General features: G+C 36.7%; 1 non-coding gene and 1 pseudogene across 1 annotated transcript; both read right to left on the bottom strand.

The window, feature by feature from the left end:
- Positions 1-16,799: 16,799 nt before the first annotated feature.
- Positions 16,800-16,906, bottom strand: LOC136332749 (U6 spliceosomal RNA). The gene has a single exon (XR_010730901.1). It is a non-coding gene; the product is annotated as a U6 spliceosomal RNA (small nuclear RNA).
- Positions 16,907-28,908: 12,002 nt separating this feature from the next.
- On the bottom strand, positions 28,909-42,706 carry LOC136329991 (probable G-protein coupled receptor 27; annotated as a pseudogene).
- Between the last annotated feature and the right edge of the window lie 29,383 nt (positions 42,707-72,089).

Raw genomic sequence — 72,089 nt, 5'->3', positions numbered from 1 at the left:
GCTAAGAATTATGAGGGTAGTATCTCTTTTTTTCCTTTCTTTAGCAAGAAAGATGGATGTTTTACTCATGAAAGTTATGAGGTGGAACAAATGCTATTCTATTTCATTTTTCACTTTGGATATAATATAAATTTCAAAGAAAACCTTAGAAATTCTTAAGAAAGAAAATAAAAATGCAAGTCCTCACTAAGGATTTTTCTTCAGAAGAGCATCATTATTTTCAAGTTTTTCACAAATTTGATTGTCCTATCTCTAACCTTTTGATCTGATAATGTAATAGTGATTAAAAATTTTCTAAAAAAATATGTTAAAATAATAAAAAAAAGCTGGGGACTTAAAAAATGTAGAAGTTATGCAATTAACAATGGTTTTGAATATTGTTTTCCTTGAATGAATTTGCTTGACTGCAACTGAGCCTTTGGTGTAGCTCACACTTCACTTCTCTCTGAAAAATATTTTCTATAAATTGCCTTAACTTTATGTGGAAATTAAAATTAAATTTAGTAATTCTAATTGCCCAACATTAATTTCTATTCTTGAATTATTGCTTTACATGTGAATTTGTACCCTCTATCATTATATGAATGTTTATTGCGGATAACCAATATACAGTCTGACTTCTTTCTCTCAGATAACCTTCACTACATTTACTGCGATGACCATCTTCTTCTGGCATTCCAGCCTTCTTCAATCCTGATTCTTAGACTGGAATTTAGTTGTGAATATAACATAATATCCTCTGCCAGAAATTTGCCATTATAAGCTTATGATTGTTTAGCTCATGTTCGTTACAGAAGGATATACTTCCCCAGTTTGTACTTATAAGGGTTAGATTTTTGACATTTTTAAAGAAATCTGGAGTGGTCATTTTCAGTTGTGATAATCAAATTTCTGAGTATTTTATACCCTTGAAAAGTTTATCTTTTCTATTTTTTTCTCTCTTAGATGTAAAAATTTTATTTATCTGTCACTGCATTTCACTTTAATCCATTTTCTGAAATGGTTCTTCTTCCAGATCTTGTATGTTTCTTGAGAAGCTGGGATTGCATATGTAGGTGTATCACAGACAATATTATATTATTCAGAAAAATGAAGATAATTTGAATGCCATCACACCACCCACAGGAAAAGCATCTTTGTTTATATAAAATTCAGTCACAAACAGTAAATAGAAAATCTTTTTTATATCAAATAAGAACAGAACATGACCAAAATACATGGTTCTGTAGTAATAAATCTTTGGCAAAAGATGGTCAGTTTTCAACTTTGAATCTGCAACTAAACTTCTCCAACTTTAAGGTTTTCCAAAATGTTCAAGTTTCAAAAATGTTTCTTTATGTTTGTACATATAAAGAAAGAAAATAAAGAGCATAAGAAAATATACTTTAAGTCATATTTAAGAAAAATTTTTGAAATTGGGTAAATATTATAAGCAATACAAATATAAGTTAAAATTACACTTAATTGTGAGAGAATTCATAGGACCTTTTAGAAATTATCATTTAAAAATTAATATTTTGATAATCAACATTGAAACAATATGAAACTTATACACAGCTAGTGCTCGACTTACGACCACGATTGGTTCTGACAGACCGTTGTAACACGATTTAGTTGTAAGTTGAGTAGGTTATATATACAGTACTGTAAAATTATGTTATAAAAATCTTTAAGTCATATTTTATCATAATTTTCTTTCATTATTGTTATATATCATAATTTTCTTTGTTTATTTTATGCCATTTGTATCATCTCTTTTTTTTTTTTAATAAATTTTTATTAATGGTAATGGGATGACATTAATAAATCAGGGTACATATATTCAAAGAAAACATGTCTAGGTTATTTTGTCATCAAATTATGTTGCAAACCCCTCGCCCAAAGTCAGATTGTCCTCCATCACCCTCTATCTAGTTCTCTGTGCCCCTCCCCCTCCCCCTAACTCTCTCTCTCCCTCCCATGTCCTCCCTCCCCCCCCCCCACCCTTGGTAACCACCACACTCTTGTTCATGTCTCTTAGTCTCATTTTTATGTTCCACCAATGTATGGAATCATGTAGTTCTTGTTTTTATCTGATTTGCTTATTTCACTCCTTATAATGTTATCAAGATCCCACCATTTTGCTGTAAATGATCTGATGTCATCATTTCTTATGGCTGAGTAGTATTCCATAGTGTATATGTGCCACATCTTCTTTATCCAGTCTTCTATTGAAGGGCTTTTTGGTTGTTTCCATGTCTTGGCCACTGTGAACAGTGCTGCAATGAACATGGGACTACATGTGTCTTCACGTATCAATGTTTCTGAGGTTTTGGGGTATATACCCAGTAGAGGGATTGCTGGGTCATAAGGTAGTTCTATTTGCAGTTTTTTGAGGAACCACCATACTTTCCTCCATAATGGTTGTACTACTTTACAGTCCCACCAACAGTGAATGAGGGTTCCTTTTCCTCCACAGCCTCTCCAACATTTGCTATTACCCGTCTTGTTGATAATAGCTAATCTAACAGGAGTGAGGTGGTATCTCATTGTAGTTTTGATTTGCATTTCTCTAATAACTAATGAAGCTGAGCATCTTTTCATATATCTGTTGGCCATTTGTATCTCTTCCTGGGAGAAGTGTCTGTTCATGTCCTCTTCCCATTTTTTTATTGGATTGTTTGTTTGTTTGTTGTTGAGTTTTATGAGTTCTTTGTAAATTTTGGATATTAGGCCCTTATCTGAGCTGTCGTTTGAAAATATCAGTTCCCATATAGTTGGCTGTCTGTTTATTTTGATATCAGTTTCTCTTGCTGAGCAAAAACTTTTAATTCTGATGTAGTCCCATTCATTTATCTTTGCCTTCACTTCTCTTGCCATTGGAGTCAAGTTCATAAAATGTTCTTTAAAACCCAGGTCCATGATTTTAGTACCTATGTCTTCTTCTATGTACTTTATTGTTTCAGGTCTTATATTTAGGTCTTTGATCCATTTTGAATTAATTTTAGTACACGGGGACAGGCTGTAGTCGAGTTTCATTCTTTTGCATGTGGCTTTCCAGTTTTCCCAACACCATTTGTTGAAGAGGCTTTCTTTTCTCCATTGTGTGTTGTTGGCCCCTTTATCAAAGATTATTTGACCATATATATGTGGTTTTATTTCTGGGCTTTCTATTCTGTTCCATTGGTCTGAGTGTCTATTTTTTTGCCAATACCATGCTGTTTTGATTATCGTGGCCCTATAATATAGTTTAAAGTCAGGTATTGTAATGCCCCCAGCTTCATTCTTTTTCCTTAGGATTGTTTTGGCTATTCGGGGTTTTTTATAGTTCCATATAAATCTGATGATTTTTGTTCCATTTCTTTAAAAAATCTCATAGGGATTTTGATGGGAATTGCATTAAATTTGTATAGTGCTTTGGGTAATATGGCCATTTTGATTATATTTATTCTTCCTATCCAAGAACAAGGAATATTTTTCCATCTCATTGTATCTTTTTTGATTTCCCTTAACAATGCTTTGTAATTTTCATTATATAGGTCCTTTACGTTCTTTGTTATGTTTATTCCTAGGTATTTTATTTTTTTTGTTGCAATCGTGAAGGGGATTATTTTTTTGAGTTCGTTTTCTAATATTTCATTGTTGGCATATAGAAAGGCTATGGACTTTTGTATGTTAATTTTGTATCCTGCGACCTTACTGTATTGGTTTATTGTTTCTAATAATCTTTTTGTGGAGTCCTTTGGGTTTTCGATGTATAGGATCATATCATCAGCAAAAAGTGATAGCTTTACTTCTTCTTTTCCGATATGGATGCCTTTTATTTCTTTGCCTTGTCTGATTGCTCTGGCCAGAACTTCTAGCACCACGTTGAATAAGAGTGGAGAGAGTGGACAATCCTGTCTTGTTCCTGATTTAAGGTAGAAAGTCCTCAGTTTTATGCCGTTTAATAGGATGTTGGCTGATGGTTTATCATATATGGCCTTTATCATATTGAGATATTTTCCTTCTATACCCATTTTGTTGAGAGTCTTAAACATAAAATTGTGTCAAAAGCCTTTTCTGCATCTATTGATAAGATCATGTGGTTTTTGTTCTTTGTTTTGTTGATATGGTGTATTACGTTAACCGTTTTGCGTATGTTGAACCATCCTTGAGATTCTGGGATGAATCCCACTTGATCATGATGTATTATTTTTTTAATATGTTGTTGTATTCGGTTTGCCAGTATTTTGTTTAGTATTTTAGCATCTGTATTCATTAGAGATATTGGTCTGTAGTTTTCTTTCTTTGTGCCATCCTTGCCAGGTTTTGGTATGAGGGTTATGTTGGCCTCATAAAATGTGTTTGGAAGTATTGCTTCTTCTTCAATTTTTTGGAAGACTTTGAGTAGAATAGGAACCAAGTCTTCTTTGAATGTTTGATAGAATTCACTAGTATAACCGTCTGGGCCTGGACTTTTATTTTTGGGGAGATTTTTAATAGTTTTTTCTATTTCCTCCCTGCTGATTGGTCTGTTTAGGCTTTCTGCTTCTTCATGACTCAGTCTAGGAAGGTTGTATTGTTCTAGGAATTTATCCATTTCTTCTAGATTGTTGTATTTGGTGGCATATAATTTTTCATAGTATTCTACAATAATTCTTTGTATATCTATGATGTCTGTGGTGATCTCTCCTCTTTCATTTTGGATTTTATTTATTTGAGTCCTGTGCCTTTTTTCCTTGGTGAGTCTTGCCAAGGGTTTGTCAATTTTGTTGATCTTTTCAAAGAACCAGCTCCTTGTTTTATTGATTTTTTCTATAGTTTTTCTGTTCTCTATTTCATTTATTTCTGCTCTGATTTTTATTATCTCCTTTCTTCGGCTGGTTTTGGGTTGTCTTTGTTCTTCTTTTTCTAGTTCCTTAAGGTGTGAAGTTAAGTGGTTTACTTCGGCTCTCTCTTGTTTGCTCATATAGGCCTGAAGTGATATGAACTTTCCTCTTATTACTGCTTTTGCTGCATCCCAGAGATTCTGATATGTCGTATTTTCATTTTCATTTGTCTGTATATATCTTTTGATCTCTGTGCTTATTTCTTCTTTGACCCATTCATTTTTTAGAAGTATGTTGTTTAGTTTCCACATTTTTGTGGGTTTTTCCCCCTCTTTTTTGCAGTTGAATTCTAGTTTCAAGGCTTTATGATCAGAAAATATGCTTGGTACAATTTCAATTTTTCTAAATTTGCTGATATTGTCTTTGTGGCCCAACATATGGTCAATTCTTGAGAATGTTCCATGTACACTAGAGAAAAATGTATACTCTGTCGCTTTGGGATGAAGTGTCCTGTAGATGTCTATCATATCCAGGTATTCTAGTATTTCGTTTAAGGCCACTATATCTTTATTGATTCTCTGTTTGGATGACCGATCTAGAGCCATCAGCGGTGTATTGAGGTCTCCAAGTATGATTGTATTTTTGTCAGTTTTTGTTTTAAGGTCAATAAGTAGCTGTCTTATATATTTTGGTGCTCCTTGGTTTGGTGCATATATATTAAGGATTGTTATGTCTTCTTGATTCAACTTCCCCTTAATCATTATGAAATGACCATTTTTGTCTCTGAGTACTTTTTCTGTCTTGTAGTCAGCATTATTAGATATGAGTATTGCTATGCCTGCTTTTTTTTGGGTGTTGTTTGCTTGGAGTATTGTTTTCCAGCCTTTCACTTTGAATTTGTTTTTATCCTTGTTGCTTAGATGTGTTTCTTGTAGGCAGCATATAGTTGGATTTTCTTTTTTAATCCATTCTGCTACTCTGTGTCTTTTTATTGGTAAGTTTAATCCATTTACATTTAGTGTAATTATTGACACTTGTGGGTTCCCTACTGCCATTTTATATCTTGCTTTCTGTTAGTTTTGTATCTAGTTTGATTCTTCTCTTTTGTTTTTCTATCATTTGTTTTTGTTTGTTTGTGTTCCATACTTCTTTCCTCTGTTGCTACCTTTTTTAAGTCAAGTGTTTTTGTGGTGGTTTTTTTAAGGGTGGTTACCATTAAGTAATGAAAAGGGTACCTGCCATATTCATTGTAGTACCCTATCTTATAAGTATTTCTGCACTTCATCATCCTTTGCTACTGTTAATCTCCATCCTCTCCCCCCTTTTTTTCCTTTGTTGTCACAGTTTAAGTTTGGTTTTATTGTGTTCTTGGTGGAGCTGTTACTTGTGGTGTTGTTTTCTTTTGTTCTTTGAATCTGGTTGGAAAACCCCCTTTAGTATTTCCTGGAGTGGGGACTTTCTGTTGATAAATTCTCTCATCTTTTCTGTATTTGTGAATGTTTTTATATCTCCTTCATACTTGAAGGATAGCTTTGATGGGTATAGTATTCTTGGCTGAAAGTTCCTCTCTTTCAGGGCTTTAAATATTGGGGTCCACTCTCTTCTAGCTTGTAGAATTTCTGCTGAGAAATCTGATGATAATCTAATAGGCCTTCCTTTATATGTTGTACTCTTCTTCCCCTGGCTGCCTTGAGAATTTTTTCTTTGTCATTGGTTTGTGTCATCTTCATTATGATGTGCCTTGGAGTGGGTTTGTTGGGGTTAAGAAAACTTGGTGTTCTGTTTGCTTCTTGAATTTGAGGCTTTAGTTCCTTCCACAGGTTTGGGAAGTTCTCGTCTATTATTTGTTTGAGTATATTCTCCATTCCATTTTCTTTCTCTTCTCCCTCTGATATACCTATTATTCTTATGTTATTCTTTCTGATGGAGTCAGATAATTCCTGTAGGGCTTTCTCGTTTTTTATTATTTTTGAGTCTCTTTCTTCTTCTCTCTGTTGTGCCTCAAGTTGTTTGTCTTCTATTTCACTAATCCTATCTTCAATCTGGGCTGTTCTGTTAGCTAAGCTTGTTACCTCGTTTTTCAGCTCGTGAATTGAGTTTTTCATTTCTGTTTGATTTGTTTTTATAGTTTCAATTTCCTTGGTAATATATTCTTTGTGTTCATTGAGTTGTTTTCTGATCTCCCTATATTGCCTTTCTGTGTTTTCTTGTATATCTCGGAGTATTTTTAAGATTTCTATTTTAAATTCTCTGTCATTTAGCTCCAAGGCTTCCAATATGTTAAGTCTTTTCTCCATAGATTTTTCCACATCTATTTGTGTTACCTCTCTTTATTTTGTATCTATAATATTAGATTTCCTCTTTCTTATCGGCATCTGAGGGTGGTCTTATTGATAGCACTGATTAGAATTAATAAAGAGTAAAAAGAAAAAAAAAAAAAGGTAAAACACCCCACAAAAAAAAAACAGTAATAATTTATTATTTCCCCCTTTTTTTCTCTCTTCTCTTTCCCTCCTCTCCCCTCCTCAGGGAAATATCGTGCCTATCATGGAGGGCCTGATTTGGGGTGAAGAGTTCAAGGGGCAAAAAAAAGGGAGTAGGGACCTACTAAATGCAAAAAAAAAAAAGGAAGAAAATCTTAGACAAGCATAAGATGATTTGCTTGTAAGTGATGGTCAACTAAGAGATATAATGAGAGGGATAAGAGGGAACCAGAAAAAAGGACCAAAAAAGAATAATAAAGAACAAAAAATAAAAATAATAAGTAAAAATCTGTTGTATTAAGTGGAGCGAAGACTAAATACAATGGAGACCTTGGGTTGGGAGGACCCAAAATGCCACAAAAATAAACAAACAAGAAAAAAAAATAAAAACAAAAGCAAAAAAGAGAAATAAAGCCAAAAAAAAGCCTTGAGTCCCAAATTAACCAATTTGTTCGTGATTGAGGATTATATGGGAGGAAAGTAAAATGAGAAAAGAAAAAGCGAATAGAAAGGAAAAAATAAGAAAAAGAGAAAAACGAAGGAAGAAATAAAATAGGAAGAGAAAAAAACAAAATAAAGCAAGACAAAAAAAAAACAAAAAAAAAAAGAGGAGAGAGTGAGAGTTAAGTGTCTTGGAGTATAACCTTAAAGGAGGGTGAGGATGAAGAAGAAAAATAAAATGCAACACTCATGGGTAGTGTAGTTCAAGAAAGGGGAAGCATAAATTGGGCAGAGAATAGAAGGACCGAGGTGGAGGAAATAAAGGCAAAAAGATAGAAGAAACAAACTACAACAACAACAACAAAAAAAAATTCGTGGATCAAGTTGTAAAGTCTGTGGGTTTTTCTTGATTTTGAGAGGTTAACTTCTTCCTTTTTCTTTTCTCTCCCTCTTCCTGGTCGGTGACTCTGTACCCCAGGCTCTGCCCCTGTGTCACTCTTAGGTAGGGATTTGCAGTTGATGGGATTCTATGGCAATGTCATATAATTGGCTTTAGTCTTGCTGGAAGTAAAGGCTTGTTGGCGTTTGCAGGGTCCAACGATGAGAGAGTTTGCTTTCCTGGATTCTCTCTCCTAGTCCCCCCTTTCTGAATTAGCAGCCTGGTGATCCAGCTATAAGGCTGCAACTGCTTCTGCCTGGGGAGTAAGAGGCTCAAAGAGCTGGGAAATCCCCACTCTATCCCCACTCAGTGCAAGGCTTTGGGAAAGGCTCTGAGAGTCAGGGCCTCCAGTGTAATCAGGCGGGGGTGGGAGTCAATTGTTGTCAAGGTGACTGTTCAGCGCCTATCATTTAGTTGGACCTCTCAACCCAGGCTTTCCACACTTTGTAGCCTGTTTTTGCAGGGAAGAAGAGGCACTAGTCTCTGCTTGCGACTAGTGTAGTATAGACCTTATTATCTGCCAAGTCCTTCTTGTTAGCGTTTATCCCTGAATATGGAGGCTCTATCAATCAGAAGTTGCCCCCGCCCCTTTAGCGAGAGGCACTAAAAAATATCACGCGTCTTGTCTTGGATGGCTGAACTGAGAGAGATCTTATCAATTAGAACTGAGGGTGCGCAGATTTCATGGGTTAAGCTAATTTCAGTGATTGGGTCGCAGCTGTGCTTCCGAAGGTATTTTAGGCTGCCTGCGCGCGCCCCTCCCCCAACGCTTAATTGTTAGCTTGAATGGCTGGGTGAGGTGCCCCACCCACGGAGAGAATCTCCCAAGCCTCTCCCTCTCGCCCCGCCGCTGGCGGCTGGACCGCACCAGGCGCAGGATAATGGAGCCCCCTGGGTGTGCGGGCCAGCAGGGTGCCCTGGGCGTGTGGAATGCCCAAGGCACGCGCGCGAATGGGGCGCTCCGGGCACCGGTGGCCAGCGACCCCCACTCGCAGTGTGCGGGCCGCTGGGAACGTCAGCGGTGCTCAACCGGACCGGGCGCGCGCGCGGCTGCTTGCAGCGGCTCGCGGCAGCGGCCGCTCGCGGCGGCGGCTCATGGCGGCGGCTCGCGGCGGCGGCTCGTGTCGGCCGCTCGCGGCGGCTCGCGGTTCCCAAGTATATGGGCTGACTCACCACAGGCGCACTTCCTTGCGGTTTGAAAGAACGTCCCTGTGGTAGATTCCTCCATACCTTCGTCTCTCAGATTCAAGTGATAACAGTCCTTTCGCTTTCAGTTTGTGTGGAACTCCAGAATGCTCCGAGGATAAATTTTTCTGTTTCTAGTTGATAAATTTGTTGTGATTTAGGGGAGAGCTGTCGGACGCGCTGCTCACAGCGCCATTTCCGTGACGTCACTCTATATCATCTCTTAATAGACATCTTGGGAGGGATTTGATGAAAAATATCCAAGACACAAAACACAAATTGCTGTACCGAGTCTGGGATGACAGTTGAAATGGTGCACGCAGAGATGGTAGTGCTGTGGGAAGCTGGTCCACACTGTCGTATGCCCAGCTGGGCAACGCTTGCGCTTCCAGACGCGGAGCAGTCATGGCTAGCTAATGTGGTCGTAAAGTCGAACGGTCGTAAGTTGCATAGGTCTTAAGTCAATCAATATTTGTACCACCTTGAATTATTTCCCTTTGTTGCTGCATATTCAGAGAGCAGTCTAAAGATGAAGATAGTGGTAATTATAATGATCATAACAAAAGATATTTGTTGAATTCTTACTATCTGCCAGTCACTATATTTAACACATTACCAACATTTTCCTCATGTTTTATGTAGACAATACGTTCAACTAAGTTTAACAAATAAGGGAAATGTAAAAGTCTCTATCTTAAACATTTTTTTGACTTTTTGAAGCAGGCACTATGGTTAAAATTGTTAGCTTTAGATGCACTTTATTCACTCAAAAATATTTCTTAAAATTTTTAAAATTACACTGTTATCTTTTTAAGTTACTTTTAATATATTCATTTGATCCTTGGGATTTTGTCAATGACTGCAAATTCTTTTCAATGCATTTTTGTATTCATTGGTAACATTTTATATTGAAATCCAGAAGACAAGAGGCTGATGACAAAAGTCACTCTCTTCCAATCTGTCCTAATAGGAAAATTAATTGTAGATACACCTTTAAATTAGCTAGTAGGATTATGTATTTGGCCGATATTGTTAATTCAATTAAACAACAAAAGTAAACTAAATTACTATATCTTAACTATAGAAAAATAGACAAACTCAATAAAACTATATAATTCAATCAGAAATAAAGATTTAAAAAATCCCCACCAACAATTTAGATCAAAGCAAAGTAATAAGTAAAATGCCTTTAATTGCATTAACTACTCCTGAATTTTAGTAACTGAATCTCATATGGATTTTTTTAGGTGAGAGGAAGGGAGATAGTGAGGCAGACTCCTGCATGTGCCTTGACCTGGATCCACCCAGCAACCCCATCTTGGACCAATGTTTGAGTACTAAGCTATTTTTAGCACCTGAGGCCAATATGCTCCAACTGAGCCATCCTCAGCACTCAGGCCACGTTCGAACCAATCAAGCCACTGGCTATAGGAGGGGAAGAGAGAGAGAAGGGGGAGTGGGAGGAGGTGAAAAGCAGGTGGTTGCTTCTTCCGTGTGCCCGACAGGGAATTGAACCTCAGACGAACATATGCCAGGCTGATGCTCTATCCACTGAGCCACCATCTAGGGCAGGGGTCCCCAAACTATGGCCTGCGGGCTGCATGCGGCCCCCTGAGGCCATTTATCCGGCCCCCACTGCACTTCCAGAAGAGGCACCTCTTTCATTGGTGATCAGTGAGAGGAGCATAGTTCTCATTGAAATACTGGTCAGTTTGTTGATTTAAGTTTACTTGTTCTTTATTTTAAATATTGTATTTGTTCCCGTTTTGTTTTTTTACTTTAAAATAAGATATGTGTAGTGTGCATAGGGAATTGTTCATAGTTTTTTTTATAGTCTGGCCCTCCAATGGTCTGAGGGACAGTGAACTGACCCCCTGTGTAAAAAGTTTGGGGACCCCTGATCTAGGGCCTCAGATGTAATTTTAATTAATATAAAATTATTACTGGAACATATAAAAAGCAAAACAATGCTGAAATACAATATATTTGTGCCAATCAGCTTTCTTGGACACATTTTTAAATTTTATGAAGTCTTTAGATATATATATATATATATATATAAAATCTCCTAACGTGTGCTTTTATGTGTGTGGATATGTATTGCTTTTAGAAACTATGTCTTTGTGTTAGACATGTCAGTTTAATCTGCCTGCCTTACCTAATTCCTTCTAATATAACTTGTCTTCTTCAAACTTAGAAGAAATATTCAACATACTAGACAACCTCACCTCAGTGGCTCTAGGTAATTAGACTGGAGTAGATATTGTATCCAAGAAGATCCATTCAATAGTCAATCAACCTGACCAGGTGATGGCAAAGGATAGAGCGTTAAACTGGGACACGGAGGACCCAGGATTGAAACCCTGAGGTCACATGCTTCAGTGCAGGCTCACCAGCTTGAGTGCAGGGTCACTGGCTTGATCATGGGATCATATATATGACCCCATGTTTGCTGGTTAGAGCCCAAATGTCTCTGGCTTGAAGCCCAAGGTTGCTTGATTGAGCCCAAGGTCACTGGCTTAAGAAAGGGGTCACTTGCTCTGCTGTAACCCCCCAGTCAAGACACATATGAGAAAGCAATCAATGAACAACTAAAGAGACTAAAGGAGCCACAGTGAAAAATTGATGCTTCTCATCTCTCTCCTTTCCTGTCTGTCCCTCTCTCTGTTTTTCTCTGTTGCTGTCACACACAAAAAAACCAAAAACAAAAAACACCAAAAAACGAACCACAAAAAAAACTAGTCAGTCAGATTTCTCCTCAGCTACCTGAAATCAGAAACAGAAACTGTGGTCAGAAGGCAAAGGACTCTGGACTGAACAAGTTATATAAACATTTGGCCAATTAGCAAATTAAAGCCACCTTCAGAGTAATGAATAAACAGAGTGGGCAGGAAAAACTCAATTGCAGACACAAAAAAGATGGAACAGATGCTAAGAAGCAAGAGACCTTTTGGTCAAAATAGCTAATGTAGCTATTTTAAAATGTTATTTCTGATAAGTCCACATTCCACTTCTTCCAAATCCTTTTAAAAACTTCCCATGGTTCTTTTAGTTGGAATCTGTTGAATAGATGTTTATTCTTCACAATCAAAATGATTTCATTAAAACACTTTGTTTTTTGTTTTATTTTTATTAGACAAATTTATCCATCTTGGCAAAAACCTTAGTATATCAGACCCAAGTTCTATTTATAAACGTATAACCCATTATTTTATATTAGAGATGACAAATATGTGCTATAAAACAGGTGGCAGAATTTCTTTTGGAAAAGAAAGAAAATATACTGATGGTGTTTAAGTGTGAAAGGAGAGGCATCCAGGCATGCTGGCCAGGGCGACAGCGTGGCCGAGGCAGAGGGAGCAGAAGGTGGGGTCATGAACATGGGAAGTATTGTAAGGGCAGTAACTCAAGCAAGATGAAGTGTGTGTGTGCACGTATTTGTGTGCTTGCACACACAGGTGCATGTACACATGTGTATATACATAATAAAACTTATCTTCTTAGTAAAATGATTAGATTTTTGAAGTCAGTGACCATTTTACTTTCTTTTTTTCTTTTTTTTTTTTCCATTTTTCTGAAGCTGGAAACAGGGAGAGACAGTCAGACAGACTCCCGCATGCGCCCGACCCGACCGGGATCCACCCGGCACGCCCACCAGGGGCGGTGCTCTGCCCCCCAGGAGGGGATGCTCTGCCCATCCTGGGCGTCGCCATATTGCGACCAGAGCCACTCTAGCGCCTGAGGCAGAGGCCACAGAGCCATGCCCAGCGCCCGGGCCATCTTTGCTCCAATGGAGCCTTGGCTGCGGGAGGGGAAGAGAGAGACAGAGAGGAAAGCGTGGCGGAGGGGTGGAGAAGCAAACGGGCGCTTCTCCTATGTGCCCTGGCCGGGAATCGAACCCGGGTCCTCCGCATGCTAGGCCGACGCTCTACCGCTGAGCCAACCGGCCAGGGCCCATTTTACTTTCTTATAATTACCAATGGCTTGAACAGAAATAAGTCCATATTAAAAGACAAACAACTGAATCCAAGTGTTGTCTTACTGTAACGACCTTGGACAAACCATTTAACCTGGATTACATTGTAAAGGTCTTGTCTAGCCATAATAAACTACAGCTCCAGTGTATCTGGACTAAATGAAAGAATAAATGAATGAATGTTTTCCTAGGACTTGTTAGTATCTGTATGAAATTAACAACCGACCCTCAAAGCAAAATCTAGTGACTTGTTCCCTCCACCCAAAAATAATGATTTCTTGATTACATTACATGTTAGCTGCCGATAACTGTTAGTCTGGCTCCATGGGTTTTCTTCATTATGGAATCCAGGCCAAAGTACAAGCTCCTTGCTGGAATATTGCTAAAGAAATATAGAACCATGTGATTATGCCCTAAATTACCCTGAGCAATGACCCACATTACTTCCACTCACATGTCACTAGCCAAAGTCAGTGGCATAGCCAAACCTGCCTTAGTGAGGTGAAGATGTAAACCCCTCACAAGAACTACTGCAGATCACATGGGAATGGTGACACACAGGACATTTCTTGATGGGGTGTTGTTTCCTGGGAGTAGCTCCTCAGCCCTTTATTTATGATGGTTTTTGGATTTTGTTTCTCCAGGGGCATTAAAAAAAACAAACAAACAATTTTATTTTTGGTTGTATCTGAAGAAAATATTAAAGAATTTATTCTCCTTGGGGGCTCAGAATATTTTTTAGTCTATTTTATGCCTATAGAAGTTCGGATCCCAGATGCGGTTACCAGAAAAAATATAAGACTTTGACTTAAATTTGAATTATGATAAACCACAAATATTTTAGTATAGGCATGTTCCAAATATTGTAAGGGACATTGCCATAGTAAAAGAAAATTATTTGTTTTTTATCTGAAATTCAAATTTGACTAGGTATAGTGTATTTTTATTTACTTACTGGCAACACTAGTACACAGTGGAAATTTAGAGTCTCAGATAAAGATTACTTAATTTAGGGCGCTGATGCAATACTTTTGAAAATATGACAAGATTTTCATCTATTTAATTTCAGTCAGTTTTCAGCGTCTATGGACAAAACCTTCCCTTCTCCTCACGATCACTCTCAAGATGCATTTCTTGCTAGATTTACCTGGCAATATTTTCATCTTGGCAAGATTCCAAGGGGATGTCTCACTCTGTCTCTCCTCCCTAAGATCTTTTATCTAATTGGAGGGTTTATTGAGGGCCACATTAATCACTTTTGAGTTTTATCAACAGTCCCCAATGTCTTTGTCATGAGGTTGCGTTTTAATTGGCCTCTGTTATTAAAATATCCTAATGTTTCCTTTTACTGGGGAAAGTAAAAAATAGTATACCATTTATCTCTGTTAATTAACTGGCCAATTCACTCTACCACAATACTAAATTATTTTTTCAAATAAACTTTTAAATTTAAAGTACTTTTAGATTTACATTAATATTTTATATTAGCATAGTTTGTCACAATTAGTGAACCAATATTAACACAGTAGTATTAACTAAAGACCATATTTTATTTAGGTTTCCATAGTTTTCTTCTAATGGATTCCACTAGGATATTAAACTACATTTAATTGTAGGTCCTGGCCAGTTTGCTCAGTCAATTAAGAGCATTGTCCCAAAACAACAAGTGTGTTGTGGGTTTGATCAGTGGTGGGATTCAGCCGCTTCACACTGGTTTGGCAACCGATACCTTTTTTGTTGTTGTTGAGTTCAGCAAACCAGCTGTTAAAATGGCACTTGTAATCAGGGTCCTCTCTAAGATGGGCGCCTGAGCAGCTGTCTAGAGTGGAAATCACAAATTTACATTTCTCATTATTTTTTAAAATTAATGTTCATCGGCACAACAGCATATTCTAAGCACCCGTAGTAATGTTCATTCCATCAGCAGGTGAAAAAAATTGCAAGTGAGGATGCCAATCAAGAAGCAATACAGAAATATTAAGTAACAGTTTTATTGTTTTTTTGGCAGTTATTATTTAATATTTTCCATTAATATTTTAAAACTCTTATAATCTAGTTTTGTGTACCTCTTTTATTGTTCTTGTTTAAGTATTAAATGCATGAAATAATAAACTACATTTCAGTATATCTTTTTTTATACTTAAAATGGTCATTAGGGCAGAGAACCAGTTGTTAAATTATTTGAATCCCACCACTGGGTTCAATCCCTGGTTAGGGCACACAAGGGAAGCAACCAATATATGCACGACTGAGTGGAACAAAAGAGAAGGTTCCCCTCCCCTCTCCTCTTCTTTCCTTTCTCTGTCTCAAAAAAAAATAGAAAAGAAAAGAGAAAAGAAAAATTATGCCTTGGCTGGATAACTTGCTTGGTTGGAGCATCATCCCGGAGTGTCGTGTGGAAGTTGCTGGTTTGATTCCCGGTCAGAGCACATACAGGAGCAGCTCAATGTTCCTGTCTCTTTCTTCCTGCTTCTCTCTCTCTCTCTCTCTCTCTCTCTTTCTCTTTCTCTCTCTCAAAAAAAAAATACATTTGCTTGTGTTTCCTCAGGCTCTTTTGTTTGAGACAGTTTCTCAGACTTTATTTTTAAAGACATTGACAGTTTTGAGGAATACTATTTTGAGAAGGTATTTTGTGGGTCATTTTTGGGAAAGGCCACAAATATAAAGCATCATTCTCATCACTTGACATCAAGGATACATACTGACACTAGGACTAAACTTTTGATGTTAGTCTTACACACCTGGCTGAGGTAGCATCTGCCAGGCTTTTCATGTAAAGGAACAGTATTCCCCTACCCCATACTTTATAAGAAAGCCAATATGTGAAATCTACTGTTAAGGAATGGAGAATTATGTTCTATATCCTCAAGGGGGAATATTTATTTAAATTACTTATTATTTTTAATGGGAGATTTGTTTATTTTTCCATTTATTTAATTTTAAACTTTATTAAAATCAATATATATCTGTTCAAAATGCTGGAAAGGCTTATTTCATTATGACCTCTTCTTTGTGTGCACACAGGGAGAGAGACAGAGCTCTCTGCTGTCTCTTCTTATGAATTCTATCTGACTAGGACTCCACTCTTATGACCTCATTTAACACTAATAACCTACCAATGTCCCATCTCTAAATACCATCAGATCAGGGTAGGACTTCAACATATGAATCTTGGGAGCTCACATATTTAGTCAAAACAGAACTCGTGGATATTTATTTTATGCTTTGAGTTATAATCTAGCACAACTTTCTCTATGGTTATATTTTTTCAGTTTTGATCATTGGGAACTTATTTAATTGGCTCTCATGTCCTCATAGTGTGTGTGTGTGTGTGTTTGTGTGTGTGTGTGTGTGTATTAGCACTTTTTTATTTTCAGGCACCACAAAATGCTACAGGCAATTCCTCTTTATTTTCTGCCCCAGTCCTAGAATAAGCCCTTTCTCTAAGACGGTCTGGTATCTTTTATTTTTTATTTATGTTAAATTAAAATATAAAATGTTTCACATATTTGCATGTAATCTTTGCACAGGAGTTATATTAATCATCTTGGTGTCATTTCATTTTCAGTATATGTGCTGCCAATGTCAGCACTGACTTCTTTTATTGAGAATAAGATTAGAAGCCAAGATCTGGGCACTAGGTGAGCTCACTATTAACAATCCATTGCTGCTTCTATGCTTCCAGACTCTCTCATCTGACAGAGCTATGGTGTGTGTGTGTGTGTGTGTGTGTGTACCCTAATTCATGAATATACACCTGTCTATATATATTTCCAAGCTAAATATATGTTAATACTGATATTCCCAACTCTAATTTATTACCACATAAAACATTCTAACCTTTCCCCTTGCTTATTTGCAAACTTTTATTCCAACAGTGAGAACTTTAAACTCTGATATCATGTAAAGCAGTTTCAATATTGTTAACCCAAACTTATGCGTGAAAACATTTTATCAGATAGGTTATATTTCCTTTTAACTCTAGTGTTACAAACTGGACTTATTTCTAAAATTACTTAGGTCAGCAATTTTTATTCCACCACCCCATTCAGTAAAGTTATTTCAAACATTTGTAACACATTTAGATTTTTTGTCACAGTACGCATTCCATCTTGGATTATTCAACCTCTTAAATATAAATTGTAGGTTTTATGCTATACTGTTTTATGAGTTTTGAAATAACTTAATGTTTTGTATTCATCCTTATAGTATTATACAGAACAGTTTCACCACAAAAGAATCTCCTGCCTGTCTAATTACAAATAAAGTTGAGCCTTTTTTATTTGCTTATTGGCCATCTGGATGTCTTTTTTGGTGGTTGTGTGTTTAGATCTCTTGTTCATTTCTAAACTGGTGGTTTGTTTCCTTGCTGTAGATTTTTAAGAGTTATTTGGATACAAGTCCTTTATTAAATATATATTTTGCAAATATTTTTTCCATTCTATGGCTTGTATTTGCATTCTCTTAATAGCAATTTATTTGTAGAGCAGAAACATTTAATTTTAATAAAGTCCATTTTATAACTGTTTTTTTACCCTATGAATCATACTTTGGTAATGAATATTTAAAAACTAATTACCAAGACCTAGGTGACAAATTTTTCTCCTGTTTTCTTCTTAACTTTACATTTAGGTCTAGGATTCATTTGGAGTCCTTTATGGGAGGATATCTATGTTTTTCCTCTCCTTTCTTTTCCTCTTCCCCTTCTTCCTCCTCCTGTTCTTTTTCTTCTCCTTCTTAGCCTATGACCAGTTGTTCTAGATCCACATACTGAAAAAATTATTCTGTCTCCATTGATTTACCTTTGCACCTTTGTTAAAATTCAGTTATTTTTGTGTGGGTGTATATCTGGATTTTCCACTCTGTTTCATTGGTCTTTGTGGTTGTCCTTTCACCAGGAGCACATTGTACTAATTATTGTAACTTAATAGTTAATACTTAATTGAGTCTGAGAAGAAAATAAGAGTTTTGAAATATCAAGGTCCATTGCTTTTCAGAAACAGCATATCGTAGCTGAGTTTGTTTATTCTATGTCCACTGATACATTTGAATTCCTAGAACCTTACATATAGATTCTTACTTATAGGATATCCTCACATTGAAGAAGTGATAGATGGTAGATATAACACCAGACTAAGGTGCAGGATACTTCAGTTGCCACTCACCATGTTTAGGTGCTCTTACGTTCTCTCTGTCTCTGCTTTCTCTGAGGTGAGGGGATTAGATTTAATTCTAAATTACAAGGAAATGATGAAATTTCACCAATTGAGAAAAATACAATTACCAAGAAGTTTTGGTCTTTATATTTTACACACAAATAAAATTTGAGTAACAAAATCATAGGAGTATTAAACATCTAAAACATGGCATGAAAAATATCTGAGACAAACGTTAATCATACAAGTATCTAAATGCCTAGTGGCCTAGATGCCCCATCATCAAAACAATGATTAAATTAACACTATTGCTGAACGTTAGCCATATGACTAGGATAGAACTTGAGTAGTTGTTTCTTACATCCAGCTCGAAAATATGCCAAATTTGTGTTTATAAACAATCTTCATTAAGCCTGACAGGCACTGTTGATCTGAGTTAAATCTCTAATTCTGGGCATCCACGGCCTCTGTCCTCTTTTTCTTCATCTCTTATTGTTTTCATGATGAAAGAAATTAAAATTCTTATTTGTTATGCATTTGGTGTACCACTGCTCTTCCTGCTCATCTGTGCTTATAAGATTTTACTCTGCTTGTATAAGTGTTCATGAGGCCTCAATTTTGAACAGCTGTGAAGAAGGCTGGTTAACTATTTGTAAACACCACCCAACGATCCTTGACAGCAATAACTGTCTTGCAGAATACTGAAGTGCTGTTTTATTAGGAATGATAATGAGGCTGTCTTGTCCAAGGGTCTGACTATTACACCAATACTGAACATTATCGTTTAGTTGCGTGATGTAAAATAGTCACTTCTTTTATGAGGTTGTATTCACAGTGAGGAGGGATGGTATGTATAGCTCTGGCCTTTACTAAAATACCTCAAACTTATACCATTTTTGAGCTATCTAACTATGTGCTTTAGTTAACTTTGAAAAAAATACAAAAGTTTACATTGTACATTTCTTTTTTTATGAGTAAAACAGCATTTAATTATGAATAACATACTATTTATATATTATAGTTTATATATAGTATTAGATATATAGTATATATATTTTATATATATAAAGTATTTCTACAGAATTACTTTATATATAATGTATATAATGTATATAAAGAAATGTATGAAGACACATACATTTATATATATAGTATATATATATTTTTCTATATATAAAGTATTTCTCTAGCAATACTTTATTATGAAGACACATATATTTTTCCTATATGGTCAGAGATTAGAAATAACAATTGCTTTTATCATATCAGTTACAGATTTGCTGTAAGGACATTTTTAATAATGGATTTTTTTTTTTTAGCAGAGATAATCACTACTGAAAAAAGAACCTGGCACCTATTAGGACAACAATAAATTATTGTTGAGCAAATAATAAATTTATTAGGAATGAAAATGAGGCTGTTTTAAAATAGCTCAAACTTATACCATTTAAATGGCATAAAAAGTTATGAAGACTTTCACTTTTTTTCTGAGAGCATGTATCTTATTACACCATTTAAATGGCATGAAAAGTTATGAAGACTCATTTTTTCTGAAAGCATGTATCTTATTAAATTGCAAGGATGCAAATAAAATTCACACTTTCTCATTGCAATTCAAAGCCTGTGCTGCTCTCATTTTTATGCATATAGTTTCATATATCAAAATATTGATTTCACTAAAATTATTTTGTAAATTTCTACATATACTTTGTGCACAATTTTTATGAAGTGTGCACAGTGTTAAAGTATATGTTGTTGCTCATATGAATGAGATGTGTTTTTAAATTTTATTATTTAATTGGTTATGTTAAAGGTAGTAATAAAAATATAATGTCACTTACACCAAACTCTCTAATTTATTAAAAAACTTTTTTGACTGCTTACTATGTGCAAGGAACAATGCTAGGTATTAGAATAAGTGGTGAGAAATACAGAAAATCTGCCTAAAGGAGCATTTATTCTACATGAATCAATAACCTTCTCTTGAAAAAGGGAAGAATGAAAAAATTCTAGTTGAGACTGTTAGGATACCACTGTCTCATGATACTCTTCTTGCATTTTAAACCTCTTGCTAGCAGAGACACTGGCTGACTTTGTCCTCAACTGTCAGTCACCAATGTTACATAGTAAATAGCCATGGCAGGTACAGAGAATGTTTCAATACAGAGCAAAGGGCAGATTTGCTTACAGTCTTGGAATATATAGTGTCTCCCTTGGCAGAAAAAGGCAGACATGCTCACTGACCATTATAAAAGTTAGCTTGTCTAAGCTCAGGGTGGCTCAGGTAACACATTGCATGTGTGTCACTTGACCCTTTTTGCATCACCCTGTGGGAGTTGGGCTCAGAGAACCAGAGAAAACAGCTACTGCTATTACCATGAATAATAAAGGTCTTTGTCTCTAACCCAGGAATATCATGTCTTCCTTTAACTTTCATGAAACTGTGGCAGGCTAATTTAAAAATAGAGTGAAATCTCAGATCCTTCATAACTCTTGACAGTAACATGAAGTTAGAGTAGGACATGGCCAAGCCACAGCAGAACAGGGTTGGGTATGTCAAAGACAGCATTGCAAGGAAAGGTCCATCAAATACATACCCTTGGTTTACTCAGTATTGTGGAAACAAACTTAGGGTGGAGAATATTAATTGGAAAGACCCAAAATTAAACAGGTAATGATAGCCTAATTTATTGAGTGCTCCCTATGCTCAAAGCACTTTTAATGACTTTTCTTAATTACTTTTCAACAACCTATCACATAGGTAAAATAGCTATTTCCATTATATAGACAAAGAAACAAAGGCAGAGAAGGGATGAGTAACTTGTTCAAGTTCTCACAATATGTTAGAGGTGAAATCAAGATTCAAACCCAAACCAGGTAATTTCCAGAGTCCATGGCTCTTACCACTGGACCATATACCTGGAAAAAGTCTTGGGTTGAAGCTCTATGATGAAAGACTTTGTGAAGCACAATAAGTATAGTGAGCTTTATGACAAAAGGTAGGGAAATGACCAGTTTAATAGTAAAGTGTAAAGAAGTACAAATTGGTAGTTACAAAATAATCATGGGGATATAAAGTATAACATAGGGAACATAGTTAATATTCTAATTACTATGTATGATGTCAGATGAGTATAAGATTTATTAGGAAAACCACTTGGTAAGTTGTGTAATGCACAATCACTGGGGTATACACCTGAAACTAAAATAATGATCTAGGTCAACTGTAATAGAAGAAAATAATTAAAAATAAATAATTTTATAAATATGTTGATATGTAGAATATGTATCACAAAAAATTATCTGGGGAAGTGTGAACATTACTTGATAAATCCAGCTTCCTCTGAACCAAAGCTTCTAAAATCTATACTTCTGCTCTCAGAGATAAATATTATTAAAACATTTCTGATGTGATAAAATAGCCCTAATTGAGGTCAGTTGGTAGGCAAGGTTGATAACATTTGCCCTACCTTTCTCAGAAAAAATTTACCATAGAGGAGAGAAGAACCTGGGCAAAGGATCAGGCATCAGTAGTAGGGTCCAAGTGGCCTTATGAAGCTGGCATTCTTCCTGACCCAGTCACTGCAGCAATATGGGTAGGCTCTTGATAAAATATATATGTGTGCATATGTGTATGTACATATATGTGAGTCAAATTTGAAGGATGTATTTACCATGGCAAAAGTTATAAAACTGTCAATCCAACTTCTTTGATATTGGCTTTGTAGTTGAATATAAGGCAAAACTCCTAGAACTTGAAATATGATGTACTACTATTTTATAAATAATGTTATTGGTCTTTGCCTATCAGCACAGGTCCTATTGCAACATGTTTATTTCTCAGACAACTGAACTGCTTCAGCTGAGTAACTTTTTGTTATATCTTGGTTAAGTTGGGGGCATTAAAAAACAAACAAACAAAAAACTGCAGCTTGCACATGAAATCTAGATTTCTTATTGTTTTTAGCAGGCATACATGCAGCCATGACTGAAGCAATAGAACAGAATAACAGGACTCTTTTTTTTTAAAGTTCTGACCAGACTTTTGTTTTCTCTCTTCTTTGAAATGACAGTGTTAAAAAAGTTCTTTGAGTAGAGGTAAGAACCCAAGGTTCTGATTTAATCAATTAATTTTAATCTAACTAAAATATTTGATATATTTGATTCATCCAATTGCATGTGATTAAATTTATTTAATTGTTTCTTAATTTAAAATTATGCAATTTAATGCCTGACCTACAGTGGTGCAGTGGATAGAGTGTCGACCTGGAATGCTGAGGTCGCCGGTTCAAAACCCTGGGCTTGCCCAGACAAGGCACAGAAGGGAGTTGATGCTTCCTGTTCCTCCCCCCTTCTAAAATTGAATAAATTAAAAAAATGCAATTTAATTTTATATCATTAATCTTCTAGAGACATATTTTGAAAGAAATTTAATATTGGAGTGACGTCAGAGAAATGGCAGTGTGAGAAATACTTCTGATTTCTCCTTTTAAAATTTCAACAGCTATAATGAATTGAACTATAATGCAGCAAAGGAGATCCAGCTGAGCTTGCAGTGAGTGCCTAAAAGATCTGCACAAGAAATGGACTGAAGGTGGGCCATGTTGAAAAGAGTTAGAAGATAAAACATTTTCATGGTAGAATCTGGAAAGGAGAGAAGGCAGAAGACTGAATCTTTCTTTCTCCTTTCTGGACTGAGGGATGGAGTTTTATTCTGAGCCAGGAAAGGTGGAGAGACTGAAGGTCAGGGAGGAAGGAGCTGAACTAAGGTGGGCACAACCAGGCACAGGGTTACTGAGGACTGCCTATGTCACTTGGCTTGTGAACAGTTGGCGTGGGGCCCATGCTCAACCTGCAGTACTCTTTCGATCAGCATGTCCTGAGCCCTAAGTGCTTGGCTCTTGTGGCACAGGGTGTGTGCTCCATCAGTGCACACTGAGCCCATGGTGCCTGGCTCACACAGCAAGGCACATGCTCCATCAGTAAGCACTTAGCCAAAGGAGATCAGCCCATGTGGTGCTGCACATGCTAGACCCACAGCACTCAAGTACACTCGCCACAGCTGGCCCTCTACCAGTGACCCACACTCTGTGCAGTGTCAGGAAAGACCAAAGTGCACCCTCCCAGCCTCCCAGGTGCCACTACCTTCCCCTCATCATATGAAGAGGGGTAGTGGCAGTCCCAACACAGCTGACTTTCTGGGGCCACTCTTTCCCCTGAGAGGTGGAACTGCTCTGCATCTGATCCCCTGGTCTACTGATATGTGGGGAAGAACTACTGGAGACCTGAAATTGCCACTGCTAAAGCCATGAAGTTGAAACTGTAAAGCTCTCACAGCACACAACCAACACAACTGCAGCCCTGTTAACATCATTCCAACAGCAGAGTACTAAGATTTCACAGAGCCAAAACCTGTAGTACAGCAACACCTATTGTTAAAAATTTTTCTTGGTTCTTAACAATGCTACTTTCAAAAGCCATCAAGGAAAAAGAAATCAAACATCATGGATATTCAAGACAGAGATGTAGTTCAGATAGATAATGAAAAATCTCCAGAAAATAATCTCACTTACATGGAAACTTTGGAGTTAAATGATAGAGAATTTAAAATTGAAGTTTTAAAAAAAACTCAATGAGTTGTGGGAAAACATTGATAGGCAATCAAATAAGCTCAAAAAACAAAGTGAGGCCCTGGCCGGTTGGCTCAGCGGTAGAGCGTCGGCCTGGCATGCGGGGGACCCAGGTTCGATTCCCAGCCAGGGCACATAGGAGAAGCGCCCATTTGCTTCTCCACCCCCCACCCCCTCCTTCCTCTCTGTCTCTCTCTTCCCCTCCCGCAGCCAAGGCTCCATTGGAGCAAAGATGGCCTGGGCGCTGGGGATGGCTCCTTGGCCTCTGCCCCAGGCACTAGAGTGGCTCTGGTCGTGGCAGAGCGACGCCCCGGAGGGGCAGAGCATCGCCCCCTGGTGGGCAAAGCGTCGCCCCCTGGTGGGCATGCCGGGTGGATCCCGGTCGGGCGCATGCGGGAGTCTGTCTGACTCTCTCTCCCCGTTTCCAGCTTCAAAAAAAAAGAAAAGAAAAAAACAAAAAAAAAACAAACAAAAAAAACCAAAGTGATAAACAATTAGAGTACTTTACCAATGAGACTGAAACTTTAAAAAAGAATCAAACAGAGATGAAGAACTTAATACATGAACTGAAAAATGAGGTAACAAGGTTATTTATTAGAACAGGCTAGAGAGAGGAGAGAATCAGTGACCTCAAAGACAGGTAACTAGAGACAACAGAAAAAGGAGAAGACAGACCATGAATTAAAAAACTGAGAGAGCTCTACACGAATTTTCTGACTCCATCAGAAAGAGCAATATAAGAATAATGGGTATAGACCCTGGCTGGCTGGCTGGCTCACTGTTAGAGCGTCGGTCCAGCGTGTGGAAGTTCCAGGTTAGATTCCTGGCCAGGGCTCACAAGAGAAGTGCCCATCTGCTTCTCCACCCTTCCCCCTCTCCTTCCTCTCTGTCTTTCTCTATCCCTCCTGAAGCCGAGGCTCCAGTGGAACAAAGTTAGCCCGGGCTCTGAGGATGGCTTCATGGCCTCTGCCTCAGGCACCAGAATGACTCTGGTTACAATAGAGCAATGCCCCAGATGGGCAGAGTCTGACCCCCTGGTGGACTTACCAGGTGGGCCCCAGTTGGATGCATGCGAGATTCTGTCTCTCTGCCTCCCTGCTTCTCACTTCAGAAAAATACAAAATGAAGAAATAGTAATGGGTATATCAGAAGAAGAAGAGAGGGAAAAGGGAATGGAAAACATATTTAAACAAATTATGGATGAAAATTTTCTAAACCTGTGGAAAGAGTTAGAGCCTCAAATCCAAGAAGCAAACAGAAACAGGGAGCACCAAAATATGTAAGACACCTACTAACTGATCTATAAGTAGAAACAGACAAAAACATAATAATACTTGGAGATCTCAATGCACCATTGATGGCTCTGGATTGATCATCCAAATGGAAAATAAAGAAATATCTGCCTTAAATGACACACTAGACCAAATGGACATTATAGACTTTTATAGGACATTTCATCCCAGGACTTTAGAGTACACACTATTCTCCAGTGTACTTGGAACACTCTCAAGAATAGACTGTCTGTTGGGCCACAAAACTAACATCAACAAATTCAGAAAGATTGAAATTATACCAAGCATATTCTCTGATCATAAGGCTTTGAAACTAGAATTCAACTGCAAAAAGAAGTAAACATACCCACAAAAATGTGAAAATTAAACACATACTTATTGTTAAAAAATTACTGGGTCAAATAAAAAATAAAAGGAGATATTAAAAGATATATACAGACTAATGAAAATGACAATATCACATATCAAAATTTCTGGGATACAACAAAGGCAGTAATAAGAGGGAAGTTTATATCATTACAGGCTTACATCAAGAAACGAGAGAGATCCCAAGTAAACAACTTTGCATCACATCTGAAATAACTAGAAAAAGAAGAACTAAGGCAACCTAAATTAGCAGAAGAAAGGAAATAGTAAAAATTAGAGCAGAAATAAATAAAATAGAGAACAAACTATAGAAAAATTAAGACAATGAAAAGCTGGTTCTTTGAAAAGATCAATAAAATTTATAAACCTCTGGCTAGACTCACTAAGGAAAAAAGAGAAAGAACTCACAATCTGAAATGAAAGAGGAGAAACTACCACAGATATCATAGATTTACAAAGGATCATTGTAGAATACTTTGAAACATTACATGGTGCCAAATTCAACAATCTAGAAGAAATAGATAAATTCCTAGAACTACAATCCTCCTAGACTAAGTCACAAAGAAGTGGAAAGCCTAAATAGATCCATAGCAGGGAGGAAATGTAAACAGCTATCAAAAACCTCCCCCAAAATAAAAGTCCAGGCTATCCTAGTGAATTACACCAAACATTTATAGAAGAATTAGTTGATACTCTTCTCAAAGTCTTCCAAAAAAAATAAAAGAAGCAATACTCCTTACCACATTTTGTGAGGCCAACATAATCCTCATACCTAAACCTGGCAAGGACAACAGAAAAAAAGAAAACTACAGACCAATATCTCTAATGAATACAGATGTAAAATTCCTAAACAAAATATTAGCAAATTGAATACAACAACCCATTTTAAAATAATACATCACGGTCAAGTGGTGATTCATTCCAGGAGCAAAAGGGTAGTTCAGTATACATAAATTGATTAATGTTATATACACCATATCAACCAAACAGAGAACAAAAATTATGATCCTATTAATATATGCAGAGAAGGCATTCAATAAAATACAACATCCTTTTATGTTTAAAACACTCAATAAAGACCATATATGACAAACCATTAGCTAGTATCACACTAAATGGTAATACTGAAAGCTTTTCCTCTAAAATCTGGAACAAGACAAGGTTGTCCACACTCTCCATTCCTATTCAACATAGTGCTGGAAGTTTCAGCCATAGCAATTGGAAAAGAGAAGGAAATAAAAGGCATTTAGATTGGATAAGATGAATTAAAGGTGTCACATTTTGCAGATGACATGATCTTGTATATAGAAACCCCCAAAGACTCCACAAAAAGACTAATAGAAACAATAAACCAATTTAAGAAGATCACAGGATACAAAATTAATAATATACAGAAGTCTATTGCTTTTATATATGTCAGCAATGAAACTTCAGAAAATGAACTAAAAAAAATCCCTTTTACAATTGCAACAAAAAATAAAATACCTAGAAATAAACTTAACAAAAAATGTAAAGGATCTATATACTGAACAGTACAAAGCATTATTAAAGGAAATTGAAAAAGACACAATGAAATGGAAATATATTCCATGTTCATGAACTGTAAGAATCAATATAGTTCAAATGGCCATATTACCCAAAGCTATATACTAATTTAATGCAATTCCCATCGAAATTCAATGTCATTTTTTAATTAAGGAAACTGAACAAAAAATTACCAGGTTTGCATGGAAACATAAAAAAATCTCGAATAGCCAAAGCACTCCTGAGAAAAAAGAACAAAGCTGGAGGTATTGCAATACCTGACTTCAACTTATACTACAGAGCCAAAATAATCAAAACAGCATGGTATTGGAAAAAACAGACACACAGACCAGTGGAACAGAATTGAGAGCCCAGAAATAAAACCACATATATATGGAAAAATCATTTTTGACAAAGGAGGCAAAAATACACAATGGAGAAAAGAAAGCCTCTTCAATAAATTGTGCTGGGAAAATTGGAAAGCCACATACAAAAGAATCACACTTGACTACAGTTTGTGTGATTAATATTAATTTTGTCCCCCTGCACAAAAATTAATTCAAAATGGATCAAAGACCTAAATATAAGACCTGAAACAATAAATTACATAGAAAAAAACATAGGCACTAAACTCATGAACCTTGACTGTAGAGAACAATTTATGAATTTGACACCAAAGGCAAGGGAAGTAAAGACAAAAATAAATGATTGGGATTATATCAAACTAAAAGCTTCTGCACTGCAAAAGAAACTGACAACAAAACAAATAGCTAACAAAATGGGAGATGATATTTGCAAACAACAGCTGTGATAAGGGGTTAATATCCAAAATATTCAATATATAAAGAACTCACAAAGCTCAGCAACAAACAAGCAAAGAATCCTATTAAAAAATGGAGAGAGGACCTGAATAGATACTTTTCCCAAGATGACATATAAATAGGCAACAGATATATGAAAAAATGCACATTTTCACTAGCTGTTTGAGAAAAGCAAATCAAAACTACAATGAGATGCCACTCCACACCTGTTAGATTAGCTATTATCAATAAGACAGGTAATAACAAGTGTTGGAGAGGCTGTGGAGAAAAAGAAATCCTCATTTACTGCTGGTAGGAATGTAAATTGGTACAACCATTATGGAAGAAAGTATGGTGGTTCCTCAAGAAATTAAGAATAGAATTACTATATGATCCAGTAATTCCTGTATTGGGTATCTACCCCCAAAACTCGAAAACATTGATATTTAAAGACACATGCAACTCCATGTTCATCACAGCATTATTCACAGTGGCCAAGACATAAAAACAACCAAAGTGTCCCTTAGTAGAGGATTGAATAAAGATGTGGTATGTGTGTATATATATATATCATATATACAAACACAATAGAATACTACTCAGTCATATGAAATGATGACGTAGTGTCATTTATGACAACATGGGTGGATCCTGAAAACATTATACTGAGTGAAATAAGTAAATCAGAAAAAGCTAAAAAGGTGGTCAAAAATTAAGAATACAGTGGTACCTTGATGTAGAAACAGACCAACATACAATTTTTTTTTAAGATACGAAGCTGCGACTCAGTCCGTATTTTTGTTCAAGATCCCAGCAAAATTCCAAGCTACGAGTCATGATTTGGGAAGCTGCCGCTAATTGGCACGTTGGTGCATGGGTCCAGTATCAGCAGTTTGATATATGAGTTGACTGACTTACGAGCTCGGTTACAGAACAAATTAAATTCATATCTTAAGATACCACTGTATATCAAAACCTAAACAAAAAATAAAGAAAATTATTGTAGAATAAATAGAAAAATGGACATAAAAAAACTTCCAAAGTGAAGGTTAGGGTTTAAGTTCAAATTATTTAAAAATTTTAAACAACCAGTGCTTTCAATTCTATTTATTTTCTACATAAATTCTATTTAAGTTATTGCAGAGAACTATGAAATCAGCTGAATATTGATAGAAACATGTCAAAGGTAGATAACACTGATAACAAAGAAAAACCTCAAGTTCATTTTTTAATGTTAGTACACAATCCAAAATAAAATCAAATCTTAATTAAGAATTAAAATCTACCAGTATTTTCTTAGAATTCAGCACAGAGTCAGTGAAAGTTTTTCAGGAAAAAAACAAAACACAGTTTAAACATTAAATATAATGATTAATTATAGAATACATTGATTTTATTTTTTATTAAATTTATTGGGGTGACATTAATAGAATGGTTTGATTTTAAAGACCCACTATCATTCATCATGTCAACAAATTAAAGTAGAATATATACATATTTTTATAATAAATATTGTAAATAAGATATAGGCTAAATTACATGATCTCAAAATAACACCAAAAAGATGCAAGGTAGACTGATTAGTCAAAATATTGTGCACTGAGAAACATAAACTGGGTAGATTACTGATGGTGAAATATTTTTAAATCCTAGAGAACAGAGATAAATAAAAAAATAAATCCTTATAAATATGATCTCTAACTGGAAAAAAGTTATTAATTTATAATCCCAAAGGGCTTTGTTTCTTTTTATTTTAATCATAAATAATTTAGTAAAATGTCTTGAGACATTATCTTGAGAAATTCAGGGGGAAAAATGAGTATAAAATGGTGTAAGCCCACAAATTTAAAAAGGTAAATTCTATAAAAAATAATATTTTGTTATGTATACTTAAGAATTCTTCACTAACGTATCCCATTTATTTTTTTAAAAAATAGAAGTATAAGTTTGTAGAGATGCTAAGAGGAATATAATACTGAACATTTATAGATTTTTGCTTTACCCTTTTTCCTTTAAGAAAAAAAAAGGAATGGAAAATAAATTTCACTCTCAACCATATGAAAAATGAACCCATGCTCATGTCATACCAGTTTGCTCCCTCACCCAAAAGACAAATGGAAGATGGGCTCAGGATTCAAGCTAGGGCACTTAGTTTTCTGTTTAGTAAATCGAGAATGGGCAATGGTGGCCCAGCCCCAGTAAAAGCAGGATTCTTGGAGGAGAACTGTAGAACCTAGAGAGCTCAACACAGCTCTCATACTTTTCATTTTGTAGAGTAGTGTGTAGAGAAAATTGGTTCATAAAATAAAAACTGATAAAACACATGAAGAGTAAGACAGAAAATGTAGATAGAGTTTGTCATAGCATATTGAGCCCTGATGCCAGGCGATGCTAGGCTCAGAGACAGTTTCTCCTTTCCTGGATAGATATCCCAGAATCCTTATATTTTAATATCTATTATTTGTGAGGTGGAAAATAGGTTTATGGTTTTTGAAATTGCGCATTATTTTTTATTCCCTTTAAACTATAATCTCTCTCACTTCCCATCCATTAAATCAAATATGTCATGATTCAGGATAAATTGTGATATCAACTAGAACAAAGATATTAGGTATTTCTGATAAATTTATTTGGTGTACCAATAAAACGGTACTTTTAAAATATAGGCTTAGACCGATCAGGCGGTGGCGCAGTGGATAGAGTGCTGGACTGGTACGTGGAGGACTCAGGTTTGAAACCTCGAGGTCTCCGGCCTGAACATGGGCTCATCTGATTTGAGCACAGCTCACCAGCTTGAGCCCAAGATCTCTCTGACTTGAGCAATGGGTTACTCGGTCTGCTGTAGCCCCACGGTCAAAGCACATATGAGAAAGCAATCAATGAACAACTAAGGTGCCGCAACAAAGAATTGATGCTTCTCATCTCTCTCCCTTTCTTTCTGTCTGTCCCTATCTGTCCCTCTCTCTGTCTCTGTCACAAAAAATAAAAATAAGATAATAAAATAAAGTATAGGCTTAAATAAAAGACAAACGAATTTATGAATTCCAATTTTTCTTACATTTTAAAAACAAATTTTATAGACTAAAAATTTTGTTTTATTATACAGGATACAGATAGAAAGAAAAACAACCAGGGGATACTACAGAGAGAACACATCTGAATCTTTAAAATGGATAGGATAAGAGAGAGAGAGAGAGAGAGAGAGAGAGAGAGAGAGAGAAGAGCAAAATTCAGATCCTTGTGCCTTGAATTCTCTATTCTATTTTAATGTACTTCATTTTAGAATAAATCTCAAGATGAAAACTGGGTATTGGTAGAGAAACCCAGCTACCTCTGTGTGGATAGGTAGGGGAGAGGGGTGATAATGAGGGTAAAGGAGCCTGGGACCCCACCACCCGTTGCAACTAACCAGGAGGCCAGTCAGTTGACTGTCCCACAACAGCACTGGACACACAGCTGAGTTGTGATGGCTGAAGAGCCACAGACGACCTCTCGCCCTTGATTCCTCAACCCTGCACCTCTGGCAGGAAATGTCTCAAAGTCATAATGTGTCCCCATGGAAAATAGAGAAATCATTGGTTTATCAGGGTGGAGTTTTTAAGGGAAGTGGCTGGGGTCAAATAAAAATTATGGCAGAGATTCCTCAGAGCAGTGTTGGCGGGAAAGGTTAAGGCAAGAGCAGTCCAGCCTGTCTGTGGGAGGACAGGCACATTTCGGCACTGACTGTACGAAGAAAACAAAATAAAGCATAACAACTTTCATCAGTTGCAGATACCAAAGTAAATGACAGCAGGGTGAACAATAATCAAATGGGGCAAGGGACATCTTAGTGAAGGCCACTACTCAAATATGAGATTTTCTGACACTTCATTCTATGTCCAGGAAACATCTTGGTTAGGATGAAGAAAATAGGACAGAGGTAATGCCAAAAGGTCAATTTTAAAATGAAAAAGATGTTACCTTTAAATGACATATTTGAAATCCCATTTATCTTAGTCTCTCTTATCATTATTAAAGAAAATCTAAGCTTCAGAAAAAAACATAGAAATAGTTTCTGATAACAAAAGAAATATTAACTTTTTTTCCCCATATATGAGTTTAGCATATGTCAAGTTTACCCATAGGGTCTATACTAGAAATACGGTATTTTTCACTCCATTAGACACATGGGCATTTCCCCCTCCACTTTTTGGGGAAAAATGTATGCCTTATGGAGCAAAAAATACGGTATCTAGTTTTTCTTACTTAAATCAGAGTTCTAACTAATGCCAACACTGAGCAGAGGAACGAGAGGCTGGTTTTTACTGCTGAGTTTATTCTACACTTAGAAGGGGATCTCACATCTGTGATAACTACTAGAATGAGGGTGACTACACCTATACTTCCATTACTTAGCAGCATGACCATCCTTATCTGATGAAGTGGTTGATATATGTCAACATCCGTTTTGTTCTGTAGAAGATAATCACAAATACCCTTTGCTCACCATTGGTTTAAGACTGTTAGTGCCTGGCCTGTGGTGGTACAGTGGATCAAGAGTCAACTTGGAATGCTGAGGTCACTGGTTTGAAACTCTTGGCTTGTCTGGTCAGAGCACATATGGGAGTTGATGATTCCTGTTCCTCTCTCTCTCTCTCTCTCTCTCTCTCTCTCTTTCTCCTGTCTCTCTAAAAATGAATAAATAAAAACTAAAAAAAAAGACTGTTAGTAATCAGCCCAATAAGTTTAGTATAGACAATTCTTACTTTTAAACAGCTGATTAAATTAAGTAACTTTGAAAATTGAAATTCCAATTTGGATACCTATTTACTTCATTCGATATGGTTTCATAGTACTAAAATGAGGAATGTTCTCAAGAGAAAAAATAATGTAAGTAAAATATATGGAGGTCAATGGTTTACACTGTGAAATAAGTTGCTCCCAACAAACCCCCTAAGGTGGCTGAAAATGCACACATCACACACCATCGCTGTGTGCATGTGCTCCGAGACATGTGCCGGCAGTCTTGGTGAAGAAGCCACATACCACCACATTCTTTTCAAGCGCTCCCTCCATCCTTCAAGACAAGTGGAGGGCAGAGTTAAGGAGCATCATGGGTCCATGTAAATGGAAAAGGAAGAAAGTGAGGGCAAAGACTTTCTATTCTGCAGGTCAGTTTGGTCTTGCCGAGTCAGGTAGGACCTAGCTACCCATCTCTATTGCAAAACTTGATACACACAGTGAGACTCTGCAGACTCTGCAGGTCCTTAAGAAGTAGGTTCTACAGTGTCCAATAATAGCCTCTGTAATTGAAGCAACTCCCTTTCTTAAGATGCTTGGGGTATTTTGATTAATTGAGGTCTCTTAAATCAATTATCTCAACAAGCCCCCTAAATTTTCAAATACCAGTTTAGACAGTTTTTTTTCCTTATCTGCTTTGAGTGACTGTGCTGGGCCAAATCGGATGCTTATTTCACCAATTGCCCTCTTCCCCTTCAAAAACTTTACATGTAATTCGGGAGCCCTGTGAGACAACCTCTTTCACAACTGATTTCATTATGTCTTTGCTATTATGATGTTTATAGGGTGTGAAACATTAAATCATGATCCTGTAGGATTCTGGAACTTTTGCTCAGCCAAAATGTCATTTTTAGGATTGCACTTTTTTATATACTGATGTAGGATTTGGTAGTAGACTGTAATTGAACTATAGGTACTGAGACTAACTTTATAAGCAATTAGATGTATTTGCTTTATTTTGTTGCTCCTCTACAGAGAATATGTTCTGGCTTTGTGGAATCACTGCGATGTATCCCTCTGCCCCACTTTTCTTTTTGTTCCTACTCAGTGCAAAGAGAATGCACAGCATTCTGCAGTGTTTTTATCCTGATATTGCTGGAAAGATTGGCCTCACTTTCCACTAGAGAAACTGAACAAGTAAAGGAACGTAAAGTACTATTTAAGCATCTCTCCATGTTCCCTTCATCTTTCATTTCTTTCTCACTGTATAACCTTTCTACCTTTCCTGCAATTTCACTCCTTTTATGTAACACACAAAGCTGAAAACAGGCAGGGCTCAAAGGCCTAGAACATCTTATACTCCCTCCAGAATTTAAGAGACTTGATTATGACATAACCTTCTGTATATTTTTCACATTAAAAATAAATAAGAAAACAAACCCAAGGCAGAATTTAGAGTTCAAATAACAAAGAATTTGGCACTTACAGTTATCAAGATATTGTCACAATTGAGCCAAGTACCTTTTTTCCAAATTATTCATTTTTAGTCCCTTTCTTTAAAACATCTACATACATGATTGGTGTATTGTAAAACCTACAATCTCTTGAGAAAGGGCATTGATGAAAATCATTAAATATTGTTTCATCAATAATTATGTGGTTCCTATACCTGGTGATGGAGATAGCTGAAAGACCATCTTCATTATTATATATTTTTTCTAAAACATTTCTTCTGGTTTTAAAAATTATAGATCAATGTCCCTGCTCTACTATAATCCCAAAGAGCTTTATGAAAAATACATAGATGCACACACACAAATACAGACACACACACCATTTTACATATTACATGCTATTAAGGGAAGACAGTGAAGGAAGTCTCTGGGGCACCTATCTCTCTTGATTCCTCACAGAAACCTAGTTTTTGGATCAGTCAAAACCCCATAGAGACATAGGCAAGAGTTCACATCTTTCATGCTGGACCTCCTCAGGATACACTAATTTGCTACAGCTGCGTCCATGCCCATTCACTCCTAGGTTTCTGGCAAGCCTGACCTTGATGGTTGACAGGTGTGGGGGAGCTACTGGTTGGGGGGGGGGACAAAATTAACCCTAATTCTGCCAGAGCCCTCTTTGCCTGAATGGGGATAATTGTCATTTCTCAGCATGATCAACCAATATAAATTTTTTAATCAATCAAAGAACATTCTGGTCCTAAATGCCCTGAGACACAGGGTTATAACTGGAGACATTACCTAGAGTGGGAAAGGTGAAGATAGGCAACAGCTGGTTGAGTGCCATGTCAGTGGATCCTTTTACATTCTTAGAAAATATCTAGAATGCTCTGGCTCACTTTGAGAAGAGGAAGAAGCCATTGCTCTGTTCTTTTGTTACATTTGCCCTCTTTGGAAAAAAACTGGGCTCCTGTAAATATTTTAAAGAATGGAGTCATTTTGAAATAGTACATTCTTTTTTTATTTCTTTTGTAATTTTTTGAAGTGAGAAGCGGGAAGGCAGAGAAACAGACTCCCGCATGCTCCTGACAGAAATCCACCCGTCATGCCCACTAGGAGGTGATGCTCTGCACATCCGGGGCATTGCTCCATTGAAACCAGAGCCATTCTAGCACCTGAGGAGGAGGCAATGGAGCCATCCTCAGCACCTGGGCCAACTTTTGCTCCAATGGAACCTTGGCTGTGGGAGGGGGAGAGATGGAGAGAAAAGAGAGAGGGAAGGGTGGAAAAGCAGATGGGTGCCTCTCCTATGTACCCTGGCTGAGAATCAAACCTGGGATTTCCAGACGCCAGGTGGACACTCTACCACTGAGCTAGCCAGCCAGGGCTGAAATAGTACATTCTTTTATTATTTAAATTATTTGATTTGTTTTCTGCTTGGTGCACAGTCAGATGTAAACTAAAATGGCTGTGCTGGTAGTGGGCCATCTTAAAATGCTCAAATGACAGTGGGAAATGGATTTCATGATAAAGGGAAGCATTAATAAAAGCTTATTTCATATTTACCCTTTTAAATTGGCCCTATAGGAGTTGTTTAACTACGCCATTGGCAGTGGTGGGTTGATACATTGGTTGTGAAATGTTCTGTGTCTCTAGGTGGTAGTGTTGGAGCTTAGAAGTATCTACATTTTTCTGATCTGGTTTAGTATGTCATTGTAGTTTCATTTAAACTGTTTCTTACTTTATGATCTAGTAAAACCTTAAGTCTCTGCCCCTACAAAGGAAATATTGTTGTATGTTTAAACAAATGCAAGATTTTGCTTCCCACAAAGCTGAGTAATATAGATGCTCAACACACTAAATTATTCTACCTGTGGCTTCAAAAGACATAAGTAGCTAGGGTTTTTCTCTTTTTAATTTAGAAAGAAAAATAACCAAAGCAAAATCAAAGTATTGAAAATACAAATTTCCTGAACTGCCCCAAATTCAACTATACATTTGAGATACCCAAGGAAGTGCACTAAATAACGTTTATAGCTCACTTGGGAGTCTTTCGGTTGAGTCAGGGAGTAAGAAAAGATTCATATGTTTCAGCTGTCTAAGAGTATTCAACATGAGAAACCAGTGCAAAGTGAAGGCTCCCCAAGGATGACCTATCTTATTCCCACTGTTGTGCCTTCCTTAATGCTTGTCTTCTCACCCTCAACAGCATGACAGGTGCTATGCCCAGAGCATCTGCAAAGGCTGTTAGTAGAAGACGGGATCTTTTATAGAAACTCAAATGTCCTCCCTAGAGGATTCAGTTGATACCGCTATATATTTGATCTTTGGAAGAATTATATTTCACTGGTTTTGGTTTTGAATCTTGAGATTTTCTCTGGTGAAAGGTGAAGGGAATATATATCTATTCACCTGTTAGTGTGGGCCATGACATTGATTTCATAAAGTTTTGAATCATTTGGTTTTTCACAACCGGTCTAGAAAGTATAGAGTTTTATCCCAATTTTGTTGATGGAAAAAACAATATATAACTATGAGAGGTTTAATTCCTGCTCTGAGAATTCCAGTATTTATCCTGGTTTGCCTGGATCCAAGACCATCTTCTCTCTTGGGTATCAAGTTACCTCCTCTGGGAGAAACTTTTTAAATTGTCATTAGAAATGTGTAATGTGGTAAGTCTTAAAGTTTTTTTAGGTCAACTTTTTTTTTTTTTTTTAATTTTTGATTTGAGAGAGAGAGAGAGAGAGAGAGAGTAATGTATATGCCCTGCCCTGGATCGAATCCTCAACCTTAGCATATCAGGATGACACTTGAACCAACTGAGCTATCCAGCCAGGGTTGGTAGTTCAACAATTCTCCTTTTAACACCGATGCAAATGAAAACCTCTAGAGAAAAAGAACTAGCCTCAAATCACACAGTTCCTTTTTCTTTTTGTTTGAGTTTAAGTGGTATATGCTTCCTTAATCAGGTTTTTTTAGTATAATTTTTGTATAAATTTACTTAGACTTTGTCTACATCAGTGCAGTCATCACAATCAAGATATAATAGAACATTTCCATCACCCTAAGACTTCCCTTTTACTCCTTTGCCATCCTTCATCTCCCCACGCTTACTCCCTACACTTACATGTCACTGATATGCTTTGTCACCACAGATACATTTTGCCTGATCTAGATTTTTTGTTGTATATAAGGTCATATAGTGCACAACTTCTTTAGCTCATCATAATACTTTTTATATTCATTCATGTACTGGGGGTATCACAGTACAGTCCTTTTTTTAAAAATTGCTGATTATCATTTTATTATATGGATATATACATTTTGTTTAATTTACTTGGGCTGTTTATATTATTTCTGCCAATTGAAAATAAAGCTTCTATGAGCATTCAAGTACAAGGCATTTCATAACCCTTAGCCAAATACTTAGGAGTAGAATTGCTGAGTTGTATAGTAAAAAATTGTCAAACTGATTCTAAAGTGTTAATCAATTTTAGATTTCTAGCAATAAGATATGAAACTTACAGTTGCTTTACATCCTTGTCAACACCTGGTATTTTCAGTATTTTTAATTTTAGCCATTTTAGTGAATATATAGCAATATCTCATGCTTTTCCTTTTTATTTCCTTGAGGCCTAATAGTATTAGTGAGCATTATTTTTCATGTGCTTATTGGCCATTTATGTCTTCTTTGATGAAATCTGTTAAACTCTATTGCCCATTTTAGAAAAAGAATCTGAATTCTAATTTTCTTTATAAGTTTTAAAAATGCTTTTTACATCCTGGATGTTAGCACTTTGTCAGATATATCCAGTGCAAATATGTTCATTTAGTCTTTAGTCTGCCTTTTAATTGTTTTTTTTTAATGACTGTCTTTATAGAACAGAAGTGTTACTTTTGGTGATATCAAGTTTATCAGTTCTTTTTATTTATAAAGGTTTTTTTTTTCATTCTACCTAAGAAATATTTACCTAAATAAAGTCACAGAAATTTTATCCTATCTTTTTTCCTGGAAATGTAGGTTTCTGAGTTCATTTTTGTTCTTGTTTTCATTAATGCTACGAGTTAAGGTTATAGTTAATTTTTATTCATAGGTATATCTTTTTTTAAAACATTATCCTTTCCCTATTAAATAACTGCAATATTATTTGCACCTTTTAAAATAGTTTTTAAAAACCTACTGACTATTAGTGCATTTGTCTATTTCTGCACTCTCTATTTTGTTCCACTGATCTATATGTTTCTCCTTACACCAGTACTATAATGTCATTTTTTTCCAGAGTGAAAACATTGGTATATTTGTATTATGCAAAGAGAAATACAGGCATAAATCCTCAAAACAGAAGGTACATTAATCAAAATGTATCATTACGAGCAAAAATTATACAGTACTTGCAGAATTTAGTCTTTCCATGTAAGAGTAAAACCTATCTAACAAAGAAATTTATTTAAAATTATAGTTCTTACTATCAATTTGAAATAACCATCAGTAGAAGGACATAGCTTAACCTAGCAAATTTTAAGGAAACACTTTGTCTCCTGGAAGTAGAGTGTCATTATATGCCATTCATTTATACCATGAAGAAAAAGAACAATTTTCAAATTGGAAATTAGTTTCATAAGCCAGAATAAAACTGGCTCCTCAACGCACAAGCTGTTCCCACAAAAATCAGTTTAATTTTTATTGGCAAAAAATAGCTAAACAATTTTGATTTAGAACCCTGCTTGTCAAAGCCCCCCCCCCAAGTCAGTGAATCTCAATCAGTACACACAAAAACAAGCAATATTGTATTTTCTCCACACCTCCTTTAAAAGTTACAGTTTTACAGAAATGTTTCCAGTCAAGATTGGTATAATATAGAGAGCAGCTGTCACTGGCTTGTACTTTCTAGTAGTATAAAGTAACATAGAAAACAAATCTTACTTGTTACTGCTTTAAAAAGGACTGCCTTGCTAGCTACTCCCATAGCTGCTCTTTAAATTCAATCTCAGTACTGAACAAAGTTTTCAACACTTTCAAGGAATAGAGCATCACAACTTACCCCATGGCTGGCAATGCAGAGAGAACACAAGACAACCATTCCACTGCTCTCTCCTGCTTCCAACGGAAGACCCCCAAGAAATAGAACTTGTGAAGTCCCCCGAGAAATAGAACTTGTAAAGTCCCCAAGGCTCCTCTACTTCACTGAAAAATATAATGCCACTTAAGGTGGTCAGAAACAGCTTCTGTAGAAAATTGGCCATGGTCTTTAAGAAATGTTGCATGAAGAAAATTAGTTTAGCCTTTATTTTCAAAAGTAATCACATGGAATAAAAGACTTCGATGCTAAAACAAAGACTCCAGAACCTATTTTCATGATGAAAATATATTTAGGAGGACAGATGAGCAGAGCTGGCCAAAGGGAAGGGGGGAGCTGGAAATGGAACCCCTTCTCCCCCCCGTAAAAGGAGTCTGTATAGTCCAGATGCAAATCCACTTTGAGTCATTTTAAAAGCAGCTTAGACAGTAAACGGGGAGGCAGAGAAGACATGACCCAAGAGAAAGGCTGGGTTTGGGTGTACATGGCAGGAGAGCCCTTACAAAACCAACGTATTTTGAGTCACAGGGGAGGGTAACCTGGGTGGCTAGGGGCTCTGGCAGCAAGGGGATTGGGTCTTGAAGCAGTCCCTCAGCTCCCTAGAGAAGAGGAAGCATACACTAGGGTCAATGCTGGCCTGTGCAAAGGTCAGCAACACGGAGGATGTCAGGTAGTCCTGGGGGACGGTGCCAGGCCTCACCGAGCCCTGCCTGCAACTGGCCGTGACACAAGGCCCCCAGAGCGGCAGGAGGAGCAGCATCATGGCATAGAGTATCTGGCATACCCTATTCTCTTCTCAGGCTTGAGCTCCTTAAGCTTGAGTAGGCAGTGCCCCGCAGCTGAGCCCCCGAGGCCAGATGCCCATGAGCGCTGGCATCGTGGGGCCATGGCCAAAGCCAGTTACCCCCTTGGCAGCCACCTGGACAGGGGCGCCGGGCCATGCAAAGTCCAGTAGTGGCTGACGACAGGCACGAGGTGCACAGGCCTCATCTTGCAGTGATCGTGGATGAAGAAGAGCAGGCGAAGGTAGATGACGTTCATGCTGCCTACGGCCAAAAGCAGCGGGAAGTCAAATGCCTGGGGGCACTGTGGGGCCTCTGCTCCAGGGCGCAAGGTGCATCCTCATCATAGCTGCTGCCGCCGCTGCCGCAGTCCAGCACTGGTGGGAAGGCCGTGGCCAGCGCTGACACCAATGCCGGGCGAGGCGCACACCAGCCTTGGAGGGGTGGTGCGTGAGGGCCATCAGCTGGTGACGCCCACACCCAGCAGCAGGAAGGCAAAGTTGAAGCAGCTTTTTAGTAAATAATAAAGTTAGGAAGTATAATCCTTTTCTTTCTTTCTTTCTTTCTTTCTTTCTTTCTCTCTCTCTCTCTCTCTCTCTCTCTCTCTCTCTTTCTTTCTTTCTTTCTTTTGAAAATTGTTTCAAGTGTTTTTGCATTAATTCCAGATATTTCTTCATTTCTAATGTAATCGTTTTAAGCAGAACACCTAGGGAAACGTTAAGCTTTGTCTATATGCCACACATTTTGATAAGTTGTATAATTTTCATTAGTTTCAATTAATTTTGTAAAATTATCTTTTGCAAAGATGTTGTTTAACTTCAAAATGCTTGTTGATTTTTCTACATGTATATTTTTATTTCTAATATATTCAAGAGACTATGTTTTGCATTATTTAAATCTAAGTTGCTTGACTTTTTTTTTTTTTTTTTTTGGCAGTCTATTATCTACTTGAAGAATGTCTTATGTGAACTGAAGACAATATGTGTTCTCCTGTTCTTTGGTAGAATATTTTTTGTAGACCTATCTATCAGTTGCAATAGGTTTGGTTGATGGTATTTTTCAACCTTTTATCTTTACTGATTTTTTTTTGACTCGTGCTATCAATTACTGACAGGAGTGTTGAAATCTGCAACTATAATTGCGGATAAGTTTGTTTCTTCCTTTGTATTTATCAGTATTTGCTTCATCCACTTTGAGGTTCTGTTATTAGATGCATATATATTTAGGTACCTAAAAAGATTTTTAATCTTCTTTGATTAAATAAACATTCATAATAATAAATTTTTTCTTGCATTGTCTACTTGAATGTTAGTACAGTCATTCCAATAGTCTTATACATAGTATTTGCATAATATATCTTTTCCTATCTGTTATAGGAAACTGTTTCTCTTTATTTAAAGTATATTTTTATATAAATGTATAGTTGGCTCTTTTATATATATATATGGTCTGAAGATATCTGCCTTTATTGGAGGGTTTGGATCATTTACATTTAAAGAAATTATTATATTTGAATAGAGAGAATTTCTATCTATTCAATTTTTATTTGCCCCTTTTCTCTCATTTCTTGCCTTCTTTTTAATTCAATACATTTTTATTCTATTTTATCTCCACTAGTGGCTTATAAGTTTGACTTGTGTGTGTATGTGTGTGCTTACTCTAAAATTTAAAATATCTATCTTTAATTTATCAATTCTACCTTCAGAAAATTTTATATCACTTCACACACACACATACACAACTTAACAATTGTTTGCTTCCTTGTGCTCTTGTTTTCAACAGGTCTAGTGCCTCCAGGCAGAAAGCTATGCTTAATACAGGCCTCACTTATTCATTTGCCTTATATTAGGAATTCCAGTTATATTTTCTTGCTTTCCAATGTTTAAAATATGCTTTCATATTTTTAGTGTCCTAGTCCTTTGCAATGAAGGTGCAAATCAGTCCTGTAATTATGCCTTTATAGATGTACTTTTTCTGTATCATCCAGCATTTGTGTTCTTTGGTATTTTTCTCAAAGAAGTTGAAAATATATTTCCCCACAAAAATCTGCACTCAGATTTTTATAGCAGCTTTATTCATCATGCCAAAATGCGGATGCAACAAAGATGTCTAATGTAATAGCAAAACTACATAAAGACATTACAAGAGTGACGTCACAAAAATGGCGCCGTGAGCAGCGCGTCCGACAGATCTCCCCAAAATCTCAACAAATTTATCAACTAGAAACAGAAAAATTTATCCTCGGAGCATTCCGGAGTTCCACACACAAACTGAAAGCAAAAGGACTGTTGCTGAGGAGAGAGTACACCTGTGGTGAGTCAACCCACACGTGCAGCTGCCCGCCCACACTCAGGGACGGTAGCCTGGGCACTGGCGGCCGCCCCAGCATACCCTGAGAAACCGCGCGAAACCTCGTGCGCGCCCCCTGCCGCGGTCCCCGTCCACTGGCGTGCTGAGAAACCTCGCGCGCGCCCCGTGCCGCAGTCCCTGTCCACTGGCGTGCTGAGAAACCGCGCTCGCGCCCTGTGCCGCGGTCCCCGGATACCGGCGTGTGGAGAAACCCCGCGCGCGCCCCGTGCCGCGGTCCCCATCCACTGGCGTGCTGAGAAACTGTGCGCGCGCCCGTGCCACGGTCCCCGTCCACTGGCGTGCTGAGAAACTGTGCGCACGCCCCGTGCCGCGGTCCCCGGCCACTGGCGTGCCAAGAAACCGCGCGCGTGTGCGCGCCCCGAGCCCAGGTCCGGGAGGGGCGCCAAGGCTGTCTTTCCTAGTCAGGAGATTCTCTCCGTGGGTGGGGCACCTCACCCAGCCATTCAAGCTAACAATCAAGCGCTGGGGGGAGGGGCGCGCAGACAGCCTGAAATACTTTCTGGAGCACAGCTGCAGATCCAATCACTGAAATTAGCTTAACCCACGAAATCTATGCACCCACGGGGCTCTAATTGATAAGATCTCTCCCAGTTCAGCGATCCAAGACAAGAGGCGTGATATTTTTCAGTGCCTTTCACTAAAGGGGCGGGGGCAACTTCTGATTGACAGAGCCTCCATATTCAGGGATATACCTAACAAGAGGGACTTGGCAGATATTAAGATCCATAAAGCAAACAGCGACTAGTGCTTCTTCTTCCCAGCCAAAACAGGCTACCAAGTGTGGAAAGCCTGAGTTGAGTGGTCCAACTGAATGATAGGCACTGAACAGTCACCTTGACAACAATTGACTCCCAGCCCCACCTGATTACGCTGGAGGCTCTGACTGCCAGAGCCTTACCCAGAGCCTTGTGCTGAGTGAGGATAGAGTGGGGATTTCCCAGCTCTTTGAGCCTCTTACTCCCCAGACAGAAGCAGTGGCAGCCTCATAGCTGGATCACCAGGCTGCTAATTCAGGAAGGGGAGACTAGGAAAGAGACTCCAGGAAAGCAAACTCTCTCCTTGTTGGACTTTGCAAATGCCAACAAGCCCTTGACTACCAGCGAGACTAAAGCCAATTATATGACATTGCCATAGAATACCATCAACTGCAAATTCCTACCTAAGAGTGACACAGAGGCAGAACCTGGGGTACAGAGTCACCGACCAGGAAGAGGGGGAGAAAAGAAAAAAGGAAGAAGTTAACCTCTCAAAATCAAGAAAAATCCAGACTTTATAACTTGTTCCACTAATTCTTTGTTGTTGTTGTTTCTTTCTTCTATCTTATTGCCTTTATTATTATTTCTATTTCTTCCACCTCGGTCCTTTTACTCTCTGCCCATCTTATGCTACCCTTTTCTTGAACTACACTACCCATGAGTGTTACATTTTATTTCTTTTCTTCATCCTAACTCTGCTTTAGGGTTACACTCCAAAACCCTTAACTCTCACTCTCTCCCCTTTTGTTTTTTTTTCCTTTCCTTTTTTCTTCCTTCGTTTCTCTCTTACTCTTATTTTTTCCTTTCTATTCATTTCTTCTTTTCTCCTTTTACTTTTCCTCCCATTTAAGCCTCAATCACGAACAAATTATTTAATTTGGGACTCAAGTTTTTGTGGGGGTTTTTTTTTGTTGTTGTTCTTTTTTTTTCTTCTTCTGCTTTTGTTCTTGGTTTTCCTCTATTTGTTTGTTTTTGTGGAATTTTGGGCACTTTTTACATTGCTTTTTGACTCACTAGCATTCCTCCCAACCCAAAGTCTCCATTGTATTTAGTCTTCGCTCCACTTAATACAACAGATTTTTACGTATTATTTTTATTTTTATTTTTTTCTTTTTTAATTATTGTTTTTTCTCTCCTTTTTTCTGTTTCCCTCTCATCCCTCTCATTATATCTCTTAGTCGACCATCACTTACAAGCAAATCATTTTATGCTTGTCTAAGATTTTCTCCGCCCCCTTTTTTTGTATTTAGTAGGTCCCTACTCCCTTTTTTGCCCCTTGAACTCTTCACCCCAAATCAGGCCCTCCATTATAGGCAATTTTTGTTCCAATTAGCATAATATAATTCACAGGTCATCACAATATTTCCCTAAGGAGGTGAGAGGAGGGGAAGAGAAGAAAGAAAAAAGGGGGAAATAATAAATTATTACTTTTTTGGGGGGAGTGCTTTCCTTTTATCTTTTTTTTTTTCCTTTTTATTTTTTATTAATTCCAATTAACACTATCATCAAGACCACCTTCAGATGCCAATAAGAAAAAGGAAATCGAACATTATGGATACAAAAGACAGAGAGGTAACACAAATAGATGTGGAAAAATCTATGGAGAAAAGATTTAACATATTGGAAGCCTTGGAGCCAAATGACAGGGAATTTAAAATAGAAATCTTAAAAATACTCAGAGATATATAAGAAAACACAGAAAGGCAATTTAGGGAAATCAGAAAACAACTCAACGATCACAAAGAATATATTACCAAGGAAATTGAAACTATAAAAACAAATCAAACAGAAATGAAAAACTCAATTCAAGAACTGAAAAATGAGGTAACAAGCTTAGTTAATAGAACAGCCTAGATAGAAGACAGGATCAGTGAAATAGAAGACAAGCAACTTGAGGCACAACAGAGAGAAGAAAGAGACTCAAAAATAATAAAAAACGAGAAAGCCCTACAGGAATTGTCTGACTCCATCAGAAAGAATAACATAAGAATAATAGGTATATCAGAGGGAGAAGAGAAAGAAAATGGAATGGAGAATATACTCAAACAAATAATAGATGAGAACTTCCCAAGCCTGTGGAAAGAACTAAAGCCTCAAATTCAAGAAGCAAACAGAACACCAAGTTTTCTTAACCACAACAAACCCACTCCAAGGCACATCATAATGAAGATGACACAAACCAATGACAAAGAAAAAATTCTCAAGGCAGCCAGGGAAAAGAAGAATACAACATATAAAGGAAGGCCTATTAGATTATCATCAGATTTCTCAGCAGAAACTCTACAAGCTAGAAGAGAGTGAACCCCAATATTTAAAGCCCTGAAAGAGAGGAACTTTCAGCCAAGAATACTATACCCATCAAAGCTATCCTTCAAGTACGAAGGAGATATAAAAATATTCACAAATACAGAAAAGATGATAGAATTTATCATCAGAAAGCCCCCACTCAAGGAAATACTAAAGGGGGTTTTCCAACCAGATTCAAAGAACAAAAGAAAACATAACCACAAGTAACAGCTCCACCAAGAACACAATAAAACCAAACTTAAACTGTGACAACAAATGAAAAAAAAAGGGGAGAAAGGATGAAGATTAACAGTAGCAAAGGATGATGAAGCGCAGAAATACTCACAAGAAAGGGTACTACAATGAATATGGTAGGTACACTTTTCATTACTTAATGGTAACCACCCTTGAAAAAACCACCACAAAAACACTTGACTTAAAAAAGGTAGCAACAGAGGAAAGAAGTATGGAATACAAACAAACAAAAACAAATGATAGAAAAACAAAAGAGAAGAATCAAACAAGATACAAAACTAACAGAAAGCAATTTATAAAATGGCAATAGGGAACCCACAAGTTTCAATAATTACACTAAATGTAAATGGATTAAACTTACCAATAAAAAGACACAGAGTAGCAGAATGGATTAAAAAAGAAAATCCAACTATATGCTGCCTACAAGAAACTCATCTAAGCAACAAGGATAAAAAAAAATTCAAAGTGAAAGGTTGGAAAACAATACTCCAAGCAAACAACACCCAAAAAAAAGCAGGTGTAGCAATACTCATATCTAATAATGCTGACTACAAGACAGAAAAAGTACTCAGAGAAAAAAATGGCCATTTCATAATGATTAAGGGGACACTGAATCAAGAAGACATAACAATCCTTAATATATATGCACCAAACCAAGGAGCACCAAAATATATAAGACAGCTACTTATTGACCTTAAAACAAAAACTAACAAAAATACAATCATACTTGGAGACCTCAATACACCGCTGACGGCTCTAGATTGGTCATCCAAACAGAGAATCAATAAAGATATAGTGGCCGTAAATGAAATACTAGAACAACTGGATATGATAGACATCTACAGGACACTTCATCCCAAAGTGACAGAGTATACATTTTTCTCTAGTGTACATGGAACATTCTCAAGAATTGACCATATGTTGGGCCACAAAGACAATATCAGCAAATTTAAAAAAATTGAAATTGTGCCAAGCATATTCTCTGATCATAAAGCCTTGAAACTAGAATTCAACTGTAAAAAAGAGGGGGGAAAACCCACAAAATTGTGGAAACTAAACAACATACTTCTAAAAAATGAATGGGTCAAAGAAGAAATAAGCGCAGAGATCAAAAGATATATACAGACAAATGAAAATGAAAATATGACATATCAGAATCTCTGGGATGCAGCAAAAGCAGTAATAAGAGGAAAGTTCATATCACTTCAGGCCTATATGAACAAGCAAGAGAGAGCCGAAGTAAACCACTTAACTTCACACCTTAAGGAACTGGAAAAAGAAGAACAAAGACAACCCAAAACCAGCCGAAGAAAGGAGATAATAAAAATCAGAGCAGAAATAAACGAAATAGAGAACAGAAAAACTATAGAAAGAATCAATAAAACAAGGAGCTGGTCCTTTGAAAAGATCGACAAAATCGACAAACCCTTGGCAAGACTCACCAAGGAAAAAAGACATAGGACTCAAATAAATAAAATCCAAAATGAAAGAGGAGAGATCACCACAGACATCATAGATATACAAAGAATTATTGTAGAATACTATGAAAAACTATATGCTACCAAATACAATAATCTAGAAGAAATGGATAAATTCCTAGAACAATACAACCTTCCTAGACTGAGTCATGAAGAAGCAGAAAGCCTAAACATACCAATCAGCAGGGAGGAAATAGAAAAAACTATTAAAAACCTCCCCAAAAATAAAAGTCCAGGCCCAGACAGTTATACTAGTGAATTCTATCAAACATTCAAAGAAGACTTGGTTCCTATTCTACTCAAAGTCTTCCAAAAAATTGAAGAAGAAGCAATACTTCCAAACACATTTTATGAGGCCAACATAACCCTCATACCAAAACCTGGCAAGGATGGCACAAAGAAAGAAAACTACAGACCAATATCTCTAATGAATACAGATGCTAAAATACTAAACAAAATACTGGCAAATCGAATACAACAACATATTAAAAAAATAATACATCATGATCAAGTGGGATTCATCCCAGAATCTCAAGGATGGTTCAACATACGTAAAACAGTTAACGTAATACACCATATCAACAAAACAAAGAACAAAAACCACATGATCTTATCAATAGATGCAGAAAAGGCTTTCGATAAAATACAACACAATTTTATGTTTAAGACTCTCAACAAAATGGGTATAGAAGGAAAATATCTCAACATAATAAAGGCCATATATGATAAACCATCAGCCAACATCATATTAAACGGCATAAAACTGAGGACTTTCCACCTTAAATCAGGAACACGACAGGGGTGTCCACTCTCTCCACTCTTATTTAACGTGGTGCTAGAAGTTCTGGCCAGAGCAATCAGACAAGACAAAGAAATAAAAGGCATCCATATCAGAAAAGAAGAAGTAAAGGTATCACTTTTTGCTGATGATATGATCCTATACATCGAAAACCCAAAGGACTCCACAAAAAGATTACTAGAAACAATAAACCAATACAGTAAGGTCGCAGGATACAAAATTAACATACAGAAGTCTATAGCCTTTTTATATGCCAACAATGAAATATTAGAAAATGAACTAAAAAAAAAATCCCCTTCACGATTGCAACAAAAACAAATAAAATACTTAGGAATAAACATAACAAAGAATGTAAAGGACCTATATAAAGAAAACTACAAGGCATTGCTAAGAGAAATAGAAAAAGACACAATGAGATGGAAAAATATTCCTTGTTCTTGGATAGGAAGAATAAATATAATTAAAATGGCCATATTACCCAAAGTAATATATAAATTTAATGCAATTCCCATCAAAATTCCTATGACATTTTTTAAAGAAATGGAAGAAAAAATCATCAGATTTATATGGAACTATAAAAAACCCTGAATAGCCAAAACAATCCTAAGGAAAAAGAATGAAGCTGGGGGCATTCTCACAATACCTGACTTTAAACTATATTATAGGGCCACAATAATCAAAACTGCATGGTATTGGCAGAAAAATAGACACTCAGACCAATGGAACAGAATAGAAAGCCCAGAAATAAAATCACATATATATGGTCAAATAATCTTTGATGAAGGGGCCAACAACACACAATGGAGAAAAGAAAGCCTCTTCAACAAATGGTGTTGGGAAAACTGGAAAGCCACATGCAAAAGAATGAAACTCGACTACAGCCTGTCCCCGTGTACTAAAATTAATTCAAAATGGATCAAAGACCTAAATATAAGATCTGAAACAATAAAGTACATAGAAGAAGACATAGGTACTAAACTCATGGATCTGAGTTTTAAAGAACATTTTATGAACTTGACTCCAATGGCAAGAGAAGTGAAGGCAAAGATAAATGAATGGGACTACATCAGAATTAAAAGTTTTTGCTCAGCAAGAGAAACTGATATCAAAATAAACAGACAGCCAACTAAATGGGAACTGATATTTTCAAACGACAGCTCAGATAAGGGCCTAATATCCAAAATTTACAAAGAACTCATAAAACTCAACAACAAACAAACAAACAATCCAATAAAAAAATGGGAAGAGGACATGAACAGACACTTCTCCCAGGAAGAAATACAAATGGCCAACAGATATATGAAAAGATGCTCAGCTTCATTAATTATTAGAAAAATGCAGATCAAGACTACAATGAGATACCACCTCACCCCTGTTAGATTAGCTATTATCAACAAGACGGGTAATAACAAATGTTGGAGAGGCTGTGGAGAAAAAGAACCCTCATACACTGTTGGTGGGAATGTAAAGTAGTACAACCACTATGGAGGAAAGTATGGTGGTTCCTCAAAAAACTGCAAATAGAACTACCTTATGACCCAGCAATCCCTCTACTGGGTATATACCCCAAAACCTCAGAATCATTGATACGTAAAGACACATGTAGCCCCATGTTCATAGCAGCACTGTTCACAGTGGCCAAGACATGGAAACAACCAAAAAGCCCTTCAGTAGAAGATTGGATAAAGAAGATGTGGCACATATACACTATGGAATACTACTCAGCCATAAGAAATGATGACATTAGATCATTTATAGCAAAATGGTGGGATCTTAATAACATTATATGGAGTGAAATAAGTAAATCAGAAAAAAACAAGAACTACATGATTCCATACATTGGTGGAACATAAAAACGAGACTAAGAGACATGGACAAGAGTGTGGTGGTTACCAGGGGTGGGGGGAGGGAGGACGCAGGAGGGAGGCAGGGAGAGATTTAGGGGGAGGGGGAGGGGCACAGAGAAAACTAGATAGAGGGTGGCAGAGGACAATCTGACTCTGGGCGAGGGGTATGCAACATAATTTAATGAGAAGATAACCTAGACATGTTTTCTTTGAATATATGTACCCTGAATTATTATTGTCATCCCATTAACATTAATAAAAATTTATTAAAAAAAAAAAGACATTACAAGAAAACTACAGACCAATATGTCTCATGAGTAATGATGCAAAAATCCTCAAAATATTAGCCAATCAAATACAGAAAGAATTGTATACCATATCTCAGTGAGATTTATCTCAGACATGCAAGCCTGTTAAACATTTGAAAATCAATTAATGTAATACATAATATTAACAAACTAGAAAAGAAAAATCACATGATCATATCAAGAGAGGCAAAAAAGATATTTGACAAAATCTAAAACTCTAATTAATAAAAACTCTCAATAAACTTAAAATTGATGGGAGTTTTCTAAACTTACTAATGACTATATACAAGAACCTATATCTACCATTCTACTTAATGGTAATAAACCTAAAGCTTTCCTACTAAGATCAGATATAAGGCAGGATGTCTTCTATTAGCACTCCTTGTAGACATTATACTGGAAGTTTAGGTAATGTGAAAGTATAAGAAAAAAATAATAAAATGCATATAGATTGAGGAAAAAAACATAAAGTTGTCATTGTTCATAGATGACAGTCATCTTATAGAAAATTCAAAAGAACTAACAAAGAATCTCTTGGAACTAATAAAGAAATATAGCAAGTTTACAAGATACAAGATTAATGTACAGAAGTCATCACTTTTCTAGACAACAGCAGTAAACAAATAGAATTTGAAATTAAAAAGATAGTACTGTTTATATTAGCACCCCAGGAATGAAATGTTTAGTGGTAAATCTATGAAATATGTACAAGACTTATATGAAAGAAGCTACAGAGTTCTGATGAATGGAATCAAAGAAGAAGTAAATAAATTAAAGATACTCCATGTATGATTAAGAAGACTTGGTATTGTCCAGATGTCAGTACTTCTTAATTTATAAATCTAATGCAAGCTCAATAAAAATCCCCACAAGTTATTGTGGATGTCAACAAACTGATTCAAATATTTTTATGAAGCGGAAAATGAACCAGAATAGCCAACACAGTATTAAAGAAGAACAAAGTTGAAGGACTGGTGTTACTTGACTTCAAGAGTTACTAAAAATCTACAGTAATCAAGACAGGATTATTGATCTAAGAATAGACAAATAGATCAGTAAAACAGAATAAAGATCCCTTAAAGAGATCTATATAAATATAGTCAATTAATCGTTGACAAAAAAACAAAGAATAAAATGGTGCAGAGACAATCTTTTCAATAAACAGTACTGGAACAATTAATTGGACACCCATATTTACAAAGAAGAATGGATCTATACAGAGACTTTACAGACTTCACAAAATTTTAACTCAAAACAAATGACAATTAAATGTAAAACACCAAACTATGAGATTAGATGACGTTCCAAAAAGGCAAAAGGAGACAGTAAAAAAAAAAAAAAAGTGGTTCAGGAATATGTATGTGTGGGATGAATAGGAAGAGCACAGAATAATTTTAGGGCAGTGAAAATATTTTGTATGATATTATAATAATGAATACATATCACATGTCTCTATACATTCATTCAAACCCATAGTATACACAACACCAAGAGTGAACTCTCAGGTAAATTCTGGCCTTTGGTGGTTATGGTGTGTCAATGTAGCTTATAGTAACAAATGTACCATCCTAGTAAGTGATGTTGATAATGGAGGAGGCTATGCATGTTTGGGAACAGATAGCACATGGAAAATTTCTGTATAATTCTCTGAAATTTTCTATTAAAAAAGTATGTATATAATAAAAATGACAAAAGCCCAACTTGACATAATAAAGGATAAAGAATGTATGTGATTAGCTGGCTAACATAACTGAAAGTTCCAAAAGATGGATAGATTTCATTTGACTTGATTTAAATGATCATTATCACCATCAAATAACCAATTTAATTTTGATTCCCTGTTTTCTACAGTGTAAGAGTTGTCCCAACATTAAATTCTTTCATGATATCAAAATAACAGACAGGTTTCATATCTTTATACTACATCTTTCAGAAAAACATAAAACCTGGCAATAAGTATCTGTCTATAAAATGTAAAAATCTTATTTCCTATATGGCTATAGTATAATTCTTTAATCTTAAATCAACTTGATGTCTGAATTTGATCATATGTCCATTCTAGAAAATTTTGCTATGGAAAAATAATTGCTACATATATATTGTCGTAGACTTTAAGTGCCCAAATCAAGCATAATGTTAAGTGACATGGGGTTACCTCAATAGTGTTAAACCTATCAAGAATCAAGCCTGGAGTTTGGAGTAAGTAATTACCCTCCCCCAAATCCATGGCTTTTAACAGCATGGAAGAGTGAATCTTGGGGATAAAATATGTGGGATTTTATAACTATAGCTAGAAATGACAAGTTATAATATTTTCAACACAAATAAAATCCCTTGAAATTAGAGTTGCCAGATGCACCAAGTAAAAATATGACTCTCAGTTAAATGAGAATTTAGGTAAATAATGAGAAATTTTTAATATATGTCATCAAACACTATACTTAAAATCCTTATGTTAAACTTTAATAAATGAATAATTGATTCAAAATATTAAAAATGTGGGCAATAACTTTTATGAAGAACAATATAAAAAAGATAAGACTCAGACTGGCTGTAATTTTCAGGTTATAAGTTCAGCAAATGACCGTGCATGTATCCAAAATTCTGTGAAAGTTTTAAGGAAGAAAATCAGTTCAACACTACTACTGTCAATTAGTAGAATATCACTAAGTCCTGCAGGTCTCTCTCTGCCCCTTTAATGATTGCTGAATTTGGCCTGTCAGTACTGTTTCCTTTTAGGAGGAAGCTAGCTGCCCCTAGTATCTCAAAAGGGCAAGTTCTATTGTTGCAGGTATTCGAGTTTTCTTGGTCCTGGCTGCTTGTCTGGATAAATAAGCTCCTGAACTCAACTTCAGACTTAGAAAGTCCATTTAACTTTCATTCTAAGAATTTCCTTTTAACTTAGCTTTTACTCATAGTAAAGATGATATAGTCCAGCCCAACCCACCATTTCTTTTCTTCTCTTGACTTGAACAACTTGACAAGGAAGTTTTTTTGTTTGTTTGTTTTTTAACATGAAGAGAGTGCTTTTTATATGCCCTGCTTAGAAACCTCAACCTAAATCATGCCTGTGCTGTGCTAGCAGTATATGCTACATGTTTACATAATTACACAAATTTTGGAGTCTATATTTGGAGTTTTAGGAATAAAGCTTGAATTTTATGTGATGATATTAAACATATTAGTCTCCATTTTAAATTGTTACAGTAAATTAGTTGTACATAATTCTTGAACATAAAATGGAAAGTGTTTCTGAATTTACCCCAAAATGGGTAAATTATGTGAAATCAAAAAAGAAATGGCACTGAAGATTGGATTAATAAAGGGAATAGGAAGAATATAGTTCAAAAGTATCGATCCTGGAGATATTTCCCGAATTTGTGTCCTTATTCATATTTCGAAGCTCTGTCTAAAAACCCCCTAAATGGCCATCTCAACCAAAGGCAAACCATGCTGCTAGAAATGTAATGATTCCAGGTGGAGATGAGCATGAAAGACTTTGTGGGAAACTTGATACAACCAATCACATGCTATAATTTGAAATATCACCTTGAGTGGGTTTTACTTTCATTATCACCATGATGTTAAATGCAACATGAATAGTTGTGTTTCAGAATGAACAAAGCAAGTATAGGTATGGAATGATCCAGAAGGTTCTAAGGACATTACATTCTAGACATGGGCCTCATAAGATCAGAACATGTCTCAGAAGTGAAAACCTTTAAAATAAAGCTACTTGGTGAGAAGTTTTACAAAACAAGCCTCACTATGCATCTCTGGGTCTAACAAAGATCACATATCAAAGCTTCATGACCAAATTAATATGGAGCTATCCTCCTCCCTGAAGTCTTTCCCTTGGTTTTAGTATTAGTGACAGCATTGTAAGAGTGGTGTGAAATGGCCAATTCACACATGTGCCACATTTTGTACACTGCCTGAACCTGCTGGAACATGATTTTCCCAAGAATGATGACAGTAATAAACATCTTCTGGCAGAGGCTTGCAAAATCTGCACCCGTTATAGTCACTCAGTAATAGCCCATAAAATTCTTTGAGAACGGCAGGAGAAAAACAATACATAGAGTTGTGCATAAATTAAAGCTAGCAATGCCAGCTTGGTGGAACTCGCCTTCTCACACTCTGAAACAACTGTGGAGTGATTAAAAAATAAAGTTGTAACATGTGGGTGCAGCCAACAGTCATTAAAGAAGGTGTTCTCTGCTGGAGAACAAACTATTACCCAGCACTGCTAAGTCCATACCCTCTTTGATCTGTGAAAACATTCGGAGTAATCTACATAATCTTTCCTGGTGTTTCTCTTTCAAAAAGCATCACCAATTGGAATGAAGGAGGGGGAAAATGTTTATTTTGATTTCCCTTTGTGTGAAGGATCACTGTTCTGTAGGAGATGTGATACACACAAGAACATTCCTGATTTCCTTGTTTACATCAAGGATTCAAGTCTGAGCTCTGTCATTTTCATGGGTGAACAATTTAGAAAAGCTCTTTATTTTATCTAGTACAAAGAAATAAAATAATCTGATATACCAAAACATATCTTCATAGAACTCACACAAGTATTAATTCATAGGGTATCTGGAAAAATATTTCAGAATTGGCCCTGGCCAGATGGCTAAGTGGTAGAGCATCAGTCCAGTGTGTGGATGTCCCAGGTTCGATTTCTAGTCAGGGCACACAGGAGAAGTGCCCATCTGCTTCTGCACCCCTCTCCCTCTCACTTCTCTCTCTCTCTTTCTTTATTTTTCTCTCTCTCTCCCTGTCCTACAGCCATTGCTTGATTGGAGCAAGTTTGCCCTGAGTGCTGAGAATGGCTCCATGGCCTGTGCCTTAGGCACCAAGAGCTCAGTTGCTAAGCAATGGAGTAACACTCCAGATGGGCAGAGTATTGCCCTCTAGTGGGCCTGCTGAGTGAATCACTGTCAGAGTGCATGCAGGAGCCTGTCTCTCTGCCTCCTCTCCTCTTGCTGAATAAAAAAAAAAAAAGTGAGAGAAAGAAAGAAAGAAAAAGTATTTCAGAATCACTTTTGTAGTCCTACTCAATGTAAGGAGGACTTATTAGAATATTTTAAATCAAAAACATAATATGGTCAGCTTTCCATATTTATTTTAGCAATTGAAATTCCTGTTTCATAGTTATTTGAAAATTTCTTAGGTGGAAAGCAACAGGTACTCCAGTTTTCTGTGTGTTCTAGCATGATGTCCAGTCATTGGTACAGTGTGGATGCATTAACGTGCCCCTCAAATAGCAAGACTGCAGTTGAGGAATTGACTCCAGATCCAGAGGTAATTTTAATTGGTCTTGGGGTAAATTGACTCACTTACCAGAGATTGCTGTAATAAAGGACATGACCAATTCTGTCTAATGAGCTGTGCAGTAAGGTTTATGAGAAGTTCTTGGGGGTGTTCTAGAGGAAATAGGAAAGGCTTTCTCTCTCCCCCATAGTTGTGAATGAAGAAATATATAACCGCTATTACTTTTGCCATCTGTCTTAAATCTTGGAGATGTACGAGTCAGGATAAAGGCAGTGAGAAGGCTGTTGAGCTGCTGGATCTACCAACACAAACCCTGCCCACCTGATTTCCTCTTGCATGAGCTAGCAAATGACCTACTCTTTAAACGTCTTTGTTTCAGATTTTGTTACTTGTGAGAGACAGTTCAACAAATTGAAAAATCTGACAAAATTTTCTTTCTAGAAAATGCTAGTACCTTTTGTGGTGGAAGGTTACAGGTGTTCAGACGTAAGCATATGGGCCAGAATAACACTTGTGCCAAATAAGTAGGCCCTTTGGACAGTCAGAGAATTATGAAAGTAGAAAAGACAGAATCTTCCCTTCAGTGAACAGACTACACCTGTAAGAATTCCAGCTCTGCCACCTGTGAGAAGCCTAGTCCTCGCCAAACATTTCTGCAGTTTTCTTGATGTTCACTTCCTCAATTTTTTTTCTCTATATTCTTTTTCCTGATTCTGCAGGTGCCATTTTTAATCATAGCTCATCCACCTCACTATGTGTGTGCACACACATACACCATCACAGAGCATTCTGGAATGCTAATTATCTAGATTATTTGGAGGATCAGAGAAAGCGAACATGAATTCTCCCTGCATAAATAGCTACACATACCACCCATGTCTTTTCATACATTCTCTTACCTTTCTGCTCCCAAAGACACACAAGTGAATTTTCCTTACAGAGATAAATCTTTTCCCACAAGGATGCCTCTTCCAGCTGCAAGCAAAAAAAAAAAAAAGGTCCATGTTAAATGGTTGCCCTGCTCTTTTCCAGTTTGTCTAGAATTTGGCTTAGTTATTAAGGAAATAGACTTAGAATATTGCACCTACAAATTAGTATTCACAAATAGTAACAGAAACATATTTCTGAATCAGCACAGTTCTCAACTCTGAATGGAACTCAGGTTCTACCTAGCCCCTTGCTAAGCAGAATGCTTCTCAGACAGCAGGAGTTTACATGTGAGTAAGGCCATGATCTGGGACAGAAGAGAAGTACAAATCAATGGTTTTAGAAATAGAAAGATCTTTGGATCAGAAGTAGAGGAAAAAGTTTATACAAGCATTAAGATACAAATCCAGGAGAGGAGGTAGTTCTTATGTTAAGTTATTTTGTCTCTTGTGATAGATTTTTTGGTGGATGGCATGATGTCAGAGTTCATGGTTGGCCCAGAGAAGAAAGACCTTTGGGGAAAAAAATTTCATGTTGTTTATAAACACTTGCTATTAGATGTGTTCTGCTACAAAAAAAAATGCTTCAATTTATCTTCCAAAATAATTCACTTCTGTCCTAGATATCAATGATCTCAAAAGAAAACAAACAAACAAACAAACATAACTTAAGATTATCACTTATAATTCAGCACTTAATAGGTCTTTCTTTTTAGTAACTGATCATGAAAAAAAAATGATTTGTAATCAGAACATCAGCTTAAGAAGAAGCACTCTCACACTTCTGGGCCAGTTCTTTATTCTTTATAAAGCGCTGAACTATATCAAAATAATGGTAGAGAGTACTGCTATCTAATAACATATTATACTTTGGCATATATAGAGTGAACACATACACAATTGTGATTACTAATTCTCAAAAAGAGAAATACAATCAAGAGTCTGGAGTGATAGAAGGAGAACACAACTGGATACCAAGGAATCTATGGTCTTGTTTTGGCTCCACAACTTTTAAACTTTACCTTTGCTAAGAGGCCCTAGTTTTCTCATTGGGAAAATAAGAAAATTGAGTGCTCTTTCAGTAATGTAACTCACAATTTTTTTTTTTTGTATTTTTCTGAAGCTGGAAACAGGGAGAGACAGTCAGACAGACTCCCGCATGCGCCCGACCGGGATCCACCCGGCATGCCCACCAAGGGCGACGCTTTGCCCACCAGGGGGCGATGCTCTGCCCCTTTGGGGTGTCGCTCTGCTGTGACCAGAGCCACTCTAGTGCCTGGGGCAGAGGCCAAGGAGCCATCCCCAGTGCCCGGGCCATCTTTGCTCCAATGGAGCCTCGCTGCGGGAGGGGAAGAGAGAGACAGAGAGGAAGGAGGGGGTGGGGGTGGAGAAGCAAATGGGCACTTCTCCTATGTGCCCTGGCCGGGAATCGAACCCGGGTCCCCCGCACACCAGGCCAACACTCTACCGCTGAGCCAACCAGCCAGGGCTCACAATTGTTTTTTAAGGGAAAGTAGGGGGAGATAGACAGACTCTCACATGTGTCCAGACCAGGATCCACCCAGCAACACCTGGGTGGGTCCTGAGGCAGATGCTTGGACCAACCAAGTCACTGACTGTGGGAAGGAATGAGTGAGAAAAGGGGCAAGGGAGGGAGAGAGTAACAGATGGTTGCTTCTCATGTATGCCCTGACCAGGATCAAACCTGGGACATCTGCATGCCAGGCTGATGTTCTATCCACTGAGCAAACAAGCCAGGGCTTACCTCACAATTTTAAATTATTAAATCTGATTGAAAAGAGTCTGGACACACAAATCAAGGTACCTAATCATTTGGCTCTCTCATCTGTACATTATTGCAAAATACCATCAATAGATGTAAACATATAAGCACTGGGGTTCTATATCAGAGAAACAACACTGTCTCCTCTTCAACTTCTGCCCCGCTCTTGTTCTTGCCTGCTGCACAGAAACTCATTAGTTTAAGTTGAATTATTTCTGTTAAGGTAGACATTTGACTTATCCTAGCCATTCAAGGATTTGCATCCATTGGTACAGGAATAGATATATGAAGCAGGCAGGCTAGACTAATTAAAAGTCTGAGCACTTTTTTTGAATTTACCTAGAAACACCTTTTTTCTGAGATTGTGAGAAAAAAGAAAAAATTGACTTCAGTTTGCCAGTGGACATGTTACCACAGCTTGGAGTGACACTTCAAGAATAAAGATAGGTGGAGGGGAACAGAGTTAAAACAGAGAGAGAGAATTTTGTTTTGAATCCCTAAATTCAAATACTTGAAACCAATATTTTTTATAAGCCAATAAATCCCTTTTTTAAGATAGCAATTTTATTTAGATGTCTATCACTAAATATGCAAAACATCAACTAACATAGTACCTTAGAAATTTATTTAAAATTTGTAATGAGATAAAGCATACAAAAGCGCTTTTTAAAATGCAAACTGAGATTCCAAGATGGCAATAGAGTCTAGAGACGCACAGACTGCCGGCTCACACCACCAAACTGAATTACAAACTAATTTAGAAACAATCATTGTGAAAAACCAATTTTGGACTAAAAGAACAGGTCTCAAAAACCAAGGAGCACAGAAGAATTTACATAAATCTTGGTAGGGAGTGTGGGGGGCACAGTGGAGGCTCCCCTGCTTCCAGGAGCAAAGGGAGGCTTAGACTGAGAGTACAGAAGGGCTCTCATTACAAGGAGAGAGTCCCTGAGAGATGGGGGCCCTCAGTCTCAGAACTGGAGACCCAGGCTAGTAATCCAGGGACTGAAGGAGAAAGACAGAAAGTATTGAGCAGGGAGAAGAGTGAAACTTCTGTATATGGGAAGCAACGCGGGTGATTTCAAGTGACAGAGCAGAAAATATTGCTCACAGCCACTTGCCTGGGGCTCTGGGCGTGTGGAGGGATGAGAGGACTAACTTGTTTATCACGAAGAAAGTGGGAGAGAGCAAGACAAATGGTGACAGGGAAAAGAATGCTTGGGCTAACCTGAGAAGCTGATTCCAGTGTGGAGGTGGCCATAGCTGGGGGATGGGTTGATCCCTTCACACAGCAGAAGCCTAAAGTGGTTCCTGGTGTCCCACCTCCAAAAAACTCTCCAGCTCCAATCAGCATGAAAGACACAGTGGAAAGCAGGAAGTAAGGGGGAGGGGCAGTAACTCAGGTCTCCAGGGAGATCTGAGATACACCTCCCCCTACTGATACCGTGAATACACCCCACCCCAGGAGAGCAGCTAGCAGAACAGGCCTTCAGATTCTCAGAGGTCACAACCACAGCATTCCTGGATACAGTTTCATATAAGCCCCCTGCTGAGATCAGTAAACAAGCTCCCTGCTGAGTTAAGTAAACTGAAAACAGAGAAACTAAGACTTTAAAGTGGTTCTATTGGTTAAGGAGACCACAACTGGAACAAGCCTTCAAGCCACACACAGAAACAATGGGAAGACAGAGAACTTAAGTCATATGAATCAACAAGAAAAAACCCCAGAAAAATATCTGGATGAAATGGAAGTAATCAAATTATCAGATGCAGGGTATAAAATAATGATTGTTAGGATGCTTAAGGATCTCAAAGCTACAATGGGTGCATTTAATGAACACCTAAATAAAGAAATTTTAAGCATCAAAAAGGACACAAAAATCATTAAAAAGAACCAGACAGAAATGACAAACACAATATCATAAATGAAGACTACACTAGAAGGAATTAAAAGCAGGCTGGATGAAGCAGAGGATTGAATCTGTGACTTAGAGAACAAGATAAGCGAAAGCACGGAAGCAAAACAGCAAAAAGAAAAGAGGATCAAAGTGTGAGGAAACTCTAAAAGAACTCTGTGGCAACATAAAGAGAAACAATATCCACATAATAGGGGTGCCTGAAGGAGAAGAGAAAGAACAAGAGACAGAAAACCTGATTGAAGAAATTATAGCTGAAAAATTTCTAAACTGATGCAGGAAAGAATCACACAGGTTCAAGAAGCAGAGAGAACCTCAATAAAAAAGAACCCAAAGAGACTTACATTAAGACACATCATAATCAAAATACCAAAGCTAAGAAATAAAGTAAGAATACTAAAAGCTGCAAGAGGAAACAGCCAATCACCTACAAAGGAACCCCCATAAGGATGACATCTGACTTTTCAACAGAAACACTTGAGGCCAGAAGGGTTTGGCAAGAAATATTCAAAGTAACGCAGAATAATAACCTACAATCAAGACTTCTATAGTTTAAAATTAAAGGAGAAATAAAAAGCTTCCCAGAAAAAAAAAAACAAAGAAATCATCACAACCACACCAATGCTGCAAGAAATGTTAAGGGGCCTGCTGTAGACAGAACAGAGCAGGAAAAAAAATCTAGTAAAAAGAGGAATGGAGATTTAAAGAAAAAAATGGCAATAAACAACAACATATCAATAAATGGATTACAAACTCTAATCAAAAGACATAGAGAAGACATAGGGTAGCTGAATGGATAAGAAAATAGGACTCGTACATACGCTGTCTACAGGAGACCCACCTCAAAGCAAAAGATACACATAGACTGAAAGTAAAAGGATTGAAAAAAATATTTCAAGCAAATGAAAATGAAAAAAGAGCTGGGGTAACAATACTTATATCAGACAAAATAGACTTTAAAGCAAAGGCTATAGTAAGGGATAAAGAATGTCACTACATAATGATAAAGGGAGCAATCCAACAGAAAGAGATAAGCATTATAAATATCTATGCACCTAATATAGGAGCACCTAAATATATAAAGCAGACTTTGATGGACATAAAGAATGAGATCAACAGCAATACTATAATAGTAGGAGATTTCAATACCCAATTAACATCACTGGATGGATACTGAAGAAATAAAATTAATAAAAAAACACAAAATTAAGGGACATATCAAATGGATTTAATAGATATCTTCAGAACTTTCACCCTAAAGCAGCAGAATATACATTCCTTTCAAATACTCATGGTACATTCTCTAGGATAGACCAAATATTAGGGCATAAATGAGTGTCAACAAATTTAAGAAGATTGAAATCATATCAAGCATCTTCTCTGATCACAATGGCATGAAATTAGAAATCAACTACAATAGAAAAACTGAATAACACTCAAACACTTGGAAACTAAACAGCATGTTATAATAATGGATGGGTCAAAAATGAGATCAAAGATGAAATAAAAAATTTCCTTCAAACAAATGAAAATGAACATACAACAACTCAAAATCTGTGGGACACAGCAAAAGCAGTCCTGAGAAGCAAATTCATAGCATTACAGGAATACCTTAAGAAGCTAGAAAAAGCTCAAATAAACAACTTCACCCTGCAACTAAAAGAACTAGAAAAAGAACAACAAGTAAAGCCCAGAGGAAGTAGAAGGAAGGAAATAATAAAGATCAGAGCAGAAATAAATGACATAGAGACTAAAGAAACAATACAGAGGATCAATGAAGCCAAGAGCTGGTTCTTTGGAAAAGTAAACAAGATCGACGAACCCTTAAACAGACTCACCAAGAAAAAAAGAGAGAGGACTCAAATAAATAAAATTAGAAACTAGAGTGGAGAAGTAACAACTGACACAGCAGAAATACAAAGGATTGTAAAAAAAATACTATGAAGAACTGTATGCCAAAACAATTAGACAACCTAGGTGAAATGGACAAGTTTCTTGAAAAATATAATCTTTCAAAAATTAATCTGAAAGAATCAGGAAACCTAAATAGACTGATTATAACAAATGAGATCGAAACAGTTATAAAAAACTTGCAACAACAACAAAAAAGCCCTGGGCCAGATGGCTTTAAAGGCAAATTCTACCAAACATTCAAAGAAGAACTCCTATCCTCCTCAAGCTATTTCAAAAAATTCCAGAGGAGGGAAGACTCCCAAGCTCCTTTTATGAGGTGAACATAATTATAGTTCTAAAGTCCAGGAACAGACAACACAAAGAAAGAAAACTATAGGCCAATATCCCTGATGAATTTAGATGCTAAAATTCTCAACATAATATTAGCAATCTGGATGCAACAATACATGAAAATAATCATACATCATGATCAAGTAAAATTTATTCTGAGGAGGCAAGTATGGTATAATATTTGCAAATCAATCAATGTGATTTATCACATAAACAAAAGGAAGGAGAAAAACCACATGATAATATCAATAGATGCAGAAAAAGCATTTGATAAAATGCAGCACCCAGATGGTTGTAAAAAAGATGGCAGCAGAGTAGGCGGATGCACAGACGCCCAGCTCTCACCACCAAACTGGAATACAAATCAATTTAGGAAAAATCAGCATGAAAAACCAACTCTGAACTGCAAGAACAGCTCTCAAAAACGAAGGAGCAAAGAAGAAGCCACAACAAACCTGGTAGAGAGCGCCTGAATCTCTTCTGCTTACAGGAACGGGGGGGGGGGGGTTAAGGCTGAGAGCCCAGAGGGGATCTCACACAGGGAAAAGAGCAGAAACTACTGCTCACAGCCACTTGCTTGGTGACCAGGGAGCGAGGTATGTTGAAAAGACCAGCTTATCTCCCAAGTGGAAAGGACAGGGAGAGGGACAGACTGTGAGGGGCTAAGGAATGCAGGAAATGAACTAAAAAAGCTGACTCATCCATGCTGGAGGTGGCCATAGCTGGGGGAGGGACTGAACCTTTCACAAAACAGAGCTGAAGTCCTTCCGGATCAGAGATCTCTGGACATTTATCCAACTCCAATCAGATCAACAAGACACAGCTGAAAACAAGAAGTGGGGAGGAGGGGCAGTAACTCAGGTCTCCATGGAGATCTGAGATACACCTCCCCCTACTGAAGCTGAGAAAACACCCTGCCCCCAGTGAGATTAGCTGGCTAAAGAGGCCTTCAGAGTCTCAGGTTACACCCATCGCATTCCTGGATACAGTTTCAAGGAAGCCCCCTGCTGAGATCAGTAAACAAGACTACCACCTGTTAAGAAAACAAACAAATCAAGACTTCAAAGCTGCCCAAATACAAAAGTGGATTACAGATAACAGCTGATACCAACCCAAGAAGACCTAGAAATAACACAACTGAAAACTGGAGGCAGACAACAGCAAGCCTAGACTCAACCAGCTCTACAAATAAAACACCCCAAAACAGAGAATGAGAAGACAAAGAAGTGCAATCCAAATGAAACCACAAGAGAGACCTTCAGAAGATGAACTGAGTGATATGGAAATAATCAAACTTCCAGATGCGGAGTTCAAAATAATGATTGTAAGGATGCATAGGGATCTTAGAACAACAATGGATAGTCATTATGAACACCTAAATAAAGAAATAGCAAGTATAAAAAAGAATCAGTCGGAGATGGCAAATACAATATCAGAAATAAATACCACAATGGAAGGATTTAAAAACAGGATAGATAGAGCAGAGGATTGAATCAGCGAGTTAGAGGACAACTGGAATGAAGGCATGAAAGCAGAGAAGAAAAGAGAAAAGAGACTCAAAAAGTCTGAGGAAAATCTTAGAGAGCTCTGTGACAACATGAAGAGAAATAACATCCGCATCATAGGGGTTCCTGAAGAAGAAAAAGAACAAGAGATAGAGACTTTGTTCAATCATATCATAGCTGAAAACTTCCCTAAATTAATGCAAGAGAAACTCTCACAAGTCCAAGAAGCACAGAGGACTCTATTAACAAGAAACCTAAAGAAACCTACACCAAGACACATCATAATTAAAATACCAAAGCTAAGCGATAAAGAGAAAATATTAAAAGCTGCAAAAGAAAAAAAAGTTATCACCAACAAAGAGCCCCCATAAGGATGACATCCAACTTCTCAAAAGAAACACTTGAGGCCAGAAGGGAATGGCAAGAAATATTCAAAGTAATGCAGAACAAGAACTTACAACCAAGACTACTTTATCCAGCAAGGCTATCGTTTAAAATTGAAGGAGAAATAAAAAGCTTCCCAGACAAAAAACAACTCAAGGAATTCATTACAACCAAACCAATGCTGCAGGAAATGTTAAGGGGCCTGTTGTAAACAGATCAAAGTGGGAAAAGAATATAGCAAAAAAGGAATACACCTTTAAAGAAGAAAATGGCAATAAACAACTACATATCAATAATAACCTTAAATGTAAATGGATTAAATGATCCAATCAAAAGACATAGAGTAGCTGCATGGATAACAAAACAGGACCCACACATATGTTGTCTACAAGAGACACACCTTAGAACAAAAGACACACATAGATTGAAGGTAAAAGGATGGAAAAAACCATTTCATGCAAACGGAAATGAAAAAAAAGCTGGGGTAGCAATACTTATATCATACAAATTGGACTTTAAAACAAAAGATATAGTAAGAGATAAAGAAGGCCACTACATAATGATAAAGGGACTAATCCAACAGGAAGATATAACTATTATAAATATCTATGAACCCAATAGAGGAGCACCCAAATATATAAAGCAGACTTTGATGGATTTTAAGGGCGAGATCAACAGCAATACTATAATAGTAGGGGATTTCAATACCCCACTAACATCACTAGATAGATCCTCAAGAAAGAAAATTAACAAAGAAATAGCAGACTTATTGGAAACACTAGATCAACTCGATTTAATAGATATCTTCAGAACCTTTCACCATAAAGCAGGAGAATATACATTCTTTTCAAGTGCTCATGGTACATTCTCTAGGATAGATCACATGTTAGGGCACAAAAGTGCTCTCAACAAATTTAAGAAGACTGAAATCATATCAAACACTTTCTCCGATCACAACGGCATGAAACTAGAAATGAATTACAACAGAAAAGCTCAAAAATTCTCAAACACGTGGAAACTAAATAGCAGGTTATTAAATAATGAATGGATTAAGAATGAGATCAAAGAAGAAATAAAAAAATTCCTAGAAATGAATGACAATGACCATACAACAACTCAAAATTTATGGGACACAGCAAAAGCAGTCATGAGAGGGAAGTTCATAGCACCACAGGCACACCTTCAGAAGCTAGAAAAAGCTCAAATAAACAACTTAACCCTGCATCTAAAAGAATTAGAAAAAGAACAGCAAGTAAAGCCCAAATGTAGTAGAAGGAAGGAAATAATAAAGATCAGAGCAGAAATAAATGACATAGAGGTTAAAGAAACAATACAGAGGATCAATGAAACTAGGAGCTGGTTCTTTGAAAAGGTAAACAAGATTGATGAACCTTTAAGTAGACTCACCAAGAAAAAGAGAGAGAGGACTCAAATAAATAAAATTAGAAATGAGAGAGGAGAAATAACAACTGACACAACAGAAATACAAAATATTGTAAGAAAATACTATGAAGAACTGTATGCCAAAAAATTAGACAACCTAGATGAAATGGACAAATTCCTTGAAACATACAATCTTCCAAAAATCAATCTGGAAGAATCACAAAACCTAAACAGACCGATTACAACAAATGAGATTGAAACAGTTATCAAAAAACTCCCAACAAAGAAAAGTCCAGGGCCCGATGGCTTCACAACAGAATTCTACCAATTATTCAAAGAAGAACTAACTCCTATCCTTCTCAAACTATTTCAAAAAGTTCAAGAGGAAGAAAGACTTCCAAGCTCCTTTTATGAGGCGAGCATAATTCTGATTCTAAAACCAGGCAAAGACAACACAAAGAAAGAAAATTATAGGCCAATATCTTTGATGAAAATAGATGCTAAAATCCTCAACAAAATATTAGCAAACCGGATTCAACAATATATGGAAAAAATCATACGCCATGATCAAGTGGGATTTATTCTGCGGAGGCAAGGCTGGTACAATATTTGCAAAGCAATCAATGTGATTCATCACATAAAGAAAAAGAAGGAGAAAAACCATATGATAATTTCAATAGATGCAGAAAAAGCATTTGATAAAATCCAGCACCCATTCATGATCAAAAATCTCAGCAAAGTGGGAATACAGGGAACACACCTCAACATGATAAAAGCCATCTATGAGAAACCCACAGCCAACATCATACGCAATGGGAAAAAATTAAAAGCCATACCCTTAAGATCAGGAACAAGGCAGGGGTGCCCCCTTTCACCACTCTTATATAACATGGTCCTGGAAGTCCTAGCCACAGCAATCAGACAAGAAGAAGAAATAAAAGGCATTCAAGTTGGAAAAGAAGAAGTAAAACTATCATTATTTGCAGATGATACAATATTGTATATAGAAAACCCTAAAGTCTCAGTCAAAAAGCTACTGGACCTGATAAATGAATTCAGCAAAGTGGCAGGATATAAAATCAATACTCAGAAATCAGAGGCATTTTTATACACCCACAATGAACAGTCAGAAAAAGAAATTAAGGAAACAATCTCCTTCACAATTACAACCAAAAAAATAAAGTACCTAGGAGTAAACTTAACCAAGGAGACTAAAGACTTGTACTCAGAAAATTACAAAGCATTGATAAAAGAAATCAAGGAAGATACAAACAAGTGGAAGCATATACCGTGCTCATGGTTAGGAAGAATAAACATCATTAAAATGTCTATATTACCCAAAGCAATCTATAAATTCAATGCAATACCAATGACATACTTCAAAGATATAGAACACATATTCCAAAAATTTATATGGAACCAAAAGAGGACACGAATAGCCTCAGCAATCTTAAAAAAGAAGAATAAAGTGGGAAGTATCACACTTCCTGATATCAAGTTATACTACAAGGCCATTGTACTCAAAACAGCCTGGTACTGGCATAAGAACAGGCATATAGATCAATGGAACAGAACAGAGAACCCAGAAATAAACCCTCAGTTCTATGGACAACTGATATTTGACAAAGGAGGTAAGAAAATACAATGGAGTAAAGACAGCCTCTTTAACAAATGGTGTTGGGAAAATTGGACAGCTACCTGCAAAAAAATGAAACTAGATCACCAGCTTACACCACTCACAAAAATAAACTCAAAATAGATAAAAGACTTAAATATAGGTCGTGAAACCATAAGCATCTTACAAGTAAACATAACCAGTAAGCTCTAGGATATCTCTCGGAGCAATTTATTTGCTGATTTATCTCCACGGGGAAGTGAAATAAAAGACAGGATAAACAAATGGGACTCTATCAAACTAAAAAGCTTTTGCACAGCTAAAGACAACAAGAACAGAATAAAAAGACAAACTACACAATGGGAGAACATATTTGAAAATACGTCTGATAAGGGATTAATAAGCAAAATTTATGAAGAACTTGTAAATCTCAACACCAGGACGACAAATAATCCAATCCAAAAATGGGCAAAAGAGATGAAGAGACACTTCTCCAAAGAGGACATATAGATGGCCAATAGGCATATGAAAAAATGCTCAACATCACTAATCATTAGAGAAATGCAAATTAAAACCACAATGAGATATCACCTCACACCAGTCAGAATGGCACTCATCAGCAAAACAACACAGAATAAGTGCTGGCGAGGATGTGGAGAAAAGGAAACTCTCATGCCCTGCTGGTGGGAATGCAGACTGGTGCAGCCACTGTGGAAAACAGTATGGAGATTCCTCAAAAAACTGAAAATCGAACTGCCTTTTGACCCAGCTATCCCACTTTTAGGAATATACCCCAAGGACACCATAGAACGGCTCGAAAAGGAGAAATGCACCCCCATGTTTATGGCAGCATTGTTCACAATAGCGAAGATCTGGAAACAGCCCAAGTGTCCATCAGAGGACGAGTGGATTAAAAAGCTTTTGTAAAAAGCTATGGAATACTACTCAGCCATAAGAAATGATGACATTGGATCATTTACAATAACATGGATGGACCTTGATAACATTATACGGAGTGAAATAAATAAATCAGAAAAAAAAACTAAGAACTATATGAATCCATACATAGAAGGGACATAAAAATGGGACTCAGAGACATGAACAAGAATGTGATGGCAACTGGAGTGGGGGGTGGGGGCAGGGGGGATGGGATGAAGAAGGAGAGAGGGGTTGGGGGAGGAGAGGGGCACAAAGAAAACCAGATAGAAGGTGACAGAAGACAATTTAACTTTGGGGGAGGGGTATACAGCACAATCAAATGTCAAAATAATCTAGAGATGTTTTCTCTCAACATATCTACCCTGATTTATCAATGTCACTGCATTAAATTTAATAAATAAATTTTTAAAAAATCCATCACCCATTTATGATCAAAACTCTCAGCAAAGTGGGAATACAAGGAACAAACCTGAACATAATAAAGGCCATGTATGACAGACCAACAACCAACATCATACTCAATGGGCAAAAGTTAAAAGCAATTCCTTTAAGATCAGGAACAAGGCAGGGGTGCCCCCTTTCATCACTCTTATTCAACATAGTCCTGGAAGTCCTAGCCACAGCTATCAGACAAGAAGAAGAAATAAAAGGTGTCCAAATTGGAAAAGAAGAAGTAAAATTATCTTTATTTGCTGATGATATGATGCTGTACATAGAAAACCCTAATGTTACAGTCAGAAAACTTTTGGACCTGATAAATGAATTCAGCAAGGTGGCAGGATATAAAATTAATACTCTGAAATCAGAGGCATTTTTATATACCAACAATCATTGTCTGAAAGAGAAATTAAGAAAACAATGTCCTTCACTATTGTAACAACAAAAAAATAAAGTACCTAGGAGTAAATTTAACCAAGGAGGTGAAAGTCTTGTACTCAGAAAATGATAAAACATTGATAAAAGAAATCAAGGAAGATACAAACAAGTGGAAGCGTATACTATATTCATGGTAAGGAAGAATAAATGTCACTAAAGTGTCCATATTACCCAAAGCAATTTATAAATTCAATGCAGTTCCTATTAAAATATGAATGAGAGCGGGTGGAGGGAGGGGAGGGTCACAAAGAAAACCAGATAGAAGATGACGGAAGACAATTTGACTTTGGGTGAGGGATATGCAACATAATCAAATGTAAAGAAAGAAAAAAAATATGAATGACATACTTCAAAGATATAGAACAAATATTCCAAAAACTCATATGGAATCAAAAAGGAACATGAATAGCCTCAGCAATCTTGAAAAAAAAAAAAAAGAATAAACTGGGTGGTATAACATTACCTGATATCAAGTTATACTACAAGGCCATTGTACTCAAAACAGCCTGGTACTGGCATAAGAACAAGCATACAGATCAATGGAACAGAACAGAGAACCCAGCAATAAACCTGCACCTTTATGGACAATTGATATTTGACAAAGGAGGTAAGAGCATAAAATGGAATAAAGACAGTCTCTTTAACAAATGGTGTTGGGAAAATTGGACAGCTACCTGCAAAAAAATGGAACTAGACCACCAACTTACACCATTCACAAAAATAAACTCAAAATGAATAAAAGACTTAAATGTAAGACATGAAACCATAAGCATCCTAGAGGAAAACATAGCCAATAAGCTCTCTAATATCACTCGCAACAATATATTTGCTGATTTATCTCCACAGACAAGGGAAATAAAGGACAGGATAAACAAATGGGACTGTACCAAACTAAAAAGCTTTTGCACAGCTAAAGACAATATGAACAAAATAAAAAGATAAACCACACAATGGGAGAACATATTCAACAATATGTCTGATAAGGGGTTAATAACCAAAATTTATGAGGAACTTGTAAAACTCAACACCAGGATGACAAACAATCCAATCCAAAAATGGGCAAAAGAGATGAAGAGACACTTCTCCAAAGAGGACATACAGATGGCCAATAGGCATATGAAAAAATGCTCAACATCACTAATCATTAGAGAAATGCAAATTAAAACCACATTGAGATATCACCTCACACCAGTCAGAATGGCACTCATCAACAAAACAACACAGAACAAGTGCTGGTGATGGTGTGGAGAAAAGGGAACCCTCCAGCAATGCTGGTGGGAATGCAGACTGGTGCAGCCACTGTGGAAAACAGTATGGAGATTCCTCAAACATTAAAAAGGGAACTGCCTTTTGACCCAGCTATCCCACTTTTAGGAATATATCCCAAGAACACAAAATCACTGATTCAAATGGAGAAATGCACCCCCATGTTTATGGCAGCATTGTTTACAATAGCCAAGATCTGGAAACAGCCCACATGTTTGTCAGTAGATTAGTGGATTAAAAAGCAGTGGTACATACACACAATGGAATACTATGGGACCACGAAAAAGAAGGAAATCTTACCATTTGCGACAACATGGATGGACCTGGAAACTGTTATGTTAAGTAAAATAAGCCAGGCAGAGAAAGAAAAACATCATATGAGCTCCCTCATTTGAGGAATCCAATTAACAGTATGAACTGAGGAATGGAATAGAGACAGAGGTGGGATCAAAGGGTCCAGAGGGAAAGCGGACAGAGGGGAAAGAGATGACAGGATGGGATGAGAGCATAAAAGCAAATCCTGGAGGGAAATGGAGGAGGGTGTTGCAGGGAGGATGGCAAAGCAGATGTTATGGGGAGCACGGGAGAGGGGGTGCATTTGGAGGGACACTGGAATCTATGTAAACAATAAATTAAATAAAATTTAAAAATAAATAAAATACAAACCACTTTGCAAATATGTTACCACAATTATTATTTTTATTCACATTTCTACAATAAAGATATAAAAATATTTTTATTTAAGGATAAAATACTGTGTTGTCAATATTATTCAGATAAATATAATCTTAAGTAAAAAGGACCTAATTTCATGTACCCTCATCCTTGCTGCTTTAGAAGAACTTACTTGATTTACTTCATGGTCAAGAAGCCTGCTTCATATCTATAGATTTGTTTCTATAATATCTGATTGTTGAAAAGAATGTAAGACTATATACCCTTTTCCTTACGATACAATTTTTACTGTCTTTTGCTAAAGTTTTTTTTTATAATACTTTGAGCTTTTAGAAGAAAAATGCTAAATGCCAAGAATTAGTATTCTAGTGATTTACTAAGAATAAAAATAGGGATTTTGTGAGGTATGCTAAGTCTACAAGATTTTAAATAGGGTATGAAATCAGTAATCCACAAATTCTGGACTAACCCACTTCAATAAAGAGAAGTTCTAGTGCTTAGTTTGCAAAATGATTATATGGTTAAATGCAGGATTAAATTTTCTTTCAATTATAAGACTGAGTCTGGAAAATGCTTTAAGAGAATGAAGAAAAAAATCCTGCAAGAAGTACATTTGGGCTAAAGAGATTTAAATATGCTTCTTAATTGCTGGGGGCTATTTTGCTTTTCATCTAATTATTGTCTGAATTACTGAAGCTCAACTCATCTGATAAAATAGGTGAGCTTAGTGGTAATGAAGTCAGATAATGTCTTATCTGAGTGTCAAGCTAAGCATCAAATGGGCAGTGTGTTTAACTATTAGTAAAGAGTTACTAATATTTCCATCCATGATACATCTCTAAAGCCAATTCATTGGAATAAGGAAAGTTTTAGAAATGGGAAAGCATTTGAGAAGCTGTGCCTTTAACTAATAAAATTGCTCATTATTTAAATAAAGGTAATTAAAAGTGTAATGCTCCGGAACTATTAGGCACAGTACTCAAAACTAGAGGATTTTTGTTTTGTGAGAATGCCAATGCCCTTAAGAAGGCATAGTCTTGACAATGAGAATCCCATAGATACTTTTAAAGAGCTGGAGATGAACTCATTT

Source organism: Saccopteryx bilineata, chromosome 3, assembly GCF_036850765.1.
Source record: "Saccopteryx bilineata isolate mSacBil1 chromosome 3, mSacBil1_pri_phased_curated, whole genome shotgun sequence".
NCBI classification, from domain to species: domain Eukaryota; kingdom Metazoa; phylum Chordata; class Mammalia; order Chiroptera; family Emballonuridae; genus Saccopteryx; species Saccopteryx bilineata.
The sequence above is the reverse complement of the archived record's forward strand: the minus strand, read 5'-3'. Positions and strand labels throughout refer to the sequence as shown.